This window comes from Rhinolophus hipposideros, assembly GCF_964194185.1.
Source record: "Rhinolophus hipposideros genome assembly, chromosome: 16".
Lineage (NCBI taxonomy): Eukaryota > Metazoa > Chordata > Mammalia > Chiroptera > Rhinolophidae > Rhinolophus > Rhinolophus hipposideros.
In genome coordinates this window covers 47,917,564-47,983,465 of record NC_138062.1, presented here as the reverse complement: position 1 = coordinate 47,983,465, position 65,902 = coordinate 47,917,564, and the positions used below count along the sequence as shown (strand labels likewise).

The following is a 65,902-nucleotide window of genomic DNA, read 5'->3' as shown; positions in this document are numbered from 1 at the left end:
AGCAATCTTGATTAATGTGCTAAGCACACTAAAGGAAATAGTGGACAATATGCAAGAACAGGTAGGTAGGTAATATAGGCAGAGATGGAAATACAAAGAACTAAGGGGAAAATGCAAAAAAATAAAAAATAAACCAATGTTAAAACAAGAGAACAGAAATGTGGAATTCCTTTGCTGGGGGGCTCATACACAGAAAATGTGTGAGGAAAGTGAGCTTTCCCCAGTGAGCTTGGGGAAATGTGAATACAACCTTCCAAAACTGAAACGCACAGAACTGAAAAGAACAAAAAAGACAAAACAGAACTCCAAGAACTTTGGGACATTTACAAAAGGTGCAACATACACATAATGGGAATACATGAAGGAGAATAAAGACTTTTTTTAATATATAATAAGTGAAGCAATGATGACTGGGTTTTTCCCAAAATTAATAATAGACACCAAACCACAGATCCAGGAAGTTCAGAGGTCGCCAAACAATATAAAAAACAACAAATGCACACCTAGAAATATATTCAAACTTGAGAAAAATCAAAGATGAAGAGAATATCTTGAAAGAAGCTGAGTTGGGGAGGACCTTAGTTATAGTGAAGCAAGGATAAGAAAGAAATCAGACTTCTTTTCAGAAACTATGCAAGCAGGAACAGAGCCTGTGAAATAGTAAAAAGTGTTGAAAGAAACACCACCCAACTAGAATTCTGTGTAGAGCAAAACTATCTCTCAAAAGTGGAGAAATGAAGACTTTCTGAGACAAACAAAAATGAAGGAATTTGTTACCAGTACATTTGCTTTATAAGGAAAGTTAAATGGTCTGGAAGAAGGAAATGATAAAGGTAGAGTGTTGAACTCAACTATAGGGGAGAGACGCAAAATGGCAGAGTAAATAAACAGGGTGCCTGAATTCTTCCATGAACACATTAAAATTACAACTAAATTATAGAACAATCAACCTGGAGAACCATCTGAAGTCTAGCAAAACAGAAGTCCTATAACTGAAAATATAAAGAAGCAGCCACACGAGATTGGTAGGAGGGGCGGAGACTCAGAATGGGCCCCACACCTGTGTGTGGCGGTTGAGAATCAAGAGGATTATCTTGGCTGCCTTGGAGCCAAGGGACTCCAGACCCCCACACCAGGCACCCCAGCTCAGAGTTCTGGTGCTGAGAAGAGGAGCCCCCACAACATCTGGCTGTGAAAAACAGAGGGAATTCCAACCGTTCGGGTGGACCAAAAGGCTACAGGAAAACCAGACATCCTCTTAAACAGCCCGCGCACAGACTCACTCGCTCACAGGCACTCACCTTGGTCTCCAGCGTAGGGACAGTAACTCGGAGACATACGGGGGTGGCGGGGAGGCAGACTGAGGTGTGTGGCTACGGGTAGAAAACTGGAGGACAGCTGGCATTTTCCCGGTGAGGAGTCCACCTTCAGTGCAGCCAACAAGTGGGCCCATCTTTCCTGTGTTAAGCCCGCCCCCTCCAGCCAAATCTGAATCTGATTGGCCTGGTGAGCTCCGCTGCTCTGCACTGCTGACTCACTGGGACCCTACCCCACCCAACCCAAACACCTCCAGAGGCACTTTCTCCAAGAACAGCCAGACCTACGTGCATTGCATTCTTTCTTGGAAAACTATCAGAGTCCGGCAAGCCCCAGCTGGGCAGCGACTGGCCTCGGTGTGCTCTGAGACTTTTGCTAAATCACTCCAGGCTCAGCACTGGCACAAAACCAGAATTTACATTAACCTGGTGACCACATTCTTCCCACTCTAGTGACTCCCTGAGACACTGTGTCCTGCGGGGCGTCCGGCGGGGTCTCAGCTCCCGCTCCCCACATAAGAACGCAGGACATGGTGAGGCCAAAAGGAACACCCACGGAGCCATAAGTAGGGTAGTCATATCACTATATTCTCGCCGGCGGCATCTGCCTCTCTGCAATCCGCTCTTGCTAGCCCCCATTCCCTTCTGCTAGCGTAGCCATGGCAGTTATATTAGTGACCAATGGCTTACAGGTTACAGCTGACAGCCAACTAGCCACAGCTGATGGCCATCTGATCACAGTTAATGGCCATTTACTACCCGAGCCAGCACCTTTCTATGTGAGGCCGAGAGCCTGAAAACTGCTTTTTGGGGCATTGTCCCCACACACTGCCTCACCCAACTCGCATACCAGCAGAGGGCAGCAGGCCTCAGGGATTCCTGGCTTTTTGCAGAGCTACCCCAGACCCTATACTAGTGGAAGCCATCCTCGGTTCGCAGCATGGCTTCTCCCATGCACCTCCAGGTCCAGCACAGGCAGTGAACAACCGTGGATCACTTTGTAGCTCCTACCAGGTAGCCCCCAGCCTGTCACAGGCAGAGGCTGACCAGGGCCTGCACCAGAACTCCTCCCAAGAGGCCCCAGAACCAACATACTTGGAGGTTGGCTTCAGACCATAGAAGAGCACCACCCAATTAGCCCCACAAGCAGCACACACAAAGGGCGGTCTCAACAAGCACCAGAGCCCACTGGGGGGAATCCCACTCAGTGGGGTAAGCCTCCTGCACAGCAGCCCATATTGTGGACAGAGGCAAACCCCACAGCCAGTCAGCCTAAGGGTTAATCCCCCCACTTATGTGCCAAGAGCAATCAAGGCTCAACTATAGCAGGAGAGCACACACAATCCACACAAGGGACACCCATGGACCGCCTCTCTCTTAGGTGACCGGGGGGCTGTGACCCTGGGCCCCACAGGACACCTACTACATAAAGCCACCTGGCGAAGACTGGGAGACATAGCAGATCTACCTAATATTATCCACAGAAACAAACACAGAGAGGCAGCCAAAATGAGGAAACAAATAAATGCATCCCAAATGAAAGAAAAGGAGAAAACTCCAGAAAAAGAACTAAACAAAATGGAGGCAAGCAACCTACCAGAGACGGAGTTCAAAACAATGGTTATAAGGATGCTCAAGGAACTTAGTGAGAACTTCAACAAAGTGATAGCAAACATAAAAAAACAAAACCACACACACATAGAAACCATAAAAATGAACCAGTCAAAAGTGAAGAATGTGAGGTATGATCACAAAATACAGTGAATGCTGCTGCCAACTGCCATCCAACGAGAGGGCAGAGATCTTCAATATGGGAAGTGGCACATAAAACATTAATAACAGTGTGTGCAAAGTTTCAACTTGTTCCATGCAGTAAGTCGGGTGTGAGCTACAGTTGAGAGAAGGTGTGTTTTAAAGTGTGCCATAAATCATGGATCACGAACAGTGCATTAATATGAAATGGGCAAATCCATCCTCCATCATGACAATGTTCCGTGTCACACATCATTTCTGGTATATGGCAATTTCTGTCAAATAAAAACATATGGTGTGTCCTCATCTACCTTATTCAACAGGCCTGGCACTGTTCAACTTCTGGCTCTTCCCCAAAGTCAAAATGACCATGAAAGATAAATTTTTTGAATCGATTCAGGACATCGAGGCAGCCATGACAGCGCAACTAAAGACACTCATGAAAGAGGACTGCCAGAACTGCTTCAGAAAATGGCAAGAACGATAGGATAAGTGTGTTCAAAGTGAGGGAGAGTATTTTGAGGGACATTAATGGCAATGTGTCTTTTACTGTAATAATTTTTTTAATTTAAACATTCACCATATGTTTTGATCACACCTCATACAATAACTGAAATGAAAAATGCACTAGAAGGTACTAAACTTATGGACCTTTGATTCAAAGAGAATTTTATTAATTTGACCTCAAAGGCAAGGGAAGTAAAAGCTAAAATAAATTAATGGGACTATATCAAATTAAAAAGTTTCTGCACAGTGAAAGAAACCATCAACAAAACAAGGAGACAACCAACTGAATGGGAGAGAAAAGATATTTGCAAACAACACCTCAGATAAGGAGCTAATCAAAATATATAAGGAACTCAAACAACTCAACAACAAAAAGACAAACAATCCAATTACAAAATGGACAGAAGACATGAACAGAAATTTCTCCCAAGAAGACATACAAACGGCCAACAGATATATGAAAAAATGCTCAACTTCACTACCTATTAGGGAAATGAAAATCAAAACCACAATGAGATATCACCTGTTAGAATGTCTATCATCAACAAGACAAATAATAACAAGTATTGGAGAGGCTGTGGAGAAAAAGGAACCCTCATACACTGTTGGTGGGAATGTAAATTGGTACAGCTGCTATGGAAAACAGTATGGAGTTTCCTCAAAAAATTAAGAATAGAATTACTATATGACCCAGCAATCCCTCTCCTGGGTATCTACCCAAAAAATCTGAAAACATTTATCTACAAAGATATATGTACTCCAATGTTCATTGCAGCATTATTTATGGTGGCCAAGACATGGAAACAACCAAAGTGTCCTACAATAGATGATTGGATAAAGAAGTTGTTGTATATATACACAATGGAATACTACTCTGCCATAAGAAAAGATGAAATACTGCCATTTGCAACAATATGGATGGGTCTTGAGATTATTATGCTAAGTGACATAAGTCAGACGGTAAAAGTTGAGACCATATGATTTCATTCATATGTGGGATATAAAGCTGAAAGCAACAAAGAAATAAGACAAAGAAACAAACACTCATAAACACAGACAACAATTTAGTGGTTACCAGAGGGTTGGGGGAGGGAGGATGGTAGAAGAGGGTAAAGGGGGTAAAATATATGATGATGGAAGGAGAACTCATTCTGGGTGATGAACACATAATGAAATATATAGATGATGTATTATAGAAGTGTACACTTGAAACCTATATAGTTTTGTTGACCATTGTCACCCCAATAAATTTTAATTTAAAAAAAATAATGCATTAGAAAAAAATCACCATCAGACTAGATGAAGCAGAGGATCGAATCAGTGATTTGGAAGACAAGGTAGCAGAAAATACCCAATAGGAATAGCAAAGAGAAAAAAGAATCAAAAAAAAAAAAAAAGAATGGTTTAAGAGACCTCTGAGACAACATCAAGAGTAATAACATTCACATCATAGGGGTACCAGAAGGAGAAGAGAGAAAGCAAGAGATTAAGAACCTATTTGAAGAAATAATGACTGAAAATTTCCCTAACCTGGTGAAGGGAATAGACATACAAGTCCAGGAAGTGCAAAGAGTCCCAAACAGAATGAATCCAACCAGGACCACACCAATACACATCATAATTAAAATAGCAAAGGTTAAAGACAAAGAGAGAATCCTAAAAGCAGCAAGAGAAAGTTAACTAGTAACTTATAAGGGAGTTCCCATAAGACTGTAAGCTGATTTCTCAAAAGAAACTGCAGGCCAGAAGGGATTGGCACAAAATATTCAACATGATGAAAAGCAAGGACCTACAACCAAGATTACCCAGCAAGGCTAGCATCAAAAATCGAAGGACAAATAAAGAGATTCCCAGACAAGGGAAAGCTAAAGGAATTCATCACCACCAAACCAGTATTACAAGGAATGTTAGAAGGACTTCTTTAAGATAAAAAAAAAAAATCAAAATTATAAATAATAAAATGGCTATAGCTACATATCTATCAACAATTACTTTCAATGTAAATGGATTTAATGCTCTGATCAAAAGACATAGGAGGGATAAATGGATAAGAAAAAAAAAACCTTTACATATGCTGCCAACAAGGGACTCACTTCAAATTAAAAAATACACAAAGACAGAAAGTAAAGGGATGGAAAAAGGTATTTCATAAAAATGGAAATTTTTAAAAAGCTGGGGTAGCAATACTTACACCAGACAAAACAAACTTTAAAACAAAGGCTATAACAAGAGACAATGAAGGACCCAGTAATCCCACTTCAGGATATTTATCCAAAGAAACCCAAAACGCTACTTCAAGGAGATGTGTGCATGCATATGTTCATTGCAGCATTGTTTACAATGGCCAAGATGTGAAGGCAGCCTGTGTGTCTGTCGATGGATGAATGGATAAAGAGTAGGATGAAGATAATATAGATATAGATATAGATACAGATACAAATATAGATGATATAGATGATATAGAAGAGATGATAGAGATAGAGATAGACAGAAATATGTGTACACCTTTTAAGAAAGGAAAAAAACTGTATTAAAATTACGCTGATGGTACCTAATCACTTTGAGCAACTCTTGTAATTGCAGAAGTCAAACGTGACTTGTATTCATCTTCTGTTATCGGTATATATTGAGTATTACAATTTTAATACGGTTTTTTCCTTTCTTAAAATGAGTATACATTTTTTGGCACCCTCTGTATTAGGATGTCAATACTACCCAAATTGATCTACAGATTCAATTCAAGCCCAACAATATTTTTTGGACAAATAGAAAAAAAAAATCCCTTCTAAAATTCACATGGAATCTTTAGGTACCCCAAATAGCCAAAGCAATCTTTAGAAAGAAAACTCAATTAAAGATCTTACACTTCCTGATTTCAAAACTTAGGCACCATGTGAGACCATGGCTAGGTTGGGGTCCCCCTCCTTGGGCCTCCCTGTCCAGCTAAGGCCAGTCCCAGCCTCCAAAGGGGGACTCTGAAAACTTTCAGAGGCACTCTCTGTGACAATGACCCATTGGTGGACTGAGGCCTGGCCCAGGTGCCCTCTGACAGCCTGCTAAGCTGACCAGGAATTGCAAACGTCTTTGTGAGCTAAATAAGATGACCAGGGCCAACATGGGACCTGGCAACAAGGGCCGAGAACTCCACTGATGGGGACCTAGAAGCTTTGGAGGGGCACCTCCAACAACCAAGTCCCTCAAAGGACCACAGCCATATCCCGAGTGCCATCAGAGTTTGTCCCTAACTGGCCCAGGACAGTGCCTCTGAGACAGGAAAGTTATAGGCAGCTAGGGACAGGACCGCGGTGGAGGACATCAAAGCCCAGACAAACAGTCTCAGTGTGAGATGGGAAAATCGTGGGCAGCCAGGGACGCGCGCCAGAGGACCTCAAGGCAAAACAGAACAGCTGGCAGGAAAAAAAATATGTAGAAAAGGGAATTAGATGGGAGGGGCTACCGCATCAGACTACAACATCAGCCAAGATACCAGCCCAGGTGCAGGAAGGGAAAGGGGAAGCCCAACCAGCTCCTGGTAAACGATTTAAAGATTATGGATCCAGGGGCACATAGTCTCTGGCTCAGCTTAGCCTGCAGGGTATTCCTCTCCGATCCCCCCTCTCCAAGATCTCCACTTGAGCGCTGTACCCTTGCACTTATTCACTTCTGCAATAAAACTATAAACTGCTTCAATTTACCTCTCCAGGTCCGCATTCTCTTTCTTCGAGTGTGTGAGGCCACGAATCCCAGGCACCAGACAACAGAAATCCTACATCTCCTCCCCCACAGAAAGGGTACTTGGAAACATTTTCAAAAGGTTCATGTGACAACTGTGACCAATTGCAACAACGTGGCCAGCACTGGGTGCCTTCCCATCATCACTGGCCAGACTAGCTGGTTCTCCACCACTGGCTTAGAAGGTATCCCCTATTCCCCATGCAGGATGGAGGACCCAGCGCTCCTTCCTCCACAGGGAGACTTAGCAAAATTTCCAGAAGGTGTAAACAGAGAGCTGGGACCCATGAAGGACCACATGTAGACCAGGTGCCTCTTGTGGGCCTCTATTTCTGGCTGGCTGGTCCCTATACCTCCTGAAAGATACTTCAAAACTTTTCGGTGAGGTGCCTTCATCAAACAGGGATCACATGTGACTATAGCCAGGCCCAGGCACCCTTCAGGTGTCCCTCACCAGCCCACACTAGTGACCCCTTTTGGAGAGAAACTTGGAAACAATTTCAAGTGACGAATATGACAACGGGGACCACGAGACCGCAACCTGTACCACTGCTCTGTACACCTGCACACTGCTCTTCAGGCTGAAGCTGAAGAACAATGAATGTCAACTATAATTTAATATATATATAGTCACAGCATGTGGAGTACAGAGTTACTCTCTCCAGCCCTCAGAGCCAGAGAGGGCTGGTCACATCCTGTGTAGGGGGACATATAAATGTGTTGGGGGTGCTTCTAACTGCTGGCCTGATCTGGGCTGTGGACAGGGCCTGGGCACCTCCCACAGCAAAGGGCTTCCCTGTCTGGCTGGCTTGTCTCTACAGAGAAAGACTTCGAAACATTTTCAAGAGGCACGTCCAACAAACAGGACCCATGCGTGACTTCAGCTCTCCTGGTGTAGGGAGCTAACCCCAGGGCCTTCCTCCCCTCAGGAAGTTTTCAAGAGGTGGCAGATGCCTGGGTCCCACTGAGCACAGCTGCCTGCCAGAAACAACCTCCTCAGGCCTACCTTGCAGCCCCCTAAGGAGTCAACCTTCTGAAGAACACTTAAAATAGGAAAGACAGTTTGGAGAATAGAATCAATAATGTTGTAAAGTTTCTGTAGGGTGTCAGATGGGCACTTGTCTTATTCGGGAGACCACCTCAGGGATGATGTAGATGCCTGACCACTGTGCTGTACATCTGAGGCTGAAGCTGAAGAACAATGAATGTCAACTATAAATTAATATATATAGGGTCACAGGAGGTGGAGTACAGCATAGAGAATAGAGTCAGTGGAAGTGTAACAGTTATATACTTTGTCAGAGGGGTAGTCGATGGGGGGAGCGGGGTATCACTTTGTGAGGGGTGTAAATGTCCAACTAGTACATTGTTTTGTACACCTGAAACTAATTTTTAAAAAATCTTTCTAAAAGGCCCACCTCCAGGGCATCTTACTGGAACCTCCCTGACCATCCAGGGCCTGTGCCCCACCCCTACCCCAAGCATAATTGCCAACTTTTTAGCAGGTTCTTTTGTGGACAGTGACTAAATCCAAGGCACCCACCCCTTCACCCCGTTTGGCCCAGGATGGTCCCTGCCACTGGAGGGATGCTTAGGAAGGTTTGGGGATAGTGTCCAAGAATAGGCCCCCGTGTAACCGCATGCCCTCCCTCAGCCTTCCTATCGCTGTTCAGAAGGGAAAATTTTCAGGACGCACATCCAGTCACAGTACCCTGTGGGATTGAGGCCAATTGACCGGTGCTCCCCGGCCTCCCTGGCCGCGATCCCAGATCCAAGAGGGAAACCTAGAAAATTTCTCGGGAAACCCTCACCAGCCAGACATCGCGCGGGAATGCATCCGAGCCCAGGGCGCCGTACCCGATGGTCTGTGACGGCCCAAGTCGGTCCCCGCCGGTGTATGGGACCTCTGTGGCCTGGCAGCCCTCCCATGCAGTTCCCAGATGCCGCGCTCCACTATACTATCGTGACAGTCTCAGGGAGCACGTTTGGAGGCGGAGTGTGTCGCAGCGGGGGCGATGTCGCTGCGGCCTCCTGGAACTCGGCCTTGAGCTGAGCAGCCAGATCCCAAGCCGCGCCCACGGCTGCGGAGCTCCAAGGGATGATATAAAAGCGGCCGCCAGGTGGCGCCGACCTGGACCCCAAATGCCACCTCTTTCGGGTCTCACTCGAATGGTGTATCTCGGCCAACAAAAGTCGGGGGACGGTCCACGCAACTGCTGGATAGCGGGGGCTGACCTCCACCTCCAGAGGAGTACTTCAAACACTTTTCAGGAGGTGCCCCCATCGACCCAGCCTCACCTGGGACTGGACTGGGATGGGGGGGAGGGGGCTATACTATTGGGAGTCTCTCCCTCCCGACAGGGCTTAACAATATTTTTGAGAAGTACATCTGGCCACCCAGCCCCAGAAGGGACTGCAGCTGGACTCAGGACACCGTCCGCGGTGGGCCCTAAGCCACTAGGCCACTACCTGCCTCCCTCTAGAAGGGCAGTTGGAAACATTGTCCAGACGCATGAAATGATGCGTAGGGCCCACATGTGACTGCGGCCGGGCAGAGAACACTCCCTGGGCCTCCCTAGATGGCTAGCGCCTGTTGCCGCCTCCAGAGGGAGACTGATAAAAATGGTGGGGAGAGGGGAGCACATCCAGCAATAGCAGTTCAGTCCTGACCGCCACAAAAGGTCATAGAAAGTGTTCAGGAACTTTTCAGAAGGCACTCCTAATAACAGGAACCCAAGAGTGACAACACCTGAGTCCGTGGCACCCTCCATGGTTCTACCTGTCCAGCCTAGGCCAGTACCTCTCCTTTAGATGGGGACATTGATACATTTTCCAGGAGGTATTAACAGGTGGGTCCCATACCAGGACCCATACAGAACCACAGCCTGGCCCTGACACCCACCCCTGAGTCTCTCTGGCTAGTCTGTGCCAGCCCCATCACGAAAGGACAGACAGGTTTATAGGGTTTACAGCCATCAGGCCCCATGCAGGACAGAGGGAGTGATATGGGAGAGCCACCTCACTATAAACTTTACGTCTCCTTTTCCCTAGTTTCTTAGCTCCTTAGCCACTGGCTTTGATTATTCTTCTAATCTGTTTCTGAATCCTAGACTAAAGATTGCTCCTAGCCTGAATCACAGCATGTCTCTCACCCCTGCTTCAGATAACTACTTAAAAGCCTGTGACTTCCCAACATCCTCCAAGCAGTTCTGGACCCCCCAGGCCAGTATACTTGTGGATTTTAATCACTGAAGCTTAATGTTCTTTCCAATCCATTCTGGGCTCAGATCCTGGACAATTGATGCTGCCTAAATGACTGGTTGAATGGCCACAGGCTTTATAGAGCTAATAGATTTATTAATTAAAATCTATTTTTCCTCATTTAGGGGTCTTGGGGATACAGAGGATACCCCAGCAAGATTGCCAGTCACAACCAAAGAAGCCAACACGGTCTTCCAGGCGGATCTCGAAACCCCTTCCTCTCATCTAAGATCAGATAGGGTGAGAGTTCCGTGAATCTCCCAATAGGTACGGACAGCTCTATGCCCCTGTCCAGCAGGAAACAGATACTGAAAAACAGACCTCCTGTCCCTCAACTCCCCATAGAGATTCTATGGGGATCGCGTCTCTCAAGGGGAAAACAACACAGGCAGTTAGAGATAGACATCGGGTCTCTGCATTAGTGCCCAAAAGACCTCCCCTATCTGTCCAAAACTTCCCTTTTTCATTGTAATTATCTACCCCTATGAGAAATAAATGGGTACAAAATACCCAACTAGATTAGACCAGTCACTCACACCTGGGCAGTAAGGACCACAACCACCTTTGTTGTCACACAACAGCCTAGCTGTCCTCCCCCCCATTTATAACAGCCTGAATTCTGGGAAGGAACACGTGCAGTCTAAATTAAAGATGAAATAAAAGCTTCTTGTCAATCACAGGTATGAATCAAGTGGTCCCACTCCCAGAAAGGAACAACCCATTCTAGAGAAAAAGGGATAAAAACTCCAAGTCCTCACCAGTCAGACCCTTTTTGAGCCCAGGCCCTTAGCCCTCTGGGCCTTTGAGCCTTTAGAGCCTTTTTTGAGCCTCCTGAGTCTTTCCTTTGCTCGGGGCCCACTCCAAACCCTTTGTAGTGTATTTTTTCTCCTAATAATGCCACCTTGAGCCCTTGAGCCATTCTCTACTGCTCGGGTCTGCTCCTATTTCCTTAAAGTGTACTATCTCTTCTAATAAACTGCTTTTTCACTTTACTTCAGTACCTTGTTCAATTCTTTGCTCCAGACGCCAAGAATCTGAACACCACGCCGAGGAAGGCTCACTCTCCGGTAACAGGAGGACCCAGGATGACTTCCACCAGTCTCCTTGGCCAGCCCAGGGCAGTGTCCACCTTTGGAAGAGAACTTGGATACCTTTTCAGGAGGTACATGTACCAATGGCCCAAGATACCATTGCTGGGGCCCAGCCCATCCTGATCCCTGCCACCAAAGGAGTATTTCTAAGCAATTTTGGTAGGTGCCTCTATGACAGGGACCCATGTGGGACAGCAGACATCCCTGGGGCACATGCCCAGGACTATTCTGGCTGGCTCTGCTGCCTTCCCCTTCTGAATGGGAACTTTATATTTTCAGGAGATACACCCAACAACTGGACCCCATGTGGGATGGTGACTAGACGGGGTGCCCTCCTTGGGCCTCTCTGGTCCATCTCTTTAGTGAAAGACTTAGAAAGTTTTTCAAGAGGCACATCTGGCACACAGATCCCATCTATGGCCTCATCCAGGCCCAGGACGCACTCTCCAGGGGGTCACAGCCGACTTAGGCTACCTGTCCCCTACCCCACATTTCCTAGAGGTGCAGACCACCCTGCGCATGCAGCAGAACACTGGTCTCCACTTGGCCCAGAACCTGGCACCGCACTGTGCCCTCCTCGGCTCAGCACACCCCCTCTTCTGGCTGAGCCCCGCCCCTCCTGATTAAACCCCGCCCCTTGACCACAGCTCAAATACACCCTTCTGCGGCCTCAAATTGCCTTCAAAGGACCTGTACACAGAAGTCACTTCCTTTTGACCCTAACCCTAGGGTTTCACCCCAAGGTCTCCTTCTGAAACTGACCCTAGAGCATACCAGAACGAGGGCGTGCCAGACTCTCTGCCTCTCTCCTCATAGGCCGGCAGCTCCAATCCACCTGTCTAAGGCCCCGCTTTCTGACCTACCACTGAATCTACTTCCTCCCCCAGGACCTCCCAGATTCCTCAATTCAGGGCCGGGTCTGGGAGGCCTCAGAGTGTGTCTGGTTCCCTGGCCTGCCCTTGATGGCTTCTCAAGAGAGCCGGGCCACCACCTGAATGGACAAAGGAGTGTAGCAGGAGTAGAAGTCGCAATGGTGGATGAGGTGTGGTGTGAACAGTGCAGTAGTCTGGTATGAGCATTCAGGCAGCTCAGTGACCTCTCTGCGAGGCCTCAGGTCAGGGGTCAGCTACAGCTGGTACACCTTTCTGGGTCATCAATTCTATCACCCTCAAAAAAAAACAAAAAAAAAACATTAAGTCACACCTTGACCAGAGGCTTGGTAGTGGATTTTAATGGCTTTTGTTAGCGGCAGCAGCAAGAGAAGGGGGAGTGTTTGCCTCACCCCTGCAGGAGGGGGTTCAGGCTGGAAACGGGGCAGCCTGCCCCCAGCAGGTCTAGTCATCCTCTTCCCATTGGACAGAGGCCAAGAAGGTACGGATTTCCATGGGCTGCAATGTGACGCTGGCGGGGTCCAGCCGGGACGGAGAAGGCTTGGGTGTGGGGCCTAGGACAGTGCAGAGGAGGAGTGAGGGGTGCAGACTTCCTCTGCCTCCCTGCCACCCCCATGCTCTCTCCCCTGGGGCTGAACAGAGCCCTGTCCCAGGGCCTCACTCCCAGACCCTTCAACTGCTGGCCAGGGCCTAGATATCACCCCCAGACTCCCAAATCCCTCCCCTGTGCCTGGCCACCACCCTCACACCCTCAAGCCCCACCTCAAGGACCATCAAGCCAATCCCAGGGATGATGGACAACCCCATCCCAGAACTAGGCATTGACAGAGACGCAAATTTTGTTCTTGGGACTGCACTCCAACCTCAAAAACCCAAGACCCACCACTAGTTTGCTGGATCCACTTAAAACCCTTAAACACCTAAAGTGGATCTGAACACCGCCCCAGGCCCTCGAGATGGACCTGGATCCTCCAACACAGCCCTCAGCTCAGCCTAGCCCCCCAGGCAGGCCCCAACCTGTGCTGGGTGTCCACTGCAGCCTGGAGGCACTAGCCCGGAGTTGGTTGGCAGCCAGTGTAGTCTCCTTAAGGTCAGTGATGGTGAAAGTGGAGAACAGGTCCTGCAAGCAATGGATGGGCCAGGCTGAGTGGGGACAAAGCGGAACTTCCACTCTCCCCTCTCTCTTGCCTCTCTCCTGTCTCCTTCCCACCTCTGCCCTCCTCACCCTCAAGTCCAAGGTCACCGGAGAGCTCAAGTTGCCGACCATATCCTCCCCTACAGCAAACTGGTGCTCCAAACGCAGCAGCAGCATTTTCCGACCCCAGCGGGCCAGTGTGAGCAGGTGCACATTGGGCGGCAGTTCCCTGCTCAGCCCGGAGAACTGTGACACAAGGGAGCGGACGGGGCGGGGCTAAGCCAGAGGGGCGAGGCCGAGCTGCGTGAGGGGCGGGGTTTATCTGTGGTCATGGGGGGCGGGGTTAACCTAGGAGCCGCGGGACTAAGCCAGGAAGGGGAGGACTGAGCCAATGATGGGGTATGGCGGTGGCAGGTTGGAGGCGGGTCCGAGCCGGGAAGGGGCCGAACTGATCTGGCCTGAGACCCGGCTGAGGACAGGGATGAAGCGCGGAGAGGCGGGGCTGGCCAAGGGGAGGCGTGGGACCGAGCCTGGGACAGTGGAGAGGGCGGGGCCGAGGTGAGGAAGCGAGGAGGGGAGGGAGCTGAGGCTGAGGACCCAGTCCGGACCCGATGGGACTGGGCCGCGACTCGGGGCTAGCTAGCTCATGGCCTCCCCAGGACGAGTTGGGGGCGGGCGAGGTGAGTCCGGCTAATCCTAGGGAGACCCTACCCCACCCCAGGCTTCATCCGGGTCCACTCTTACTGCGAAGCCTTCCCCCTCTCACCTGCGTACTTGGGGCGACCCCTCGGTGGTAGGGGGCGCCACCACCTGGGGCCAGCACCACCTGCGGGGACAAGAGCTCCTTCTCCGACTGCAACCGGTGCCCGACAGCCGCAGTACTGGCCTTGTCCAGCAGCACGAGGTGACGTCCTCGCACCCACGACCCCGACCCCTTCTCTAGCAGCGCCTCCCCAACTCCGCGTCCATCGTCTCTTAGCAGCCTTCGGTGTACCTGCGGGGAGAGAGGCCAGGAGAGGGTGAGGGCCACTCTGGGCAATTTCAGGGCCAGAAATTGAGTAAGGGCTTGTGGGAATTTCAAGAGAAGTTGGAGAGTGGGTGGAACAGATGAGGATGAAGGTCTGGTAGGGGGGACCCCAGCAGAAGTGCCGATCGGACTTCGCAGGAGACTAAGGCTGGGAGGTAAGGACCTAAGGGGGCATGGATAGGGCAAGTCAGGACCCGGAGGGGGCGTCTGCATGGGGATTGGAGTGTGGAGTAACTGTCTCACATAGAAATGGAGGTCTCAGCTTAGTGGGACCCCAAACGGAGGAGTACACCTAGCAGAGAACTGGCATGAAACCAGCTTCAAAGTCCAGCAGGAAGCCAGGGCGGGAAATGGTGGGAGAACCCTAGCTTAGATGGGGTATGGGCCACTCACCATGAGCTCTATGGAGCCATCTTTCAGGCTGCTTCCTCCCTGGGAGCGATCGGTCAGCACAGTCAGCTGCATGTTCCCATCCTGGGGGGCGATAGATGAGCGTGAGAGGGCTCACTGCCAGCCAGCCCCGACCCCCAGGCAGGCCCCATAGAGGAGGACACTGCCGAAGACAGTTGGGGAAAGCTAGGAATGAGAGGTAACCTCCACTCTGTAGAGGAGTGTCAGGAAGATGAGGGGAGCACAATAGGGGAGGGGGTACCGTGATGTAAATACGGCTGTTGACTGGATAGTAGTTTCCTGCCACTGGCTCAGTCTGGTTCAGCTCCCAGGTGGGTCGATAATCCCGCCTGGGGAGGTGGAGGTAGGGTCAGACCTGGGGTCCCCTTCCCCAGCTCACCCACTCTCACTCCTCCTTCATCCTCTCCCTCCCACTCATAGGGTCATCAGATGCCCCCACCACCCATGGACCCCCCGCAGCATTAGAGACCACCCTTCCGCGCCCCCAACCACCCCCACCTCCTCTCCAGGATCTCTCTGCCATTGCTGTCTGTGAAGAAGAGTCCTTTTGTTTCCAGCGCAGTGTCAAAGCGGCTGATGACTTCCTTCCCCCAGCCGTCACTATACCAATAGAATGGCAAGGCTGTGAGCCTCACCTACCTCCACTCTGCCCCTGCCCCCAACCCCCAGTCCCAGCCTGTACCACTCACCCCACAGGTATTGGTCCCACCGTCCACTCCAGCTCCAGGTGCCGCTGTCCTGGGTACAGGCGAACCACCTGGGAACACCAGGCTGAGAAGTTCTGGTGCACCTCCTGCACCAAGGCCGTCTGTAGGCATATGGGGGTAAAGCACAGGTGTGAGTCTACCCCCACCCGAGCAAAGGTGAACCCTACAAATGTCCACCCCTGCCATGAACCTCTCAAAGGCCTCCATCAGGGTCAACCCCACTAATAGCATGAGAACACCACCCACCTTCCCCACCTGCCTAGGTGTGAATGCCCATGCTTCCACCTCAGTCATTGCCACATAGTTCTTGAGTGTGGCAGACATGCTTGTTGCCCACCACTACCGCACCTCTCCTCTTTAGAATAGGATTCTAGCTGGGCACGCGGCAACCTGGAATAAAGATTATATTGTCTAGTCTTCTCTGAGGCTAGTGTGACTATGTCTGCCCAGTGGAAAGTGATCAGAGTGGTGTGAATAATGTTCCTTGCCCCTTTTCCTCTCCCATTAGTTCAAATGCAACTGTGATGACTGGAACTTGAGCACCTCTCTTGGGGCATGATGTAGAAGCTGAATGTTGAGGAAGGCAGAGCAATGAGGTAGAAGGGGCCGGGATGACGGTGAATCCACCCCACCTACCCTGGATGACCCAGCCAGACTTTCTGTTTGATAAAAAGAAACTTCTGTCTTGTTTTAAGCACAGTTCATTTGAGTAACTCTATTACACAGGGCAAAACTGTATCCTAACCCATGTATGCAGACGTTCACCACAAAGGGAGTCCTATCAAAAGTGAGCCTTGTCATTACCTTCCCGATTCCCACCCTAAAAGAAAATGTCAACAAGAGGCCCCGGGAAACCCCACAAACCTGAGCCCTTGTTCCCAGCCAGACACATGCTCGGATACCCAGCCTAAGTGAGAATTACCCAAGCCCTATCCAAGCATGAACTCTGGATATAATCCCATCCTAGCACACATCCTTGGTGAATTCAAGTAGCCCCACCTGGCTCTGCATTCATGGGACAAGTAGGAACACCCCACCCCAGTGTCAAAAGCTAAGGACAATCCTGACACCCATAGCAGATGTGAATGCCTTTGTATGCCACGGTATGACTGGTGAATATCAGCCCTGTGGAAGAATCCTCAAGCCCTCCCCTCAGGTCTTAGCCCTCTGATCTGACAGGGACGGAAACCTTCCCCCCACCCCACACACCACCCTCCCAGGCTCCACAGACATCCCCAATGCCCACTTATCAATCCTAGCGCCTGACCTTCACCACGCGGGTTTGAGCCCAGTGGTTCATGAGCAGTGGCTCCTGTCGGTTGGGTCTGAAGATGTAGGCACCTGAGACCTGGGAGCTTAGGTTGTTGCCTGTACTGGCATTGTACCTGGGGCCAGGACAGGTGACATCAGGTAAGGGACCTCAGCTCCGCTTACACCCCCTCCCTGGCCTGGTGGTCCTCCCTCACCAGTAGAAGGCTTGGCGGACTGGCAGCAGAAGGCCCTGGTCCAGGTTCTTCAATTCCACCAAAAGCCCTGTGTCAGGGTCAAACCTAGCCCGGAGGTGCTGGGCAGAAAAAGGTGGACAGACGTTAATGACCATCCCTTCAGCCAAGGACAGCTTTATCCTTCCAGGGGTTCAGGAGAGAACCCTGGAGTCACCCGTCCCTCTCTCTCACTCCTCACACCTGACCCTCGTTGCAAATCCTAACAGCTCCACCCTCTAATTTATCCTCAATCTGACCTCTTCTCACCACCTCCAAGGCCTTCCAGGACTAATGCAGTTGACCCCTTCCTGGTTTCTTGGCTGCCTAGTGTCAACCCTCAATCTGTTCCCCTCACAGCCGCCAGAGGGCGCCTGTGACACTTTAAATCTGATCTTAGCTGGTGGGGGTGGGAGGTTGCTTGTGCAACCGACAGAGGAACCCCAGTGCCAGGGTCCATGAGACTTTTAGAGACCCCTGAAAATTCATAAATTTTAATTTCCTTTAGAGCATTTGTGTCTGCTGCTCCCTGCCTGCCTGGATCCCTCTTCCCCCAAATGTCTTCCAAATGGCCACACAGCTCTCTCCCTCAGGTTTCTGATACACCTTCACTTAATCTGCAAACCCCTCCCACCATCAGCTTTGACATATCTGTCAAGTGTCACCCATGATCACACAGCCTCAGGAGAGGACACTGAGACTCAAAGGAAGGTGGTCACTTGAGAACACACAACAGAGGACAGGTGACGAGAGGCCATGAACCCACAACCTGCTGCTAACCTAGTCTATGCAGCTCACCATGACACCTCAAATTTGTCACTGGGGCAGGAAAGAGGATCTGAGTGTAGTCTCACTTCATTTTGGATGGTCAAGATGCGGGACGAGGGCTTCCGGGGTCCAGGCTGGGAGGTGCGAGCCTGTGGACTCCGGCCAGGCACCTGGGTTACTGAATAGATGCTGAAGCCAAGGGCAGGCACTGAGGCTGAGAAAAGCAGCTCCTGTATGTCTGAGCCCGGCATTGTCACCACCTCAGATAAGGGAGGAGGGAAACTGAGTCAAGAGGCTATGCGTACATATATAGAAGCACACACACAGGGAAGGGTCACACTCCAGGAGGGGAAGGGGCCCCAAGATGGGAAGAAGAAATTTAGGTGTTGGGTGGGGGGAATGGGGATGACATAAATTATGAGTTAAAAGATTGCAGAGAAGATTTATAAGGTTGGGGGGAAAAATCCCACTGGGAGGGTGGAGAGACTAGGAGGGGGGGAGAAGTGAGGGAAGAGATCCTTGAGACAGGAGAGTGAGAGAAAGACATTCTTGGGAGAGGAAGTGGTTCGTGGGAAGAGGCTTTCCAGGATGAGGGGTATACTTATAAATAGGGAAAAAAATTCCTGGGGAGATATTAAAGAGAGGTAGATACTCACAGGTGTGGAATGTTCCCAAGGGGGTGTGGGGTATTAAGGGGCAGAGGTGGGGAGATTCAGAGAAAGAAAAAGTACTGGGCAGAATGTATTCATGGAGGGCGGCAGGTATCCATGAAGGCTAGGTACCCAAAAGAGGGAGTGGAGGGGGGTGTTCATGGGAGTAATAGACATCGAATGGGCTCACATCGCTGGGCACAACTGTGCCACTGGGGTCCTTCACAAGGAAAACGTGTTGGCTGACCGGAAGCCGCACCATCCAATCCACTTTCCGCCCCAAGGGGTTATAAATGGTCACCTGGAACTGGGATGGGAGGGTCAGAGTGGGCATGGGTCACAGCAGGCCTTCTCAAAACCCACCCACCAAGCACAACAATGACCCTGGGTGTTCCAAGCCCCCATGTGGTGCACAGGTGTCCGTCCAGCCCCAGCTTACTGCTCCCCACATGATCTGGTTCAGAGCGATCCTCCAAAACTATTCGGCTACCGGTCCCGCCTCCTCTTCGCCCCGCCCCGCGGTTTCGCTTGCTCTCGACCCACCTACGGGACCTGCCTCCCGGCCCCACCCCTTCACCCCACCCCCAGCCCTGGACGCCGCTCACGCTCTCGGCGGTCTGGCTGAGCGGACAGACGCTGATGTTGAGGTTGCGGCAGAACGTGAACTCCTCCTTGGAGCGGCTGAGCCGCGAGAGCGCGTTGCTCAAGAGAACCTGGGGAAGAGCGTAAAGCCATGGGTCCGCTTTGGATGGCTCGTAGTGCATCCCAGGACCCGCCTCCATGAGCTCACAGACTCCGCCCTGCCGCCTCGTCTCCGCCCCTCCTGCCACAAGCCCTGCCCCACGAGCCCTTCTAGATTCCACCCCACTGCCTTCGACCACGCCCATTCCTATTTTCTCCCTTCTGCTCCAGGCCTCGCCCCACGCACCTCGCAGGGTCCCCAGCCTGCTGCCAGCTGGCGCGCATAATCATCAGCCACGTGCTGCTGGGAGGTACCACTGACTGCGTCGTGGTGCTGGAGCACAGCCATTGCCTCATCTGCAGGCAGGAGATGGTAAGTTGTGTGGTGTCTGCAGGACTCTGGGCCCCGACCCCAAGGAGATGCAAAATGTATGTGCAGGGCAGGGCAGGGTTTTCCTAGGGGCTTTCTGAAGGGACTCAAGGAGGTAGCATGATATAGTGTCCAGGTTGAGCCCCGGCCCTAGTTCCTCACCCCCGGCCACCTACTGAGGGGTGCACTGTCTCCGGAGCCATAGGGTCCCACGTTGGCTGCAGGACCCGCCAGCGCCTCCAGCTGATTGCACACCTGGGGGGCAGAGGTGTTGAGTCACAAGGTCTGTCGGGACCCGTACGCCACCCCCTTGAGCCCAGCGCCCACCCACCTGCAGGAAGTTATAACTGAGGCGCTCATAGCGTTTGAGGGCCGGCCGGCTGGAAAAGAAGCCAGTCCAGAACTTGTGGGGGCCATCGGCATAGGGGAAGAAGTCATCCTGTTTCACCAACCTGCAGCAGCAGAGGCATTGAGGGCAGGGTCACGAACCACAGGGCATGCCACCACCACCACCCCCAAGCTGCCCAGGCCCCACAAATACCAGGTGAGGTTGGCCTTGTTCAGCTCCCAGAGATAACAGGCTGGAGTGGAGTAGAGAACATTGACGCGGCTTCCGTTGGACTGCTGCTGGGGGAAGGTGTGTGTGTGTGAGCCCACAGGAGTCTGCTCCTTTCCTGGGGGGCCCACAGGTGTGCAGTACATACGCACACACACACATTCATGCATCCAATGTGTTCAGATTCTCTTAATACACATTTTGAGTGCAAACCAATAACCAAGTGTGAAAATGTATTTTGGCCAAAGCTAAATATTACCTGCCTGGAAAGAATTTCAGGGATGCAAGAATAAACCTGAAATTTTAGTAAACTTTTTAAATAATTTCAATTTTATTACTAAAAACTTTCATAAAAAGCTATGACATAGAGGGCAGAAATAATAATTTCTCAGTACTATCAGGTTGTTGCCAAATGACACAATTATTATAATGAATGCAGGTTCGCTTTCCACTGAGGGAGGCAGAGGAACAAGGTGACCTCTTCTGTAAGGAAAAGGATGTTCGTTCTGCTTGTGTTGTGTCCCCAGTGCCTGGTACACAGTAAGTGCTCATTAAACACTTTAGTGAATGAAGAGAAATGTGTGGGACCACATGCCTTTATGCGCATACACATGTCTACACTTCTGCACACGGTCATATACAGTTACATACACAGACCCACACACACACTGTTCACTCAGCAGTCACTCGATTCCTCAATGTGCTCCGGATCACAGACAATCTAGAACCAGAAGCCCACCCACTCTCATGGAATTCACAGCCCAGTGCAGAAGAGAGACTGAACAGATAGTCAGTTGGCCTGGATGTGGCATGACAGGTATTTGTGAAGACTCGTGTGAGCACAGAGGAAAGAGCAAGAGCTCTGCCTGGGGTTTAGTGAAGGCTTCCTGGAGGAGGAGACACTGCAGCTGGTATCTTAAAGGAGAAGTAGAATGTTTTCAGCTCCAAATAATAATAAACAAAACCACCATAATACTTATTATTTATCTGGCATTGTTCTAGCTGATCTGTGTAAATGAACATATTAAACTCTCATCAAGAGCCCTATCGAGCCCTATCAGCTGGGAACCATTATGCCCATTTTCTAAATAAGAAAACTAAGGCACTGAGTGCTTAACATTTCTCAAGGTCACAGAGCCAGTAAGTGGCAGAGCCAGGATTTGAATTGAGAGACTCCCATTTCCAGTAGAACGGAGTGGGCGAAGAAGCTGTCAGTGGCTGGAGAAACATCAAGAGAGTATGACATCCTGGCAGCCCAGGAACATGGTATTTGCAGGAGAAAGTAATCAAGGTGTTCAAGGTTCCTCAGGGGCATGAGGAGGACTGAAAAATGTCCTCTGGAAGGCCCTTGGTGAGAGCTGTTTTGGTGAAACAGCAGTGCAGGGAGCAAATGGAAGGTGAGGACGTGGAGATTGTGCTGGTAGACAATTCTGAGGATGGAAGTGATGGGAAGGGACATCTTAGATGGGAGAGGGGAGACAAGGTTCTGTGCTGATGGGAGAATGCCTGCCCACACAGCCACAGGCCACTTACAAGAGCCACACCAACACATCTGTAGTAGGCAGAAAAATGTCCATGTCCTAATACCCAGAACCTGTGACATGGCAAACAGGAACTGAAGTTGCAGATGGAATTAAACTTGTTAATCAGATGACCTTAAAATAGAGATTATTCTGGATTATCTGGGCAAGTCCAACATACTCACAAGGGTTTTTAAAAGTGGAAGAGGGAAGTGAAAGTGAGTGAGAGAAACAGATGGGACAACAAAAGCAGAGTCAGCTTTGAAGATGAAGGAAGAGGGCCACAAGCCAAGGAATGTGCGTCGCCTCTCAAAGACGGACAAGGCGTGGAAACTTTCCCCTAGAGTTTCCAGAAGGAATGCAGCTCTGCTGACATTTTCATTTTAGCCCAGTGAGATCCACGTTGGATTTCTGACCTACAGAACTGTAAGATAATATATTTTTGTTCTTTTAGCCACTAAGTCTGTGGTGATTTGTTATAGGAGCAAGAGAATACTAAGATAGCACCCATAGCTACTCGTCTGACGCAAGGCCCAGGGACACAAGCACGCACATGCACACAGGCTGGGCACACTCACCTGGGCATTGACCAGCCGGATGAGCTTGTCAAGGTTCTTGAACCATATGTTGGCATTCTCATATTGGAAGTCTGAGCCCATGGTCATCACAGTGTGGTTGGTGCGGTAGTACCGGCCCTGCAGGCAGAATGGGGTGTCCTCAGACCAGGTGTCCTTGCCACCCCCGTGTACAGCTGTGTCTTGGTATGTATGTGGTCAAGAATGTGGGTGCACAGTGGCGGGAGGGGAGGGGAGTGTGTGGGAGTGTGTCACATGAGAATACAGGGACACAAATAACAGCTACAAGTTATTAATTCTCTTGAGCCCGCCACACAGACAAGGGTACTGAGGCACTGTGCCATTCTGTCTCATGACTATGGTGAGTGTGTGCAGTGGTGAAGGGGTCCTTATGCTTCTCACTGGGAATGTGCCAATCCAGAAGGAGGGTATGGTGAGGGTGAATGGAATATTACCTTCCTCTGAGGATATGAAGTGTTAGGGAATGCAGGGGCTGTGGGAAGGGTCCTGTGCATTATGTATACCAGTCTTCCAGGTTCTGGACACTGGGGTTACCTGGGCTGTGGCTAATTGCAGGAAGTAATCAACCAGTTCCTTGGCGTTGTACTCGGGGCTGCGGGGGTCCTCCACCACGGGTTTGTCAGCACACAGCACGTCCCAACACAGATTCTCCGGCGGGTTGTACATGTTGGGGAGCACACCTGTGGGCCACACCAAGCTCAGGGGGTGGCCTAACGCCCTGGACCTGCCCTGGGGTCAAAGCCTGCCATACCCCACCCAAGTCGGACTGCACAATTTGTGGAGGCAAATACTGAGCCCTTGGTCTTAAATTATTAAGAATGTCAAAATGATGACAGCAGAGTGTAAAACCAAGCCCGGGGCCTTTCTGGGCATGGTTTTACACTCTGCACAGGTCACATGCCCTTGGAGCCGGCCCTGCCCACACCCACCCCCACCCCCACCCCCTTACTGGTGAAGAGGTCTGCAGCAGGGGGCTTCAGGCTGGCGCTGGCCCGCCATACCTGCTCCATCTCTAGCTTCTCCTTCCGCACCCACTTATCTTGATAATCCAGGCGCCCAAAGAACAAGCCGTCAAAGCCCATCTGGGAGCGGTGCGCAACGAGGAGGGGGATCGGAGGGGAGGATGAGTAAGTGCCAGGCCCTCTCATCACCACCCGCCAGCCCCCTCAGTGTGGGAGGGGTGGGCCAGAGCACATAGAAAAAGCAGGTCTGAAACCACGGAGGACTCCAGCGCATTTTGAAGCTTGAGGAAGGGTCAGGACTAACGGCGAGAGAGCCGGGAGGGGGTGAGTCCAACGCTTGAACCCACTTCCACCTTCCCGAGCTCAGAAAGAGGGACTGACTCAAAGAGATCTTCCCGCTTCGGCAGGCTGAGGATGGAAGGGGTCAAGGTACAGGAAAGGAAGCCGGTTGCAAAGCAGAGCAGGCCTCCACCTGCCACCCGGCTTGGGGAAGAGCCAGGATCCTAGCAAACGGGGCGGGGTCAAGGGAGGGGGAGGAGAAGGATCCAACTGGAGCGAGGTTAGTCTGGGCTGGGGCAGAGCAGGACCAAGGCTAGAAAGGAGTGGGATTCACAATTCACTCCAGGGTCAGGGTCTCCAACAGCCAGAGGGACAGGGGACACAGGGCTTAGTCCGCTTGCAGGGAAGGGCGGGTCTTGAGTGGCCGAGGGAGGAGTCAGAGCGAGTGAAGGGGCGGGTCCAAGACAGGTCTGTAAAGCACCTGAGCGAACAGCGAGGCCTGCTCCCGAGAATGGCCGAAGGGGTCGATGTGCCAGGCCACACGGGGGCGCCCGTCGTTGCCAAACGTGTCCTCCAGGAAACGCAGCCCGAGTGTCATCTGATCTATGATGGCTCCGTAGTGGGCGGCCGCCTCGTCGTTCATCACCCAGCCACCGTTGGCAAACTCCAAGCGCCCTGTGCCGGGATGGGCAAAGTCTCAGCAGGTTGTCATGGCCAGGAGTGGGGCCGGGCTTGGCAATTCAGGTGGTGAGCAAACCTGCCTGCATGCCCAGCCCTGAAAAGAAAAGAGGGGTCTCTCCCAGGCCAGTGTAGCCAGATATGGGACGCAGGGCCCCCCCTGCATAGCAGGCTTGCCAGAGGATCCACTGGAGTTGGGGCCTTGCAGGATGCATAGGAGTTCTCCAAATAAAGGGAAACTTCAGGCAGTCACATGCACGTACACGCTGCACATGGCGTGATAAAATCTCAGAAGCCACGGTGGAAAAAACAGAAGCTAGGCTGAACTTCCTCTTTTCACTTCCTTGGGGCAGCTCACCCTGGCGCACCAGATCCCGCACAACTTCCTGTGTTGCATTTGTCTGTTGGTGCCACCAACGGGAGAAGAAGGCCATCTCCACATAAATGAAGCGGCGGGTGGGCTCTGCTAGCAGGGAGGAGATGACGGAGTCTAGGATGTACTGCACGCCTGCATGCTGGATGCCATTGTTGACTGTAAGCACAGGGGTCAGGCAATCAGGGACCAGGGAGCCAAGGGCACATTCAACGACACAGGAACCCACGGTGGACATTGCTCCCACCCTAATATCCAGGACGCAGAAAGGATCTGAAGGACTTGGAGGGACCATGGGAATCCTAGGGGTCAGTCCCCACCCTCTACTCACTGCCATAATAGTACTGGTCCACCGTCTTCAGCCAACCCACGTCATCATGTGTGTGGGCCACCAGATGCACGTTGAGCATGTCCGGCTGTACCGTGGGGCATGTCTGCACAGGGACCCCAAATGCACACTCACACACCCTGTCACTTGCCCCAAGGTTAAGAGGCAGGCTGGGGTGGGACTGGTGGCGGGGCACAAGACAAGTTTTGATCTAGATGTAACTCAGAGAGGTGGGGCCAGGCCCTCCCAGAGAGGACACACACATACCCTGTTTCCCGGAAAATAAGACCTAACCGGTAAATAAACCCTAGCATGATTTTTCAGGATGACATTCCCTGAACATAAGCCCTAATGCGTCTTTTGGAGCACAAGTTAATATAACACGCGGTCTTATTTTCGGGGAAACATGGTAATTGTGCTCACACATACAACTCCCTAATGGCAGCTCTCATTCACACCCTGAAGAAATCATATTATTAGTAGTTGATGTTTATTAAGCATTTGTAAATACCAAGCAGCCAGCCACCTTGTGAGGCGAAGACAATATCATCTCCAGTTTTCATATGAGAGCACTGAGATCAGAGAGGTGTAGTGACTGCCCCAAGTTCAAGCAGCCAGAAGTTAAAGAGCCATGCTGGAATTCCAGGCAGGCTCACTCGAGAGTCCCGGCTCTCAACCAGCTTCCACACGACCCTCACCCCACCCCCCCCACACACACACACACACACGGCCAATCACACAATTAAGTACATGCAAAGTCCAAGCAAGGCGACCCACAGAAGCAGGGAGGCAGGTACAGGCAGCTCCGTTCTCAGACGCGAACAGCCAGACCTCTCACTGACACAAAGCTCACACTCAGACCACGCTGTCATATTAGCAACCATTCACTAGGCACCCACAGAACAGACCCTATTCGGGGTTTCCCTCCTGCTCGTGGACATTTCCGCTCGCGGGCCGCGCTCACCTTGTATCCTGCGGCCCGAGCGCCGGGAGCCACCAGCAACAAAAAAAGAAAGGAGAGAAACGGGAGCGGCGGTCGCAGCGCGCCGGAGCTCGTCCAGGACCCTACCGCGTCCTGGCCGCCGCCAGCACGGACCCTAGAAGGCCGCGCGTTGGTGCCCATCGTTCCGCAGCAGCCGCCACCACCACGGCCTCCAGCGGGTTCCCGGCCTCGGCGGGGTAAAAGTCCCGCCCCCAGAACCTGGCCTGGCCAATGGGCGCTGGTAGGGGCGGGGCTAGGACGCAGCTTGGCTTGTAAAGGGACTAAGGCCTTAGTTCTTGGTACCCCTTAGGGCACTGGCTGTGTCTCACCCTGTGGGTGCTCGTTTGGCCCTGGGGGACTTTAGCGTCTCGGCGCCTCCGTGTGGACCTAGAGTGCCCCTTTGTCCCCGTGGGCGTAGAAGTCTCAGATTTTCCTACCTGTGCCTGTTTGCCTAGAAAGTATTACAGTATGTGCTTGGGATCCTAGGTTGTCCAATTGCCTTCAGGGCTAGTTAGGGTCCTGTTGGGACCTAGCTTGGCTAGGAACAGGGGTTGGTGAGAGGTCCTGTTCTGTCCAATGGGGATGTTGGGTAAAGGAACTGCCCTTGGAGTGCTGGGGATGGGAAGCATCCATCCAGCCTGGTTGGGAAGATTATTGGTGTGTTAGTACATGCAGACCCAGGGCAAAGCTCTGAGACTGAAAATCTACCTCCATAAGCAGAGGGCAAGAAAAGACCCAAGAAACAGCTTGGCCACTCCAGTCTGGTAATTAAAGGAGCTTATTAAGGGCAATTTATATGTGAGGCGTGTCTTGGGCAGCTGCAAGATGAAATGGATCCCTGCACCACTTGGCAGGTGCCAAAGAATTATATAGGGTAAAGGGGGGTGGGACAGTACTAGTACATGAATGCTATCAGGTATGGAAATTATTTCACATGCTTGACCAGGTCAGGACAACAACCTGTTCCAGAAACCAGCACACAGCAGGACGCAGGGGAGGGGGGCTGATGTATATCAGAATGAACATCAAATACGATCAGTCTCTAAGGGAAATTTTCAGTAAGCAATCTCCCCCTTCCAGCTCAGGTCCAGCTCAGGTCCAGCAGCAGTCACGTCAGGGAATAGTCTCTCCTCCACAGTAGGATAGGACTCAGTCTTTCAGTCTTTCCCAGTCCCTGCCAATCCATCTATTCATTAACATTGGCCCGTTTCTTTGATAAGAAAATCAAAGCCCAGATTCCTCACGTCAGCAGGACCATCTGCTGAGTTGCCAGAGGTGCGGCGGTCACTGTCCTGTCTGACTCCAAACCCTTTGTTTTTGACTTAAGGCACGAGACTTGTGAATAAGCAAGTGAACAACCAGAAGGCTCCACCCCAGGCCTGAGTAAGTGGAGGAACTGGAGCCCTTCCCCCCACTGGGAGTGCACCCACAATGCACGGAAGGAGAGGTCTCAGAGAACAGCTACAACACAAAACTTTATTATTAACTGGTCTTAACAAGAAAACAAGTGGATACCCCTAGAAATATGGAGAGCATCTCCCCCAGCAGCAGGCAGGGTGGGGAAGGAAAGCAGAAGGGGCAGGCCTAAGGTATTCCCCTCTCTGCCTCAGCAGAAGTGGGATCCCAGAGAAAGGGCCAGGTTCCTTCCATTCAGCTGCAGACCCTACGACCACCTCACCCAGGGAAGCCCAGGACAGCAGCTGAGGACAGGAGGCTGAGCAGCCATAAACCAGGCCTGGGTGGGAGGTGGACAGCGGGGTCCAGGATGTGACCCCTCTACAATGACATCACCAGGGGGGCGTCATGGGCTGAGGGTTCTGCAGATATGACATCACCACAGCAGAGATGGACAACCTAAGACAGGAGAGAGAGGTGTCAGTCGGGATGGGTAGGCTTGAATCTCCTCTCCCCTTACTCAGGAGCCCCCCCCCTTCTCTAAGCCCAGCCTCACATGAAGCTACTCATCATTTGCTTAGTGTCCTCAGAGCTCCGGGAATTGGCGAAGCTGATGAAGGAGCAGTAGACAGCGACCCAAGCGCACCACTTCAGCTGGGAAAAGGTAGGTGGATGGGTGGGTTAGGTCAGCAGAAGACAAGGGGACTTCCCAGGCACCAGTTCCAACCCATTGGTTTCAATGGGAGCAGCTTGGACCTTGCCTCCCCAGGAGTCCCTCGGTCCCAACCTCTCATAGCGTACTCCAAGTAGTTTCTGATCCTACTCCCTGGCTGACGCCTCTGACCCCACCAAGTCCCCTCAGAGCTAAGCCTAGCCTTTGCCATATCCCATCATGCTACAGACCCCACCCCTTCTCCACCCGTCCCCTCCAAGTTGCTTTACAGTCTGGCCTCACACTCAGACAGACGTCCCACGTAGAAACTCTGACCCGGAAACCTGGCTTCCCCCACGGCTGTTTTTCTCAGTCCAACATCACCCCCACTCCGCCCCCTCAGCGCCCGCCCAGCTTCATGCCGAACGCGCTCCCTGCTCACAGTCAGGCGGAGCTACGCGGACGGAAACAGCCCCGCCCACCTTGAGCATAAGGCCGCACATGCTGAAGATCATGCCCAGCAGGTTCATGTAGTCCGGTGTCGGGTCGTCCAAGGCCGGGTTACACTCGCTCGGTGGGGGCTTGTACCTGCGGCAGGGTCAGGGGCACTGATGTCCATCCCCTGGGATGGACAAGCGCTTCCCTGGGCCCGGACCCACAACCCGAGCCCCGTTCCCATGACGCTGAGGTCCTCACCTCAGCACTTTGTTCGGCCTCCGTGGGTCCGACATATTGTTCGTGGACATGGCGACTCCGAGGTCACGCCTCTCCCGCTGCGGAAACAGCTTCCGGCGTGGAAACGGAGGGTGGTTTTCACAGTAACACCCGCAGCCCTCGTGGAGCAGGACTACCCCAGTCGAGAAAGAGAATTAGAAGAAGCCAAAAAATACTTATTGGAAGTAGGAAGTGGGGAAAGAAACCTGGAAGCAGCAGGCAGCTTTCAGTATTCCTTATCCGTATTCCCGAAATGCCTAAATTTTGAGCCCGGAAGTGGGGAACAGGAAGTAGACCACGGAGGACAATAATAAGGTTACACCCCAATGTGTACGGCTGGAAAACCTTGGTGCAGACCGATATAAGGCGGCGAGGAAGGGATCCCAGAGCAATGGCTTTCCCTGAGCCAAAGCCGCGAGGTCCGGAGCTGCCGCAAAAAAGGTTGAAGACGCTGGACTGCAGGCAGGGAGCGGTGCGAGCCGTGCGATTTAATGGTGAGCGCCCTCATCTTCATTCCGGGTTTTCCTCCCGCCTCCTGAGGTCGGCGGCCCTGTAACCCCCGCGTGGTCTTCCCCAGTGGATGGCAATTACTGCCTGACTTGCGGCAGCGACAAGACCCTGAAGCTGTGGAACCCGCTGCGAGGGACGCTGCTGCGGACGTACAGCGGCCACGGCTACGAGGTGCTGGACGCGGCCGGGTGAGTCGGGGGCCAGGCCGTGATCCGGGCCCTGAGGCGGGAATCGGAGGTCCACCCTGACCTTCCCTCCTCTGCCCTCCAGCTCCTTTGACAACAGCAATCTCTGCTCTGGCGGCGGGGATAAGGCCGTGGTGCTGTGGGACGTGGCATCGGGCCAGGTCGTGCGTAAATTCCGGGGCCACGCAGGGGTAAGTGCAAGCAAGAAGAGGCCTCATTAGAGCGCGGATGGCGGAGGGGACACGCATTAGCGCGTAGGTGGTGACAGGGACCACACACACCACCGTTATAGTGCATGGCCCGGCATTCACCAACCCCGGTCCTTGCAGTTCCCCCGAAACCTTCCACCTTCCCTACCACTAGCCTTTGTCCTTGCTTTAACCTGCACTGGGAACCCTGCCTTTATACCAGTCCTTCGAAGTCCAGCCTCCTCTGAGTGGCAGTTGCTATTTCTCAGAAGGTGAACACGGTGCAGTTTAATGAAGAGGCCACCATCATCCTGTCTGGTGAGTCGGGAGCCTAGGCAGGGGAACCCAGGGTGCTGCCCTTTCCTCCACACCTGACCTCACCCTCATGCTGGCCTCACAGGCTCTATCGATTCTACTATCCGCTGCTGGGACTGCCGATCTCGGAGACCTGAGCCAGTGCAGAAGCTCGACGAAGCCAGAGATGGCGTATCCAGTGTGAAGGTGTCAGACCATGAGGTCCTGGCAGGGTGAGTGGAGCCAGGACCTGACCCCTCCCCAGGTGCCTCTGGGGATCATAGCTGCCTCTGTGCCTCTCCTTACTGTGGCTCCTAAGGCCCTGCATAGTCTGATCCCTGCTGATCTCTCAGCTTTTATTCATTCCTAGTCTCCTTTCAGGTAAATATGCCAAGCATGCTCCCATCCCAGGACCTTTGCAATTGCTCTTCCTCTGCCTGGACTGCCCTCCTACTGCTTCTTCCAAGTGTGTTTGAGCACTTTCCGCGGGCTACTTTTTCAGTCAAAGAGCATATAGTAGTGAGCAAGACAGGGAAATAAATAAGAAAAATCCCTGCCCACATTGGGTTGATAATCTAGGTGCAGGAAACAAACAATTAAAAAAAAATTCCTATGCAGGGCTGCCCAAGTGTTGTCAACCCAAAGGAGTGCCATTCCCACTGTGGTGGGAGTTTGGACTGCCCAGCCTGTTGACTGGCTATGTTCCCACACATCTGCCCTTGGACTCCATCCATAAGAGGTTGGGTCCTTCTCATCCTTTGAGTCCCAGTTCAGATGTCACCTTAGGGAGGCCTTCCTAGATTACCCTGAGTCAGTGAGGCTACATGATGGCAGAAATTGCTACTGACTTGGTCCCAGCTTTCCAAGCCCACAGAGAAGATGCTCAGTCCATATCAGAAACAGATGGAGTGGATTCTGATTGGCCCCTAGGTCTGAGTCTCAAAGCCAGTGCCTCAGAATTCCACTCATGGATTCACTTCAATGCATGTTTTCTATGGCTGCATAATTTCCATTGCTGGCCCTGAGGGAATATGACAATGAGGGGTACGTAGGAAGGACAGGGCCAGCCTTGCCCAGGGCCCTGGCCAGGTGGGAGGGTACAGGAACACTGAGGGTACCTGGAGCTATGGTCTCACTGGCCTGTCAAGGCTTAAGCTAGATCCACTCTTTCTTGCAGCTCCGTGGACGGCCGGGTTAGGCGCTATGACCTGAGGATGGGACAACTGTTCTCAGACTACGTGGGCAGTGAGTGGTTGGACTGTGTGGGAGGCAGGGGAAGCGGGGACAGCAAAGGATCCCAGCCTCACTGGCCTGCCCACCTCTCCCTTCCCCTCAGGCCCCATCACCTGCACCTGTTTCAGCCGGGACGGGCAGTGCACCCTGGTGTCCAGCCTGGACTCCACCTTGCGGCTTCTAGACAAGGACACGGGGGAGCTGCTGGGGGAGTGAGTCCTTGGGGTCATGGGGTCCCTCTGCCCACCTCTGCCCCTGGTAAGGCCCAAGCCCCACTGATCCTACCCACCCCCAGGTACACGGGCCATAAGAACCAGAAGTACAAGCTGGACTGCTGCCTGAGCGAGCGTGACACACACGTGGTCAGCTGCTCTGAGGATGGGAAGGTGTTCTTCTGGGACCTGGTGGAGGTAAGCCTCCCCACCCCCACGCCATACCAGGGCCCCTACGCTGTCCCCACTTTGTCCTTAACTCATTCACTCCCAGACCTGCAAAAGAGAGTGCCACTAGAACCAGCAGCTAAAACGAGTGAGAAGACAGGAAGGGCATTCCTGGCAAAGGGAACAGTATGTGCTAAGGCTTGGAGGTATGGCATGCATTTCAGGAAATAGAAGCAGTTCAGGATAGCAGTGGCAGCAGCAGGATCCAGGTCAGGCAGGGCCACCAATGCCAGGCTGACACTGAGACCCTGGGGGAGAAGGAGCAGACAGCAGCAGCTGACCCCAGGGGAAGCGAGACTGTAGTTCAGAAAACCTAATACCTCTGAGCATCCCTGTGATTTCCGATCCCAAGCACCGAGTGCCCTGTCCTGGTGGGGGCATCCACAGGGAACAGACTGGCTGGGCTTAGAGGGGTCGGGTGGGGAACCTTAGGGAAGGAGACATGGGTACTGGGGCTTGGCCAGGGGAAATAAGCCCCCTAAGGGGCTGGCATGAACTGGGGCACCCTGGGGACTCAAAGGGCCAGCTCTCACTCGGGGATCTAAGAAAGTGCCAGTAGTCTACCTACTTCTCGAGGGTTCAGTGGAGCAGAAGTCACCTGAGAGGACATTTCAGGGTGGAAAGAGGAACCGTGGCCTGCTTGAGAAACCATTCATGTGGGGCTGCATCTGCAGGGTGATGAAGTTTGAGGTGCAGACACTGAGGCTGCCAAGTGGGAGCCTCAATGGCGGCCATGGGGGAGGGAATCTGAAAGCCAGACGTAAGGGGCTCAGAACAAGGTGGTGGTGATGAAGGTGGAGACAAATGGGTGGCCTCTGGACGTGGGCTAAAGGCAGAACCAAAAGGATTTACGGGTAAAGGGATGTGAGGTATGAGGGAGACAGACTCCCAAGTTTGGCCGGAGCACCTGAAAGGATGGAGCCACCTAGGGGCTGAGTTTTGGATTCGCAGTGTCTGGAAAGCCAGCGAGGCAGGTAGCTGAAGGTCAGGGGGTAGGGGCTCACTAACTGCTCCCCACCTCTTTGCTCCACAGGGTGCCCTGGCACTGGCCCTGCCTGTGGGTCCTGGTGTGGTACAGTCACTGGCCTACCACCCCACGGAGCCCTGCCTGCTGACCGCCATGGGGGGCAGCATCCAGTGCTGGCGGGAAGAGGCCTACGAGGCAGAGAGTGGCACAGGCTGAAGCCAGGGGACCCACCACCACCACGGACACAGACGTAGGCGCAGGACCGCAGAGAACATTTATTGTAGAACTGCTGCTGCCCAAGGAGTTGGAGAGGGGTTGGGTGTGCAAACTAATAGAGGCGGGAGACCTCCCTGGGGCTGCAGCTGTTCAGTCCTTATTCTTCTTGGGAATGAAGGCATCTACCTTCTGGGCAAAGGTTTCAGCCACGAGCAGGGGGAAGACCAGGGTGGCGTCCGCATAGACCTGAGGACAGGACCCAGGAGTTCAGAGGGAGCTGCTCCCAACTCTTAACTGCAGAAGACCTCGGAACCCAACCACCTCTCCACCCGCCTTGGTCTCCACCCTGGTCCGGACCCCATTTGTTCCTCCCATAGCAGCCACAGGGCACCCGTGAGCACCTGAGTCGCAGCCTGGGAGACGCCGTCCCCAAGCCTGCGGGCTGGCCCTCACCTTGACAGGCTGTGCATGCACCCGAATTTTGCCCCAAGACACAGCTTCGTCCGGCCGGGCACCAGAGTCTGAGCCGTCAAACTCCTGGGCTGTGTTGATGTAAACAGCATAGTCGGCTCCGTTCCGCTGTGGGGAGGGGAAGGGCAGGCGGTCAGCCAGGATGGACACACACACAGACACACACACACAAATAGGGCACTGCAGCTAGAGAGGCTGAGTCATTTGTCCTGGATGAAGGAGGAGCCCCAACATGAATGCCTAGGCAGAGTGAGGGGTTAGAAGGTTGCTGGGCAGATGGGCAGTGTTGCCCCAGACCCACCTCCTAGGTAGCAACAATCTTCCCACATCTGCTCAGAGGGAGCTACTCCCAGCTCTACCTTCAGAAGACCTCTGAACCCAACCACCTCTGCACCCCCTTGGTCTCCACCCTGGTCCTGGCCCCATTTGTTCCCCCCACAGTAGCCAGAAGGCGCCTGTGAGCACCTGAGTGGCTGCCCTCAAGGCCCTGCAAGTCCGGCCTGTCACCTCCCCACTTCACCTCCCACTCTCCCCTTCACAGTCTTTCTAACAGCTCCTTGATTTACTTTAGGCATCTCAAAGCCTTTGCACTGGCTGTTCCCTCTGCTGGGAACTCTTCCCTGAGGCAACCACGTGGCTCATGGGAGGCACCTACCAAAAACCTGCTCCCAGGTCACATTTCCCAGAAAGCTTCCCTTTTTTGAACAGTACCCCTTTTCTTGCCATCTTGTCATCCCTCATTTTTCTCTATGGCAATAACCACCACCTGATTTGATGTCAGTCCAAGGAGGGCAGGGATCCTGTCCTGTCTAGCCCATAGCTGTGTCCCCAGCACGCGGCATAAGCCTAGCACACAGCCACTGCTGCACAGCAGGCCCAAGTGCCACCCCCACACTAGGGTCCAGGTGCTCGTCCCTGCTTACCATGAGGTTGGCATTGGCGATGTGGTGCTTGACCACTCCCCCGCCCAGGATGATCATGCCAGAGTGCTTGGCAAAGACGGCCTGGGTGTTGATGAGCCTCAGGTCTAGGGAAGAGCACTGCAGTCAGGCCCTGGGCCCAGCCAGCCCTCCTCCCCTGCTCCTCTGGCCCCAGCGCCTCACCCTCCACAATGTCCAGGACCAGGCCTGGGTTCTTGTAGGAATGGAAGAAGATCATGTCGCCCAGCGAGCCATCTGTGAGCGCTGGGCTCAACACGGGGATGTGGTTCTGGGGGAGGGCAGGACGGTGGTGGGAGTCAGCGCCCAGTGCAGCAGTTCCTCTGCCTGGTTCTGGGCGAGGTGCTTAACTGCTCTGGGCCTCAGTTTCCTTGAATCTAAAATGACGGTAACAGTACCTCCGACGTAGAGGCGTGTGTGAGAAAACACGTAAAATATGTAGGACCAAGCCTGACACAAAGAATGGGAGTCTTGTTACTTTTCTAATTGCTGGGCCTCAGCCTCTGAGGAGCAGGCGACCCTACGCCAGGAGGATTGCTAAGCGCTGCCCCGACTATTCCCAGGATATCAGGACTACACTCAACAGCCGTTTGACCTCAAACTGCCTAACTTCTCTGGGTCTGAACTTCCTGGTCTAAGAGTGCAGATGATGAGAGCAGCACTGACTCCTCAGGTGGCTGTGAAAATGAAACGAGTTAACAGAGGCCAAGGCCTGGCATCTTTGCCCCCACCCCGCCCCTCACCTTCTGGGCCCAATAATACACCGAATCTGGGTTGTTGATCTCCTTGCCTAGCCGGGCGATCATCTTGGAAGGTGTCCACTTCACACCCTAGAAGGAGATACCAGCTTCAGCCAGCGGTGCTTCCCGACTCTCACCATGCTGGCCCCCCAAGTTGCTCCAACCCCACCTCTGTGTTCTGCTCCAGCACCATCTGGTCCAGAATGGGCATCAGCCAGTCCTCAAACTTGCAATAATTGTCATTGGGCACCAGCAGGTTCCCGATCCTGGGGACAGGAGGCAGATGGGCATCAGGCCCCAGGATCCTCTGCTCAGCTCCCCTGCCCAGCACCACTCAGGGTTTCCCACCTGTTGATCCCGTTCTCACGCAGCTCCTTCCCCCTGAGGCTAAACTCGCCCAGGTATGTAGGTGCCAGGCACTTGATGAGATCTTCCTCCACGCCACCAGCTGTAGTCACCAAAACATCCACCTGCAGCCACAAAGCAGTTACGTTGGCCCAGAAACGGTGGCCCTGCCCCCATTCCAGGCAGGACTCCTAACTCCCAACTTTCATCTACTAACCTTGCAGGAAGCTCTGCTGCAAAACAAAGCTCAATCCTGTCCCACTGCTTAAAATTGACTCATATCTCCCAATCTCACTAAAATGACCAAAAATCGTGTTGTCCATTTAGACCCAGAGGCCAAGACAACAGCCCCAGTGGCTCCCCACCATGTTGTGCTGAACGAGGTAACGGATGGTCTCACGGATCCCTGAACTGATGAGGTTAGACGTGTAGCCCAGGAAAATGGTACAGCCAGTGAGTGGGCGGCGGCTCTGGGTCAGGTCCGCGTGCTGGTCTTCATCCTGCGGCAGAGGCTCCAACTTCTTCTCTAGCTACACGTAAGGGTGGGGTCGAGTTAACCTCAGGACCCAAACTCCAGCCCAAGGACCCTAGTGGTTTTCAGAATCAGACTCTACCCCCAGTCCCTGCCCACTCAGGGAAACGGGACCTCTTCTACCTGGAACCAGGAAACAGGAAACCCCTCTGCAGCTTCCACCCCTTTCACAGCCCGGCTCTCAGAGCCCACGATCACGCTTTGCCCCCATCCGGAGTCGGAAAGCATCTTAGCAGGACCCAGCCCCCTTCCCCGCTGGGAAGATCAAATCCAAGGCCCCGCCCTGATTTAGGCACCTTTTCCAATTCGTTCCTCAATCTCACCGTCTTGCCTCAGGCTCCGCCCATTCCAGGGCAATCACACGTAGCCAGCCCCAAGCCAGAATCAGTGCCCATCACCTCAGGATACTAGGATGTCGCTGCTGGGTGGCAACGTCCCCTTCCCAGCACAGAAACTGCCGCCCCGGCTAGGCCCCGCCTCTCTCCAACTATTGGGCCACCCCAACGAAGGACACGCCTCCTTCCCAGGGGAGCCCCGCCCTTCCATCTACTGTACTGCATTGATGCTCGGAGAAGCCAAACCCTCCTCGACCCAGGAAGTCCCGCCCCCGGCCTCACCATGGCGTTGACTTGCTGCACCGCGCGCCCGAAGTTGGTGGCCTGGAAACCAGTGGTGCCGAAGGCCTCCAGCAGCGCGCGGTAGTCCACGCCACGGTTAAAGTCGTAGCCCCGGACCTGGGCGCTCTCGAACGGCAGCGCCGAGCTGGGCTTCAGCACAGCAGCCCGCGCCGCCGCGGGCGCCTCCTCCTCCGGGGAACTCTCCATGCACCTGCGGCCGCGCTCTCAGATCAGTGCAGCCCCAGGCCAGGCCTCCAATGGCTTCCAAACGCGCTAAGCACTGGCACACGCTTCTCTACGAGAGCGCTGGAAAAACTGGAGACACGTCCGGAAGTTGCTGCATTACATGACCCTCTCTCGACACCCGTAGTCCAGGACGCGGCCGGTTTTTGTAATACGGAAGCCGTACGGAGCCGTTATTTCCTGTTTCGTGTGTTCTCTGCTCACGTGAAGGAAGAGTCCCTACTTTTACTGCCGCCTGCTGGAGACTCCCCGCGTTGCGGGGCGCTTGTCCATTCATTTCTGTTCCCTGAGGGGAGAGAATGTCTTCTTAGAATTCGAGTCTTCAGGAACTGTCAAGACAGTTTCTGCCATTGAGCATCTCTCATCAAATAAGATGTTGATCCCTTTTCGTGCCCCGCAAATCTCCAGAGTCTCCACATGCTGCATAACCTGGTCTTCCCCCAGCAGCCACAGTTGTCACCTCCTCTGGGAAGCCTTCCCTGACCTTCCCCTTGGTAAGTGACTTCCTCTGGTATCCAGGGCTGACATCTCGTTCCCTCCAGCAAGATTGTGAGACCCTCAAGGGCGGGGACTATATCTCATGGGTCTTCCTAACCATGCACAGGGTCTGATCCAGAGGGGACACCTTAATCACTCTACATTTATGGAGTCTATACTGTACTATATGTTGGGCTCTGTGCTGGGTGCAGATTTAGCGGTGAACAAGATGCAAATCCTGCTTTCCTGGAGCCCACAGTTTCAGGAGATAGAAAGTTAACAGTGCTAAGTGCTAGTCAGGATTTCAACAGGATGATGCAAGAATCTTTGGGGTGGCGGTGGTTGGAGGGGTTGGTGGCCTTAGTTGGAGGGACAGGTGGTTGAGGAAGGACACCAAGGAGGTGACATTTGAGCCAAAGACAGAAGGCCAAGAAAGGCCCCATATGTAATCTTATGGGGGAGGCCATTCTCCCACCGTCCCCCATTAGGAGAAAGAACAGCCTGTGCAAAGGCCGTGAGGCTGGAAATTAGCCTACTTAATTGGAGAAACAACGTCCTCCTTGACAGCCTTGACTTCCTGGCTTTGATCTCAAACTCACGACCTCCGCTTTCTCTCCACCTAACCCTGATCTTGCTGCATGCCATCTTCCCCATCTCAGCAAACAACCCTCATCTACCAGGCAAAAACTGGGGAGTTGAGTTTGATGTCTCCTCTCATACCCCATGTCCATCCCCCAGCACATGTGCTAAATTCTACCTACAAAATACGTCCCAAATCCAAGTGCTTTTTTGATGCTTTTTTAAAAATTGATATATAACATATATTAATGTCAGGTACACAACATAAGTCGTTTACATGCAGATGCTTATCCCAGGGCCTCCATGCCGCACTCCCTCCAGTCCACGTCCAAGCTCTGGCCAGAGAGCGTGTTAAACAGAAATCAGGTGTGTTGTTCCTTTCTAAAACCTTCCAACAATGGTGGCTTCTCCCTGGGAATAGAATCCAGGCTGTTCACTATGGCCTGTGAAGGCGCACGCTTACTTCCCTGCCCTCATCTCCCACCACTTGCCCTCACACACTCCTCTCTAGCTACACCAACCCCCTCACTGTTCTAGAACCCACCAAGCTCTTTCCTGACCAAGGGACAATGCATCTGTTGCTCTCTGCCTGGGACATCCCTCCCCCAGCTCCTTCTCTTCTGGGCCTCAGTTCAGACTGTTACCTGCATGAGGCCTGCCCTGAACACCCACTCTTGCCCTTACCTTGCTTTTGTTGTCTTTCACAGCACTTAATACATTTTGTTTGACTAGAATGGCAGCTCCGTGAGGACAGGATTGTGCCTGGTTTCACTGCCAGTCATCTTACTCCACGCAGTGCTGGACACATTGGGACCTCAGCAAAGATGCTAAATGAATGAATGAACACACCCAAGGGCATCAGTGTCATCCATGAGGAATGAAGGAGGGAGAAGTTGATAGGTGAAGGAGGGCAGAAGGTGCCAGACCAGGCAGGATCGTGTGGGTTGTAGTAAGGAGACTGAGAAATCCCTGGAGAGTTTGAAAAAGGAACTGAGAGACTACACATCAGATTCACCATCTTAACCATTTTTAAGTGTATAGGTCAGTGGCATGAAGCACATTCACACTATTGTACAACCATCCCACCATCCTTCTCCAGAACTTGTTCATCATCCCAGACTGAAACTTTGTCTCCATTAAACACTAACTTCCCATCCTCCACCATCAGTCCCTGACACCCACCATTCTACTTCCTGTCTCTACTCTAGGGACCTCATATAAGGAATCATACAGCATTTGTCATTTTGTAGCTGGCTTATTTCACTCAGCATAATATCCTCAAAGTTCATCCATGTTACATTCTGATTTACTTTTTAACAGATCCCATTGGCTGCCTTGAGAATGGTGGCAGTGGTGGGGAGGGCAGGAGAGACGGGGCGGGGGGGCGGGGTCGACTACACTTGTCCAAGTGAGCAAAGATGGTGGTGGGACCCACGTGGTGGTGGAAAGAAGTGATGAGATTGAGAACCTAATTTGAAGGTTGATCGTCTGGCTCTTGAGAAGGAATTAGATGTGGGAATACCATAAAGAAAGGAAGGAACGAAGGATTTCAAGATTTGGGCCAGGGCAGCTGGGTGAATGGTGGTACATTTGGGGGCAGAAGATCTGGGGGGAAGATAATCCAGAGTCCAGCTTGGCCAAGTTAGGTGAGAGAGACAGGTGGGATGGACCGAGGAGAGCGGAGGGTCCTCATGTGGGTCTGAGGTCTGCGATGGGGCAGAGGAAGCCTTCATCATAAGTGGGTGGACTGAGTCATCTGTGGAATAGAGCCCTGGGCAGTGAGTGCAGACAGAGCAGAGGCAGGGCAGCACCGGAGCCGGGGGACACTCTGCATGTTGGTGTCCCATGTTGGTGGGGGGGTGGGGGACAGAGGCTGACAAAAGAGGGTGTTGGGGCCAGTTAGCAGATCAATCAGGTCAGTGAGAGGCCAGGGCCCTGCAATCCCCCTGCCAAGGTGACACATGACCATGGGGCAGCCACCAGGTCTCCTGGGGCAGGGAACCCTTTGGCTGAGGCAGATGCTGCTACTGTCACTGGTGACATTTTACTCCATGAGTGTCCCAACTTCAAAGTCTCTGCAGGGGTAGGGGAGGGCAAAGGGGCTGGAGAGGCAGGGGGGTTGGGAAGGAGGCAGAGCCAGGCTGCAGGAGGAGGACTAAAGCCAGGAGTCAGCCGGAGTCCTCAGCTGAGGTGTGTGGTCCTGATGGGTGGGGAGCAGCCACCACATCCCGCAGTCCCTAGGGGACATCAAGGAGGTGCAGGGACCCTCGGGTGGCCCTAGGACTCCAGGTCTGGTGTTCACCCTGATGTTTATGGTCCTGCTCACCTTCCCCCCAGATGTCTGGCAAGGTGGCCACTGGCAGTGACATCGGGCAGGCCCGCCGGGCCGTGGAGCAGCTGCGGATGGAGGCCGGCATCAACCGTGTAAAGGTGAGGGTGGGGCGAGGCGGGCACCTCTGGGCGAGGGGGCAGAGGAACCGCAGGGTCTGGCTGACCAGGCTGGCCTACAGGTGTCCCACGCGGCTGCCGACCTGCTGCAGTTCTGCATGGAGCAGGCCAAGAGCGACCCCTTCTTGGTAGGCATCCCGGCTGCCAGCAACCCCTTCAAGGAGAAGAAGCCCTGTGCCATCCTATGACACTGGCCCTGAGGACCCCTCAATAAACATGAAGTGAACGCTCCTCAGGGTTTGGTGGGCTGCAGTGGGGGGCGAAGTGGGGCTGTGGGCTGGCAGGGGCACCTGGCCCAGCCTCCCCCCACCCCCTCCAGGGTCATACCCACTCTGGACTGGCTAAAAGAGCACGTACGTCCACCCGTTTGCCCCACACCTATGAGCTAGCCTTAGCAGATCCCATCGCCCTCTGCGGAAACACATCCGGAGGCAGCATCCCTAGCTTCATGCCAACACATACACACATACTCGTCACTCATGTCCACTCGTCTCACACACACAAAGGTGCCATCATACAACAGCTGCTCTCGTCCTCCAGAATCTGTCTCCCTCTCATACACACACACTCACAGGCACACAGACAGGCGCAGATGGGATTTGGGGTTAGGGTAACAACACACACAGCCAGCCTGCCTCCCCAGGGACACACAGACACCTAGGATCCCGGAATGCACTTGAGCGGGTACAGGCACACCCGGACACAAACAGCAGAGGCTGTCACCGAGGCTTGCAGGCACCACTCGGCACGGCACCAGTATATCAGGTTTATTTCTCCTGCACTTTCAAGGGAGAGCAGGTACCCAAATCTTAACAAAAACGGGGCCCGAGGGTGGGGAGCAGCCCTCTGGGTGGGCCGAAACACCAGCCTCACCTCCCCTGGCTCGGGGCCCAGCCCAGGGACCCCACCCAAATGTGACGGGGGTTCCTTGTGCCCCAGGCCTGTGGGCCGGATCAGGGGCAGCACCGGCGAGGGGGAGGGTCCTCTAAGGACAGGCCGGTCAGCAGATCCACATCCACACATCCACGTCCACGTCTGCCTGCTCAGGCCTGCAGCCTCCAGACCTCCAGCGACAGGCCCCCTGAGGCAGCCACCACCAGGTTGCCCTCAGCACAGATCTGGGCAGGGACATGAGGACTCAGGGGCGCTCTGGGCAGCCAGCAGGGCATAGAGGGCAGAACCTTACCCCATTTAACACGTTGTGGTGGCTTCGGGTGCAGATGGTCCTTGGTGGGTCTGTGGGCACGTGCACCTGGTGAGGGGGCAACAGGCAAAGTCAAGAGGTGTGTTCCTGGCCAGGAGGGGACGGGGCCTGTCCAAGGGCCTCACCCGAATGGTCTTGTCAGTGGATGTGGTGTACAAGGCCCCCAGCGAGTGTTTGATCCCTGTAATCTGAGACCTGTGGCCCACATCAAAGGTCTGCAGGAGGAACAGGTGACACTCAGATGGGTCTCTTCAAGGCCAGCAGCCCACTGCCACCAAGGGTTAAGGGTAGGGAGGAAGCCCAGGGAGAGTGGGGCAGGGACAAGGGCCCTGGCCAACCCGGACAAGCTGGAAACAGCCTTCCCGGTTGGCGAAGACGTGCAGCAGGCCCTGGTTGTCGCCGGCCCAGAGCTGGGGCTCTTGGTAGGACATGCAGAGTAAGTAGGAGTCCAGCTGTGGGAGGGACGAAGGACAGAGCAGCTCAGGCTGGGCCACATGCAGCCCCGGTCCCTCCAGCCCCTGGGGAGGGCCCACCTGCAGCCGCTGCAGTACACTGTTGGCCCTGCGGTCAAACACCACGAGTGTGTGGTCCTCACTGCCCGAAATGATGTGCCGGTCATCCGCCAACAACGCCAGCACCGCGCTCGAGTGCAGCCGCCGGCTCTTCAGCAGGGCTGGGCCAGCTTCTTGGGCGATGGGCCCCAAGAGGAGGGGGACATCAGAGCTCCTCAGAGGCCTCTCAGACCCACCCGAGGATCCCTGTCCTCCGTGCAAAACCCTTGGTTGGTTCTCCTCCCCACCCCCCAACCCTCAGGTGACCCTGTCTCTCTTTTTCTGCCCCAACTGGATCTGGGCCTCCCAGCATCCTCAGGCCTCTGCCCCCCAAAACCGATCTTGTGTCCCATCTCCCTCCTCTTGTCCCATCTGCTCTCAGTATAGAGTGGACAGCCAAGTCCCAGCATAAAATGCCAACCAATGCCTGGAGACGCGTGCCTCTATCCCCACCCCCACTCAGCTCTGCCCAGAGAAAGCACGCTGGCCATTCAATTAAAATTAGAATGAATAAACAACAGAAAAAGCTTATGTGCCAAGCAGTGTTTGTTCTAGGCGTTTTATGTAAACTAACATTGAATCCATCAAAGTACTAATTGTCATCTCCTCCCATTAACCATATGGGGCCGGAGTTGTTACCCAGATTTTACAGATGGTGAAACCGAGGTTCAAGCTTGACTGGTGTCTTACAGCTAGGGAGTCGGGGAGTCAGGATTGTCAGGGGCTGTCTGCCTCCCAGGGGATTCCAGTTCAGAGGCCCCTCCTCTGGGCATCTCTCTGTCCCTCACCCCACCCCAGGTGGAGGAGGGCCTTCCTCTACCCCGTCCCCACCTCAGACATCGCCTGTGCTGCCCTCAGCACAGCATAAGCCACTCTTGAGTGGTTGGCTTCTGTTTCTGTGACTCTCACCCCAGCCAGGTTGTGGGTCTGGGTGTCTCCCTCCCCTGCATGACCCTGGAGCCCCCAGGCAGCCTTGCTCTCCCCAGTTCAGGTCCCCAGCCCACCTCTGGGATCGTAGACTGTCACCTTCTTGTCATAGGTGCCAGTCACCAGGATGTCAGGCCGGTAGGAGAGGCACAGCACAGCTGCCTTGCCCCTGGGGACACATGGAGCATGGGGCTGGGCTGTGACCAGGCAGGGCCCTGTCCCCCCAATGCCCCCTCCCCAGGACCCCTCACACTTTATCTCGCCGAACTGCTGCCCATCAGCTGCCATGTCCCAGAGCTTCACCGTGCTGTCCCAGGAACCAGAGCACACTCGGTGGTCCAGCGCTGCCAGTGACCACACCCAACCCTGCAGGACCAGACCCACGTGACAGTCCCCGTTTCACAGATAACAAAATTGAGGGTCAGAGGAGAGAGACAACCGACTCAAGAACCCCAGAGCAAGTCAGCACTGGTAGAGATTAGAGCTTAGATCTGTGGGTCTGATGCAGAGCCCAGGAGATGCCCACCCCTCACCCAATAATATTCCTAAATCAAGTCCCGCAGAGACTCAGCACCAGCAGTGGTTTGAGGCCACATGACAGCGTGATTAAGATTGGGGCCTCCACTCCATGACCCAGACAAATCAGGTGCCCTCCCTCAGTTTCCTCATTGGGAAAATGGTCATTAAAAACAGTCTCTGACTCAGGAGCTAATATGCACAAAGCGCTGGCTGGTGACTGACTTATTCCTCAGCAAACCCTCTGAGGAAGAGTGCTGTAAGGTGTCCTGTTCTTCAAATGAGGAAACTGAGGGCACAGAGAGGTTGACTTCCTTGTCCAGGGTCACACTGCCAGGAAGTAGCAAAATGGGGATTTGAACCCAGCAGCCTGGCTCTGAGACCAAGCTCTTGGCCACAAGCCTAGACCACTTCACTAACTGGTGGACTTACCCCTCCATGGTCACTTCACACAAGATGATAGTCATGCTCAGAGCTGTCCAATCCCCAAGGGGAGCCTCCTAACGGCCCTGCCCTGGGCCTCACAAAGCATATCTGACATCTATTGAGAATCTACTGTGTATCGGAGTCTGAATGAAGTTCTTAATGCCTGTTCCTTTCATTTCTCCTAACTGACCCCTGGATAAAAGTAGAAACTGAGGCCCAGAGAAGTCATACATCTCACCCCAAATCACACTAACAATAGGAGAGCAAGATTGCAATCTATGAGGTCTGGGACCAAAAGCCATACCCTTAGCCACGGCACCCTACCCAGGCCTCATGCCTCCTATTCCCTCACCTTGTGGGTGCTGTTCTTCTGGGTGCCCAGGGCCTTGACCAGAACCCGGCTGGGCTCCACCCCCAGCTGCCGCAGGTCCCACAGGTTGACGTTGCGATCTCGGGAGCCCGACAGACAGAGTGACCCATCCTGGGAGGGGAGTGAGGTGATGATGTCGAGGTCACCCTGGCCCTCCCCTGCCTGGCCCCTCACTGAACCCCATCTCACCTGGAGCAGCAGCACTGAGTCAATGGAAGCAAAGTGCCCATCAGCCAGGCAGAAGTACTCAGCCCAGCGCCCATCCTCTGCCCAGCGTGACAGATGCTGCTCCAGCTCAATGCAGGCTGCTGGCCAGTCAAAGTCTTCTTCTGTGGGGTACCACGGGCAGGGTCTTCAGGGGGCAGGAACCCTGCTATCCACACCAGGTGCCCAAACCCACCCCTGGCTTCCAGGGAGCCCAACCAGCCCCAGACTTGGAGAGACCCCAACCTGGATCCCACCCCCCACCCCAAGGAGGCCCAGGCTCTAGGTTTGGGACCACCAACCCACATACCTTCCAAACAGGTCTAGAACTACTCCTCACCCCAGTTTCCAGAAATGGGGGAACTGGAGCCTCAGGACTGCCTTCCCAGACCTCATCCCCCAAGCCAAGTCTGGGGGATGGCAGCCTCAGGACATCACGGACCTTCCTCAACCCCGGCTGAGTTCCGACCTCAGTCCCTCAACCTTCACACTGGGCACAGAAGCTAGGACTTCCTTCCTCAGCCATCTGAACCAGACCCAAGGAAGTGTTCCTCAAACTAGTATCTGTAAACCTGGGAGCCTTGTCAAGATGCAGAACCCAAGCTCTAGGTGCAGGGATTTAGTGGATGGGGCCCAAGCATCTATGTTTATCAAGCTATTGGGGAGAGTCCTATCACTTCAAGGTCACAAAGCTATCTTATCCCCAAGGGATTAATGACCTCAGGGGCACTGGGGGAATGACTATCAGCCCCTGCTTAACATCCCGGGCTAGACCCTGGGCTTAGGGATGTGTGATTGCTGGTACAACCTCTAAACTCTGGCTTGGGTTCAAGGGTTGCAGGCTCTGGACCTGCATCCCTGCTTCACCTCCACCTAGGTCAGGACTCTAGGGGTGAGCGGCTTTGGCATCACCAGTTGCTGCCTCAGCATCTAGACCCAGAACCTGAGTATTCTTGAGCTTACCCTGAAGCCCCAACCAGATCCTGACAGCCTGAGACTTCAAGTCCCTGTGTCAACCCCCAACCAGAGGACAGGGCCTTAGTACCACCAGACCCCAAGCCCGAGGATCATTGGATCCTGAGTTCAGGGACCCCAACCCCCATATAGATTTCTACAGCCTCAGGACCCCAAATGTCTGCCTCATGGTACACTCAGAAGTCAGGGGCTTTGGCACCACCAGTAACTATCTCTGGTTCCACCGGAGCCAGGACAGCCAGGAAGTCTGCTCTAGGAGCTGTGCTAACAGCACCTCAAGTACCCACTGCCCCGCCCTAAGCCTGACCGAAGCGGGCGACCCTGGCCCCGGGGCGCGCGCACCTTCCACCACTGGATAGGGCGCGCGTACGCGGCGCTGCGCTCGTAACCTCCAGGTGACATGGTCACGCACGAGGTCGCGCAGCGCGTGGCACACGCGCGGCAGGACGTGGAGCACGAGGCGCGCGTCCAAGTAGGCGCAGATCTCGAGCAGCAGTTCTGGGGGAAGGCTCAGCAGGCCCGGGACCTCCACAGACGGACCCTTGGACGCGGCTCGCGGCTCCGGGGCGCCAGAGAACGCGGCGGGCGCGGACAGCGGAGGGGCGCGCAGGGGCGCCAGCCCGAATTGCGGCGGACTGAGCACGCGGGACACGTAAGCCTCGGCCTGCGCGTCCGGGTCGGGCTCCGGCTCCGGGTCCGAGTCATCGTCCCAGGCGCGGGGATCCTCGCGCGGCCCTGGGGGCAGCTCCATGGCGACCGAGTGGGCGCGGCCAGGCCGGCCCTGTCAGCGGCTGGCCCCCCGCGTCTTGTCTCCTAGGCAGCGCGAGGGCACTTCCGGCGCTGCCTGATGACGTTAGGCGCCGGCCGGAAATGAGCGACTCACGTGAAAACTGGCTGGATACTGAGAGCGGGTGCGTTCCCGCGGTGTCGTTCTGGAGCTGCATGGGCCCAGAGCTGGGAGACGCGAATTCCTGGCTGCTTCGTTTTTAAAATCTTTGGTGGTGCCGAGGGAGAATGACAGCGGACTGTGGTTTGCAAAATGCAGGCCCGTCGAAGGTACCTTTCACAGGTGACACCGAGCTTAGAAATGCAAAGCCCCTTTTCGGGGTTCGCAGTCTGGAGCATATTAGTGATTCGAAGTGTCTCCTTCCAGAGCCAGAAACATACACTCTAAAATTGCAGAGCCATCGGTGGAACAGTTAACTCTGAATTACCTAAAATCATACTGATAAAAACACAGCATCTCTTACTGAAAGCGTCTTGGGCCAGTCAGTGTTAACACATAAATGATCTCTAAGCAGCACTTGTTCCTTCCACCTGACTCTTCTCATAGCCACATGGCTCTTTGCTCAAACACATTCCCTGGTACCATAGTGTAAACTGTGAACATCTTCCCGTGTACTCTCCCCTTCCCGTTTTCTCTATGGGACACAACAGTATTTATCTGCTATTCCCTCTCGCTGAAATGTACACACTTGTTTAATGAACGTTGGATGTGTCAGTTAGGGTTTTTTTTGTTGTTTTCCCAGATTGATGCAGGTGATCCTTGGGCCATACTGAGTGAGGCTTGTGCATCCCCAAGGCTGAGCAATTTGCCTCGTTTGACTCAATAACTTCTTACCTACATATCTCCCACAGGCCTGGTGCTGGGCTGACACTTCTACAAAAATGCCTAAGATGTCCAGCGATCCAGAGTTGTGAAGTCAGCCAAAGATAAGTGCTGCAAGATCTTGCCCCTTGCCACTCAATTTAGTCTAAGGCAGATGGAGATCTTGAACCTGGGTTGTAACACTAATGGCTCCTTTAGTGAGCTCAGGACGTTTAGTGATCTGTAATTATGTATGAGAGAATACACTCCACATGTGTGTTATCGCATTTAATCTTCATCTTTCAAATTCACCTGCTCAATTTGCAAGGAAGAAAACAGAGGCTTGGGGTTCCAAGAAATGTGCCTGCTTAGTGCTTTACTTCCTTCCCCACTCCCCAGTTATTTCCTGACCTAAGTCCTATATGTCCCCATTTCTAAAGTTTCCGAGCCCCCCCCCCCCCGCTCCCCTCACACACACACACCTCCACTGCCAAAGCCAAGGACACAGGCCAGCTGGAGACCAAGGGTTTCACAAGAACTGATCTTTACTCAACAAAGTTCTACACAAGTGGACTTTCACGCCACCTCGGCGCCAATCCCCAGCACAGCACGATAACAAATGGACAGACCCTGGAGCCCGCAGGAGGAAGAGGGTGAAGGGGAAGGAGGGACGTGGGCCTGAGCGGGACTGCGGATCAAGGCCAGTCAGGGTCCGCAGCCCTGAGCAGGGGAGAAGATTGAGAAGCTGCAACTTCGTTGTGCAAAAATCAACCAAAAATAAATTAAAAAATTAAATAGTTTTCTTTAAAAAAAAAAAAAAAAAGAGAAAAGACAACGAACCAGGATCCCCCTTCCCTGAAGGTGGTTGGAGCACCCCCATCCTGGGTTAAGGGGTTTCCAATCCCATCAGACAGCCAGTCCATCCACACACCCCAAGACCCAGCAGAGGATGCTCCAAAAAGCTGGAATTACCAGAAAATTAAATGGTATTAAAAATTTTTTTTCTTTTTTTCTTTTTTTTTTTTTTACAAATGGCTTCCAGAGACCTGCTGGAGTTTCAAAGGGCTGGGGTGGGGGAAACCAGCTGAGTTTATGGAATGTGCACCAAGTGCCCCTTGGAATAGAGGCCGGGCCTGACCCTGTCTGAGAGAAGACACAGAGCTGTGATGGGGGTGGGGTCCAGGCCCCTGGTGGGATGGATGGAGCAGGCCCCAGGATGCAGGAATCCCGTCAAACCCCCCAAAACCCCAAACGGTGCCCCCCAAAAAGTAGAAAGCGGGAGGAGAAAAAGGAAAACATTAAGGGGACTGCAGGGCCCAGTTTCAGTCTTGAGGCCAAACAGAAAGTAACCATACTCCCTTCCGTTCTAGAGGAGACTCTCCCACTGTGACCACATCCCAAAGAATCCCAGAAGGGTCCCTAGAATCACTGTCCCAGTCTGGTGGGATCTCGGGGCCCATTGGGAGCTCTGATGAACAGGCAGCCTCAGGGCCTTAGGGTGGGGAGGCACCTTTTCCCTCCTCCAAGCCCTCAGTTTCCTTCTTACTGGCAAAGCATAAGCTTTCATCCCATCACCATCAATTAAATGCCCCAGGCCTCGGGTTAAAACTTGGAGCCTGGAACATGAGAAGAGGGCTCTCAGCACAGAGAAACAGACTGCCCTTGAAATGGATTTGCTTATGGAGAGACAGGGGTAGGTGTCAGCAGCTCTGGCTACCCCCTGCTCCGTTCCAGAAAAAGGTCCCAACCCAGTGTCTTCAGAAGTCACTGAAGCACAGGATAGGAAGAAAGAGGGACCTCTGGCTGCTCCAGTGATCCCCACTCTTCTTGCTGGAATGGGGCAAAGGGGGACACACTGGCTGAGGCTGCCACAGAGCTGGCAGGAAGTGTGCGGAGCAGGTCCAAAGCGTATGCGTGCTGACGGGGCAGCCCCAAGGTGGCCATCCTCTTGCCCCTGCCCTGGGCTCCCAGTGGAGGCCCCCAACCCACCCAGCCCTCCCCAATCACTGCCAATTCTGGCAAAACAGTAGAAGCTTCTTAAACTCTAGATGCAGGTTACACGGAAGGCCTTACGGGTTAACTCAGGGGTTCACTAATTCTACTGTCTCCATGCAGTCGGGAAAATGGTGGGGCAGCTGGCTTGGCCTGGCTGGCTGCAGCGCCCGCACATGCGTGTGGCCACATGTGTACGTGTGAGTACGTGTCTCTACAGGGACCCCCCCCTCCCCACCTGCTTTCTCCCTGTCTCATCCTAAGCCATATTCGGTCGGCTGTGTTGATTCCTCCCTCCCAGATGGCTGGCCCAAGTGGGCTGCCTGAGGTGACCCTGCTTAGAGCAAGGGGCCCTTGCTGCCAAGAAGTCCCACCCCCCTCCCATTTGTAGGATGAGTGTGGAGGCCCCACCAACCTGCCCACCACTAACTGGCCACACAAGCCGGGCGTAGCAGGTAGATGGACAGGGAAGGCATCTGGATTGGGTCCCACTCACTCCTCCCTAACCCCCCTCGACCAGGGCACGGCAACTTCTGGACGCAGCGCGATCCACAGCAACCCCTCCAAGACGACGCAGACAGAAACCTGCAGGGAGAGAAGGGGGGTCAGACCCTATGCCACCTTAGCCCCTAGGACAGCACCAGCCCCCTGCCTGTGGCCTCCTCACCTGGCAGTCGCAACATTCTAGACCCCATAGAAAGCAGCCAGCCTCTCCTTGAGCAGTGGTGGGAACTGCTCTGAGAACTGCTGCCAGTTTTCCTCCCCAACTTGGTCTTTGAAGCCATGAAGAATCTGTGGTGGAGGGAAGGGGGCACCCAGAGCAGAGCAAGATGAACTCAGCCTCTCCCCCCAGAGGGTGTCCCCCTGTCACCTCCTGGGACTACATCAGGGCTAAGCAGGAGCCTCACCTTATAAAACATGTCTCTCAGGTCATCCTTCGGGCTCACCCAGGAGGCTACAGCGTCGCAGAAGAAAATAAAGTCCTGAAACACGACGGATCCCATGTGAGGGACCGCCCGAGCCCAGACCCAGCGCCTTCCCTCAGAGCCCAGCTGCCCCAACCTGCACGACGCCCCCAGGGTTGACGCCTATCATCATGCAGATGCCTCGGAAAGCCGAGTCCTTCTCCTCGTTGTCCCTGATGTTCCTGAGGGATGTGCACCTGTGGGGAAGGTGAGCACTGGGGAGTCAGCAGGCAGGACTGGGGCAGCAGGGCATCCATGGGGACAGCAAGGCCGGGGTGGGCTGTGTGTCTATGAGGTGTGGAGGAAGCAGGGCACCAGTGAGCAGAGGGACTGTGACGTGCACTATGGATGGGCAGGGCTGGGTGGGCACAGGTGAGGGATGGGTGGGGCCTGTCCCACCACCCCACTGCCCAGCCCACCGTACGGCAGGCCCCACACAGGTGAGCACACACCAAGGCCGGATGAACTGCTGCAGCATGGGTGCCACCTCCTGTGGGCACACGTAGCCCAGGCGGCCGATGGTGATGGCTGGAATGGCAGAGGGACTCGTCAGGCGACCTGCAACCCCGAGCGGCCCCGGGACGGTACGTGGCAGGGCCTCTGGCATGAGGCACCAGCCCCGCCCCATGGGCCCCAAGGGAATAGCTCCCGCTGGCCTTGGCCCAGAGCTTGACCCTGGAGCTTGGCTCAGCCTGGGTCTCCCCTGAGGCCAGCATCTTTCTTGTTGTTCCTCCCAGAACCCCTTCCAGACACCTTCCCTAGTTCTTTCCCAGGGCCTCTTCTCAACTACCCTCCCAGCCAGGAAGCCCACCTCCAGGAGCCAGGCAGAGAGCGGCAGAGGCCCAGACGTGATGCCCACCTGTGTTCTCCAGCAGCGTCTTGGGTGTGTTGGGCCGGTTAATGATCTCCACCAGGTTGTTGAGGACCATCTGCACGTAGGGCTGCATCTCTGCCCCTGAGGGACCAGCCAGTCAGAGCCCCGCACAGCCCACACCACCCGGGCTGACAACCCCAGCTGCATCTAGACACTGGCCGACCATAACTGGTGAGGGAGTGAAAAACCTTCTCCAGATGGTCCCCAGCCCAGGACCCATGGCCAACCCAAGACAGACCCACGTTCTCCAAACACCAGAAGCTTCCCTGGAGTCACTGCTGCACAGCAGGGTGAGGCCACACCAGCCAGCCTTGCTGTGGAGGTGATGGGGGAAATTGCTGAACAGCCCAATCAGAACAGACCTCTTATCCTGCCTCTTTACAGAAGCCAACCACAGATGGCCTTTCAGCCATTCAGCCCATTTCTGATAACAATGCTCAGAGGTGTCCTCTTGCCCCTGGCCCATGGGAGCCTTCCTCAGGGAGCACTAGCGCCCTCTTGAGAGGACCTGTCAGTCAGAGCCAGGCTCTGCACCCAGGCGGGGAACACACAAGAGGGGCATAGCCTGCCCACCTGCAGGACACTCACCCATCTGCATGCAGATCTCGCCGATGGCCCAGGTGGCATTGTTGCACACAGAGATGAACTCAGGGTTCAGGTTGGTGCCCAGTATGGGCATGAATTCAGCTGGTGGGGAGAAAGAGGAGTGCTGAGCGGGAGGGCCTGCCAGGGTGAGCGCCGAGATCTGGCCGGGCAGGCGCCATCAGACAGTACGAATACATCCCAGTTCGGTCACAGTACTCCCAGGTCATTACTCCATCACTTGAGGCCAGGGCTGGGGTCATAGGGTAAGGATGAAACAGGTGTCATACCGATACAGGGCTTGACGTGGATGAAGCAGGCTTTGGTGAGGTCTCCCAGGAGGGCAAAGGAACTCTGCCGGACCTCGGGCATGGAGTCCTGGGGGGTCAGAGTGGCATCAGCTTGGCAGGGCTCCCCTCCCACCAACCAGCCAGGGTCCCAATCAATCCCTCTGCGCAGGGCAGCTAGGGGAGCAGTCCCCAGAGCACAGCCTGACCCTTCTACTTCCCAGCACGGAGGATGTGGACCCCCTCTGTACATTCGGACTTGGGGAGCACACGAATGAGTGCCTCGCTCCGGGCACTGCCACATAGGGGAGCACATGTAACTGCTGCCCATCCTGATACACAGGTTGGGGGTGATGTTGGATGGACCTGTGCTTTCACATTTCCTATTTTCTACTTCTTCTACATTGTTGGCCTGAAAAATGAGCTTTTACTCATGTCTTATTTGAATCCCTTTTAAAAATAATTACAAGGTTCTCTCTATGGGCCCTCTTTCCCTGATGTCCTTGGGTTACCACCGGGGCCGAGCCTCCCACCCCAGCTCCCAGCGTGGCCCACATAGGCTGCTGGGTGTCGTCACTGTGAGACTGAGGCTGGGGGGGGGGGCGCTCACCCACCTGCATACACTGGAAGAGCAGTGTCATGATGTTGCTGCGGGCCACCAGCTGTTCCACGTGGCCGCCCAGGCCCTCGGCCAGGCCGCTGAGCAGGTCTAGCGCCACGATCATGAAGTCCTTGTCAGGGGCCTCGTACTGCTCAGGGTGCTGGGTGTACATCTGGGCACGGATGGGGGCGGACAGGCGGGTGAGGGGGGCGGGCGAAGGCTAAGGCAGCAGCAGGAGTGGTGGCAGGGTGGCAGCGGGTGGGAGCTCACCATAGCCTGGGCCAGTGTCTTCTGCACTAGGGTGACGCAGCGCTGGTAAACTGGCTCACAGTAGGGCAGGAAGCCACTCTGGAGGGCAGTAGCCACTGACGACAGACACTAGCAGGAGGAAGGCAGGAGAGGTAAGCTTAGAAGGGGTGGGGTGGGGCTGCAGGAGGGAGTCTGGAGGTCACCCACCTCCAAAAGAGGGAACAGGTCCTTATCTTCATCCTTGAGCTCGTTCCACTTCTGGATGAGTGGAGGCATCAGCTTCTGGATATATTCCTGGAGGAGGAGCAGGAAGTTGGGGCTCCCTGGGCAGGGGTGACAGCCTGGGAACCAGCAGGGCTCCCTGTGACTCAGAGGTACCCACTGCCTGAGCAGTGAGACCTGGGCTCCTCGCTGTGGCTCATCATTGGGTCCTGCAAGGCCTCACCATCCAGCCAGACCTCTAGGCCCTTCTCATCTGTCCCAAGCTGCGTTCTACCCACCCCTGCCCCCTCAGAACCTGGGTCAGCACCTACTGGTTCCCATAAGCCCCTGAACTCCCCCGGCACAGCACTTACCACACTGTCTCAGAACTGTCTGTCTCCCCCACTAAACTGGGGCCAGGTCTGTCTGCCTGTCGAGGTCATGGCCATGTCCCTGGCGTGCGACACAGGGTCACCGCCAGATCACCAGATGCCGAGAGGCACAGGATCAGAAGGAGAGAGCCGCTGTGGGGTCTCACCGGCTGGTTGAGGTGGTGGCCCACAGAGTCGGCCAGGGTGCCGATGGCATCATAGAGGATGAGCAGGTTCTTGTGCTGGTACTTGCCAAAGGCGAAGACGAGGGTGTCCAGGATATAGCTGAGGTAGGGCACCAGCTCCGTGCAGGCCTCCTCCTCCAGGGTGGCGAAGGCACTGGAAGCAGGGAAGGGCTCAGTGGGGGTCTACTGGCGGGGCGGGGCCACAGGCAGGTGGAGACAGGAGCGGGTAGTTGGGATCAGCCAGTACGAACACGTTAGAAATCAGTGGGATGTCAGGGGTAATGTGTATCATCACTTCCCAGAGGGCAGCCAGTGGCTCAAAGGTGGGGACTGTGGGACCAGGGGTCAGGGGTCACCTGCAGGCTGCCTCCTGCACCCTCTTGTTGCCATCCAGGATGCGCTTGAGCAGTTCCGTCATCAGAGGCTTGAGGTGCATGTCGGGTGGCTGGCTGACTACCCAGTGGGCATAGCGGCTCAGCGTCCAGCAGGCAATGGAGCGGACCAGGGCCTTTTTGTCCGACAGGCACTGGATAAGGTGTGGGATTAGCTCCGGCAGGTAGGGCACCATGCCCTGCATGCAGCCTGCAAAGAGGGCACAGGAGGAAGCCTGAGCCCAGCTGAGCCTGGCCACTCCCACCTCTAGGGGAGAGAATCAATGGCATCTGACAGATGGGGAAACTGAGACTCAAGTTAAATAACTGGCTCAGTCATAGAGCCAGTGGAAGGTAGGGTCAGGAGGGGAAGTAGCATCACTGCAAACCTTTCCCCACCACTGGCTCCAGCCTATCACGGTCACTCATTCATAGATGACCAGGCTGCACAGTGACTCAGACTTTGTGGGTAACAGTGACCCCAATGGATGGAAACTACTTTTCTTTTGAAACCTTTCTTGGATGTTTGTGACTTTTCTTTCTCTATTTTTCATTTTCTTTTTAAAAAAAAACAATTGCATATGTCTTTTACTTAGAGAACACAGATAATGGTACACCCCCTAATAATCCAAGACAAGTGATCTATTTTTCACTGGTTTAGGACCTAGTTCCTCTAGGTCTTTTCCCATGAATATGCAGAATACCTAAGGGTAATCTATTCATATATGCACATGTATTAACGTAAGCTGTATTTCACTTATTATATAAGGAAACGTTTCCTTGCTGAGGGCTCCTGCTGCTGTGTCTGAAAATTTTTAAACGTTTTTTTTTTTTTTTTTTTTAATTTAAGTGTGTTTTTCCAGGACTCATCAGCTCCAAGTCAGGTAGTTGTTTCAATCCAGTTTTTCAGGTCACCACTCACAGTGGCCCATGCGGGGATTGAACAGGCAACCCTGGTGTTACAAGCATCGCGCTGTAACCAACTGAGCTAACTGGCTACCCCATCACCATGTCTGAACTTTTTAGGACAGGCCTGGATGCCAAGGCGGTCACGAGTGATGCCTGTAACAGACCCGCAAAGCCCTCTGGTCATTCCAGCTGTACAACCCATCGGGACAAGAGCCCCTGAAACTCATGGCAATAGCAGCAGACCATGTGAAGTTTGAGGAAACACCACCACTGCACACTCATTCAGACAGGCCAGCCCCACAGCTGGGAGCAGCTTTGAGGCCCAGCTGCACCCTGGGTGACTAGGGAAGTGGTGTACATCCCTCTGTGTATGAAACCCACTTCATCAGGTAGTGGCGAACCCGTGGAAGCAGGTTGCCTGCCATGGACTAGCACTGCAGAGGTGACTGTTCCTATTATTGCAGTCGCTATAATTATGCTTATGACCTCATAGAATTGCCTGCCTGTGAGAATTAAGGAGAGGGCTTGCATTTCGGGATTTGGGGTTTCTATCAGGCCCACAGGCTGAGGGGAACATTGAAATCTCAAAGTTGTTTGGAGGGACTGAGCAGTCCTCTGGAGAGAACTCGGGAATGGCCCTGCTCCCCCAGGCAGCCCTGCCTGGGCCAGCCCGTCTCACATCAGCACAGGGGTCAGAGGTCAGGCACAGGCAGGCCGGTGGGGCACTCACCCTCAGCAATGGCACCCAGCACCAGGATGCCCGACTCCTTGACCACCCACTCAGGGTGGAAGAGGAGTCCCTTGAGCAGGGGAAGGAGATGGGGTAGTAGTTCCTCCCGGAAGACATTGGCCAGGACGTCCAGTGCAGCCGCCGAGCACTTCCCTGGGGCAGGAAGGAAAACCGATAGGCAGGCTCAGGGAAGCCCATCCGGCAGGGCCTCCTCACCCATACCCCAGCTCAGATATCAGATATGATTAGAATCCTTACGATCATGGGCTTCTCATCACCTCCCGAGGGGAACCCAGGGTCGGCTGCCCCCACCTACCACCCCCACCAGGGCCACGCACTCAGGTTCCAGTCCGACAAAGCATCATCATCGTCATCATCCTCTGCGTCCTCAGAGCCATCCGGCCGCTCGGCCTCATGGGGCAGCGTCACCGTGCGCGACTTGTGGAAGCGTGGCTTTATGTCCTGCTCACTGTCAGGGACTGCCTCGTCCTCCTCCACGTCCCCCTGTGGGCCAGGCAGACCGCTAAGGACCACCACCGTCCCAGCCCCAACACCCTGGCCCTCACCTGCCTGCCTGTGCCCAGCGATGGGCCCCGGCTGACCTTTAGCAGGATGATGTCAATTTCCGAGTACTTCATCCCATTTACCAGGATGGGGATCAACCTGTCAGGAGAGAGGCTAAGGCTGTTCATCGGGAGGCAGGGCCCCCTGGGGCCTTCAAAGCCTGGGCAAGAAGGGAGCAGAGGCACTAATGAGAGCATCAAGGGCAGACTAGATGGAACACGCTGATTCTGAGGGCCCCGCACCCATTCATTTCCCCTTGTGGGAACGTAGTCTCAACCACTGTCACATGGACAGAGCTGATACCACTCCAGGCTCCACAACAAGGCTTTTGACCCAAACCTGGCCATTCTGGGAACTCCAGCCTCCTGAATACACTGAGATACTTGGAACGGTGCCTGATTCCCTAAGACGCCATAAAACAGAGACATGTGGCCTAGTCACCAGGCCCCTCCCTGGCATTGGGGCCAGGTTAGGGGAGCAAACAGGCAAGACAGCCAGCCCCCTCAGCTGGAGCCCATGTACCTTGGGGTTGGAAACTTTGAGTAGAGCCTTCACTGACTTAGGGATAGGCGAATAATCCAAGCTGGTCCTAGAATTTTTGCTGGAAATACTGGTCAAGAGAGAAATTCTTTACTCAGAGGTTCCTAAGTTGTAAAGCTGTTGACCACAGCATGGCCATGAGGGAAGGTCATGCCTGAGAACGAAGCCAAAGCAGACGAAGTAGATCTGAGGCTAGACAGATACCTTTCACATCCTTTGAGCACCTGGATCCAACTATGCCTAAAGCCTTTGTTGACTTCTCATTTTTTCCACCTTATCTAATTTTTAAGGCATTCAAGTTACATTCATAGCACTTGCAAAATAAATGTCTGCAGGTATAGAAAGTAAACTGAGATAGAAGAGGTGGAGCGTGGGGTGTGAGGGGCAGCAGGCAGGAGGGGTACTCACTGGACCAGGTGGGAGGCCAGGACTTCCTTACAGATGGGCTGCTCGGCCAGCGTCAGCCAGAACTCACAGGCCTCAAGGGCCACATTCTCATCATGGTCCTGGGTCCTCTGCAGCATGTACTGGGGAGGGATGGGAGAAGGTAAGGCCCTATACGGCTAGAGGTAGCTCCTCCTGTGCCCCCACCCTGTAGCATCAGCTGGCCTAGTTGTGCACACCTGAATAATGCTATGCATGTGGGGGATGAGCCTATCAATTCGCACTTCCAGCAGCATCACCAGGGCGCGGCACACATTCTTCCGCACCTCAGGATCATCATCCACAGCCAGGGCAAACAGGTGCTGCGGGGAAGGGGGGGGTCAGCCACAGCAGGGATTCCCAGCCCTCGCCCTGTTCACCCCCAGCCTGGCGACTCACCTCGATGAAGGTGTCAATATTGTCCATCAGTGCCTGGGCCCGGTCCATGATGAACTGGTTCACGCAGGCAATGGCATGGGACCTGGCAGGGAGCGGGTACTTGGGTCACCCCCACCCCGCCCCCCCAGGCCCCCTGCAGATCCCCACTCCCGGGGAGCTGCACCCACCGGATCTTGGGGCTGCAGTGCTTGAAGAACTGCAAGAACTTTGGGATCATGATGTTGAGGGGCCTGTTGAGGGCATCACTGTCCAGGAGCTCGGATGAGTCTTCACAGATTTTCTGCAGGGCTCCAAAGGCTCCCTAAACGGGGAGGAGCACACATGGCCACGGGTCCCGGTCCAGCCCCAGCTCCTGCCCGGGCGGGCCATGGTTTGCTGCCTACCTCACAGGTGTTGTAATCCTCTGAGTTGAGCAGGTTGCACAGCTGGGGCAGCAGCTCAGGCCACATCTGCAGCTCACCCTTGGAAGCGATGGTGGTGATGAGAATGCCTGGGCGGCCAGGAAAGGACGCTGCCTCAGGCTGGGTGCAGACAGTCCTGCCCGCCACTTTCCGGACTCTCTCCCCCAAGAGCCCTACACACCCCTTTTGAGATTCTCTGAGCCTTACTTTAAGTCAGCTCTGTTCCACGCCCCGGGGTACAGTGCAAAACTAAACACAACGTCCCTACCCTTACAAGTTGTCTAATGAAGGAGGCTGCGAAGTCAAGATAAACCCACATAGGAACTGGAAGGCCAGACACCAAAAGCTAAGGGGAGAAATAAAGCAGAGAAGATGGCTAACAAGGACTGACAGTGAGGGTATCAATTTAAAATTGGGTGTCCAGAGCTTCCCCCAGGTGACATCTTGATATCAGAGCAAAGACCTGAAGGAGGTGAGGGAGAAGCCATCTAGGTCCCTAGGGAAAAAGGATCCCAGGCAGAGAGAATGACAAGTGCAAAAGCCTGGGGGCAGGAGCAAGCCTGGAGAGTTTACAGACGGGTGAGGAGTCCATGGGGCTCAGTGGGGTAAGGTAAGGGCTGGGAGGGTGCAAGGGACAGGTCCTTCAGGGTGCAGTGGCCTTAGGGAGGACTTGTACTACTTCCTAGAAACCCAAAACGCAAGCACCACCTACAGTAGGCATCTGAAGCGTGAGAGCAGTGAAGCTGAATGTGGGTGACGACCGTGCGCAGAGATGGTATTTAAAGCCAGGAGGTGGCAGTCTATCCCAGGGGGAGAAGCTGCCCTGCCAACACTCTAGATGACCGCGGTCACACATCTGCTAGGAAAAGTGCTCCCTGCGGTAGACTGAGGACAGTCCTGGTCCCATCCCTATCTTTGTGATGTTAGCCGCATCACCTAACCTCTCTGTGCTTCAATGGGGACAAAGACCAATGACTTCCTAGGGCCACCGGGAAACTTCGGTGACTTAACTCAAGTACTCAGGGCAGAACCTGACACCTGGAATGAGCTTGGTAAGTCCAGACCCTTCTGCTGGCCTCAGAAGGGGTACTGGCAGGGCTGAGGGTCACTTTAACAGAAGAAGCAGGCCCAAAGATCAGCCCTTCTGGCATGCCCCGGCTGCTGTCTCAAATTGAATGTTATTTTTCTGTCTTTACTGCATTTTAAGACTACCTTCCCTTTAGGGCAAGCATATCTGTCTTTTCATTTAAAACAGTTACATACAACAACAACCTTTTTAAAGCAAGTTTTAAAAGTTGACATAGATTTTAAGACATATAAGTCATTATATGTCAATTATACCTCAATAAAGCTGGGGGTGGGGAAGTAAGTCGGTAACAAACAGGTGGGTTGGTATTAAACAGTAGTGAAAAGACAAGATAACTCTGCAGGAAAATTCTTGGCCATCATTCTGTTAACTCCTTCAGGCAGCCTTCCAGGAGTCAGGAAAACACCAAGGCAAAGCTAACTCATGTTTCAGCTAAACCATTATTGGTTTGAGTTAGTTCAGCTAAATCATTAATGGCACCAAACTCCACAAGGATAGGGAGCTCTGATTTTAATCTGCTATACCCTCAGGACCTAACACAAAATTGTGGGCATTAAGTAACTGCCTCACAAGCAAGAAAGGCTGTTTCAGGAGGGAGAGTGGTTCAGAGCATGGACCTGCACTGGTCACTTCTGAGCTCTGCCACTTACCAGGCAAGTCCCTTAACCTCACTGTGCTTCAGTTTCCTCATCTGCAAAATAGCAGGAGCAATAGTCATAGCATCCGCAGTGACTCCATACCCTTAATGCTGAGACCATTCTTGCCCAAGTGAGAGCTCAGGGCATCACCCCAGGCCAACGACAGCCAGCCGCCTCACCTATGGTGGCTCGGATGAGCGAGGAGGCATCGCCAATGTTGTTGAGACACTCCTGTTTGATGAAGTCAGCCACAGGTGGAGGAAAGCTCTGGTAATGCGCCTTCACATTGTTCTTGAGGATGAGACCACTGAGAGAGCGAGTCGGCTCATCTGGGAGAAGAGGGCTGAGGCTCAGAGGACCACAGAGGAGGAAGTGGGGTCTGGCCTGTGTGGAGGGGCACCGAGGGCCACGTACCTTCTGACTTGAGTCTGGTCAGGACGAAGATCAAGTAGTTGTTGAAGTCAGGAAACTGGTTCAGTTGTTTGAGTTTCTATCAGGTTGTTAAGGGACTTGGGAGACAAGGGCTTCCCCAGGGAGGGCCCTTACTACCACGTAGCTGACAGCATCTCTGACCACTGGGACCAAGCAGCCAGTTCCTGGGAGCCCACCTGTCAACCCCCGTGCCCAGAAGGCAGCATTTCAGGCACATCAAATTCACCCAGAGGGTGGGGGAGCATACCCGAGCTCCCCACCACTCCCGAAGACCTGGCCAGAGCAGGAGAGGGCTGGCTGACTGGGCTCTGTCTGAAGGTGGCAGCTGCTTCTCAGCTCTGCTAACAGTCTAATGTTGCCAGTTTTTTTTTTTTTAAAAGAGGAATATGCATTTTCCTGTGAAACTTGCCAGTGGTTTAAATATTTGAAAAGTTTAACTTATAGTATTCTAAACAACCAATTGAAACAAAAATTTTAACCATGAACCTAAAACAAAAGCTGAGTGCCAACTAGAGGTGTCCCCCCAATAGGGCCGCGTTTCCCCTGGGACTGGGACCCTAAATTCTAATCCTTAATTCTCTGCCAAGGCCAGTTCCTAGGCACTGCAGAAAGAATCTGGGGATTAGGAGGTGGTCCCCGTTACCTTCGGCCTTCAGGCCCGGAAGGAAGGAAGGATACATCCTGCACGATACGCTGCGTGGCTGTGTTGGGCGACTGCGAGTCTTTGAGCAGCTGTAGGACCTGCTGCAGGCCCTGCTCGTCTGGCTGCCAGTCCATGGCGCAAGGCAAGCTGTGAGGGGAGGGGCCTGGGTCAGCGCTGGGTCCCGAGAGCTCCGTGTGAGACGCAGGCTGAGCCCCCGGGGAGGTGGCAGCGGCGGCAGCACCACAGGAGCGCCCTCCGCAGACAGGTGGAGAAGGCCGAGCCACGCCAGCCCAAGTGCGGGGTCCCTGCCAGCTGAGCCATCCACCGCCGCGCAGCCGTGGGCTTGGGAGTACGGGCGGGGGGGGGGGAGCGGGCCATGGGAGGCGGTGGCAGGGCCGAGTGGATCCTCATCAGGCCTGACACGCAGCCTTCGTCCCAGGGCTGCCCCTGCCGCCTCCCCCGGCTGCGAGTCCTAAGGCTTTTATTTCCCTCGCAGCCACTAGGCAAGGGCCCAGCCACTTCTCCATCCAAGGGCCCTGCCCCACCCCACGATAGCGCCTGGGCCGCCTGGGTCTCCCTGTTGCAGGCACGGTCCCGGAAGATCCCCCTTCTGCTCCCGAAATCCAGCCCGCAAACTCCGCCAGATCTCTGACGCCTCCTCTGCCCGGTCTGGTCCCTGATCCTCCCCAGGTGCACCGTCCCAAGGCGCTCCGACCGTTCTGATCCCTGCCGTCTCCCCTTATCCGGCCCTCCAAGCTCAGCCGGATGCCAGACGCCCCCCTTTCTGACCTAGCTAGACCCGTACAGGGATTCCCCTTAATCAGGTCCGAAGCAATCCCCAGATAGGTCCGCGATGTCTCTCCGAAAGAGCCTGCCAAGCCCGCCCACCCCGCGATAGAAGCCCCCTGGACGGGTCCTTGTCTCTTTCCTAAATCAGGTCTGGCCAAGCCTTCCCCCATTCCCGCCCCCTGCCGCGGTCGGCAATAACTCCTGCTGACGGATCTCCGCTGCTTTCCCCAATCAAGTTCCACCATGCCCCCCACCACCTCGAGCCGGAAACCCCCTTGGTCGCATCCCTGCGGCCTCCCCCAATTAGGCCTGGCCGAACACCCTGCGGAGCATTCCCCCCAACGGATCCCAGAGAGGCCTCGCAGTCAGACCAGCAAAACCCTCCAGGCGGAAGTCTGACTCCCTCCCTATCAGAGTCCAACAAGCCCCCCCCAACTTTTCTATGCGGCCTCTCCTAATCAGACCCAAGCAAGCCCCGCCGAAACAACATCCCCCAAACACATACCCGATCCTCACGACGTCCCCCAGTCAGATCCCCTCGAGCCCGACCCCAGGCGCCCCACTGACCCGATTCTCGCGGCACCGGGACCTAGCCCGACTTCGAGGCCCCACCCCCTAAACCCGGCTCGGTTTCCCCCTCCCCCCCCCGGCCCGTTCTTTCTGCCTCGAGAATCAGGCCCAACAGGGTTCTCGGCCTTTCCCGGTCAGGCGTGGCCCGGCTGCCCGGACCGCGTGCGGCATAGGTCCGGACCCCGGCGGGGGTCGAAACAAGCCGGTGCCGAGACGGTCTAGCTCCGGATGAGGCCCACTTACCCGGCCCGGGCCGGAGCAGCGGCGCCTTGCGCTGCGGCTTCTCCTGAGACTCGCGCGGAAGGAGGGAGCCAAAGAGAGGGAATTAAAAAAACGCGGCCGTGGATGAGCTAAGGCGGCTTCCGTATGCCGTTCAAACTAATACAGCCCAGCCAATCGGAAGAAGCAGTCTTCACACGTGGCCTGGCACCGGGGAGACCCAGGCCCCGCCGAGACCGGGTCACGTGACCGAGAAGTTGACGGCTGTCTTGGCCTCTCTGGCCGGCCGGTCCTCCCAGCGTCTCGTTTCTCTCAGCGTCTCTCAAGCCGGCCTGACAGCAGCTCCTAGCTGGGAACTGAGTTTGGTGGCGCGTGGGCACTTTCGGGGTGTCGTGGACCCGGGAACCTCTCGGCTAGAGTCAGCTGTATCTTTGTCACCCCCTCCTCTAAGAATTGAACTGTCTCTCTCTGTCCCCATCCAGAGGGTATTTGGGAGCACAGTCTGTGTGCGCAAAGAGTGGAAGGGGACAGCCTGGGTGGATTTATACCCCAGAGACAAAGGAAAACCAGACAAAGGGAGTGCCTAAGACGGCTTCCTACAGAAGCCTCTGCCACATTTTACGTTATTTTCCAGTACTGTTTGACGATTTTTACTAGGATATGAAAAAAAACACAAGGATATAAAATTTGAAATGAAATGAACTAATAAAATAAACGCTGGAACAAAAAGCCTAATCTCTTTCCCCACCTGAAGTTGAATGAAGTGGAACAGCCCAGGAAATTCAAACAAGAGCAGGGTCATGAAAAACACATTTTCGTGATCCTTGCGCCGTCGGAGGACAAAGTAGGGCCCTCTTTTCTTTCTCTTAAGAGCAGGAAGGAGATGGAGACCCGGAAGCACCCGGTTCCGTTCCTGACCCTACTGATAACAAGGTGGGTGACCTCCTGCCATTCGGAGCCTTAGTTTCCCATCTTGTCAAATGAGTATAAGAATACTTATAGTTTGCTTGGTTAGAGATAATCTAAGTTAAGCATCACCAAAATTTGTTCTTTTATAACACGGTGCCTACCTCGCAAGGCTCAAGGCCGAACTTTCACTGTGCAGGTATTCAGCCCTTCCCTCGATCAATATTTACTAAATTTACTTAATTAACTAGGTCTCTGATCCCAAAGGACAACCCAGCCCTGTCCGAGACTTTTTGGCCTCGGGGGAGGCACAAGGTCAATTTTTGCCTCAGCCTGGAGGAGGTGGACAGGTTTCTCAGCCCATTTCCCATTGGCAAAGTCAGTTCCGGCTCCATTCACTCATGAAAAATAGGACCTAAGACCTCTCCTGCCCAGTACTGGCTTCGGAAAGGTCGGCTGGTGCCTAACTCCGTCCGACAGTCGGGCTGAATTCTCACCTCAGCAGGCTGGGCTGGACAGAAACCAGACTTGGAGGACACGTGCGAAAAGCCGGCGCCTACGCATGCGCATTGGCCTTCCCTCGCTCAGGAACTCCCCAGAACTACAAATTCCGTCCTGCCAGGCGCCCGCTTACGGGCTCTGGCAGAGACTCAAAACTCGGGGATCTAGAGAGCCCTGGATGTGGGCGTTGAGCAGAAGGAAGAGTGAGGCTGAGCGGCTGGAACTAGGTTTGGAGGATTCGGGAAAGGGTACGAACGGTAGGAGTTTTCTATTCAGGGTTGGTGGTTGCCCCAGATAAGGGTCATGTGGGAAGCGAGTTAGAGACGCAGGAGAGAATGTTAGTGCTCATTCCCTCCCTTTTAAGACGTCAGGTTTCCAGCAGCCCTGCACAAACCTCAAGGGTGAGAGGAGTCCGGGCAGAATAAAGTGACCCCTGCTGCCTGTGTGATCCACAGTATTGGGCCTCCTGTGACCACGGAAGTCTTTCTTCCTCTTCCCAGTCGGTGGATTTGAATACTGAATCGGGACTCTCATCCCCCTGCCCCCCCCCACACACACACACACTCCTCAAGCACCTACTGTCTGTCAGAGGGTTTCCAAATGTAATTCTCACAACAGCCCTGTGCACGGCAAACTTATTTCAACTAGAAGCGCTTAGGGCAAGAAACTCAAGGAGCTGATTCCCCAACCTTGAATCTGAGATGGGAGACAAACGCCTCTCACTTTACAACAGCCTCCCTGCCTGAGCATCTCATCATACTGCACCTCCGTGTAAAGGTCAGGCTTTCTCAAACATGACCACCAAACACAAGGCAGTTGCTTCACCCAGAGAAGCAAAGACAAGCTGTTTGATATGTCAGGGCTGGGGTGGCCAGATGGCTCAGTTGGTTAGAGCGGGAGCTCTGAACAGGTTGCCAGTTCAATTCCCGCATGGGATGATGGACTGCGCCCCCTGCAACCAAAGACTGAAAATGACAACTAGACTTGAAGTTGAGCTGTGCCCTCCACTACTAGACTGAAGGACGACTTGGATCTGATGGGCCCTGGAGAAACAAACTGTTCTCCAACATTTATTCCCCAATCCTTTTTTTTTGTCAGGGTTAACGTAGACTGTATGAATGAACATTGATTCCCTAACGTACGGACAGTGCTTGTCTCTAGAGATGCTTCTGCATGTTACCCCTATTTTATAGATGAAGAACTTTATCCAAAGAAAAGCTGACTTACCCAAGATCACACAGCAAACAGGCACCAGAATAGTTTGAAGCCAGGGCTATGTGACTCACCAAAACCTGAAATTTGATTTTCCTCCCCCTTCAGACTTTCCCCAGGTCAGGGCTGGTGAGCACCATGGATGGAGATGCCAGGACTCCATCAGCTCCGTCTGCCTCTTGACGCTCCAGAATAGAGGCTGAGCTGCTGCAGGGGCGACCTACTTCTCCCACTTGCGTTTCTTTTTTAAGATCCAGCAGCTGCTGGTGGCTTTGAGAGAGGAGATAGAGGTGGTTCCATTGGCTTCCTATGTCCCCTCCCCCCAATGCTAACATCACATCTGGGCCAGCTCAGCAGCCCCAAACTAGGAAAGAGAGCTCTTTGAGCCAACGTGGAAAATAAACCAGACAAGCCTAACTGTGTATTAGCAGAAAGTGAGAGGGGACATATCTCCTGTTCCAAAGCCTACTTGCTCCCTCTTCTTCAAGTCAGGCATGGTTTCAGCTTGGGGTCTTTGCACCTGCTGTTCCTTCGTCCTGGAACACTTCCAAGGACCATCTTCACTGCCAATCTCACTTCCTTCAGAACTTGGGACAAATAGTGTTTCAGGGAGGCCATCTCTGACCAATTTAAAATTGCCATCTCTCCCACTCTCATCATGGTCCTCCTTTCATACTTTTCCTCCAAAATGTTTAACTATCTGATGTGTCCTATACTTTGTTTCTTGTCTGTTTCCCCCAACTAGAATGTTAGCTTCGCTAGGACAAGGAGTTTTGTCTGTTCTGGTACTCAGTATTTGAAACGCCCCACCCCAACTTCCACAGGCTGGATCTGACAGTCTAAGGCCAGGTGGTGCCACATCAGCCCTCTCCCAAAACCACAGGTGTCTGGCCTTCCTCCTGTTGCCTCCACATGTCCCAGCGACCACAATGATCCTCTAAGCTGTGGTCCTCCCGACTAAAAGGGGACAGGAACCTGGCCCTGGGATGGTTTCCCTGCTGCAGTGCTGAGCTACTCAGCATTCATGTCTGGAGGGCCCAGATATTGCTTCAAGTCTATTAGGTTTGAGGAGTTGGGAGGCATGGGCATCTTAAAACATTACAGCTCTACCAGGATGAACAAAGGGGCCAGGAGGGCATAGAAGTACAAAGAACATTAGAGGGTTACTAGGGGAGTCAGACTTTCTTTAGGACACCCAGTCCCGACTAGTCAACAGTCATGATTGTAAGTGGGACAAACAAGCCCTAGTGAGCTTCTCCTGAT

General features: G+C 54.0%; 7 protein-coding genes and 1 long non-coding RNA gene across 24 annotated transcripts; 3 read left to right on the top strand and 5 right to left on the bottom strand.

Moving 5' to 3' along the window:
• Positions 1–12,853: 12,853 nt before the first annotated feature.
• MAN2B1 (mannosidase alpha class 2B member 1) lies at positions 12,854–26,246 on the bottom strand. Of its 3 annotated transcripts, none has more exons than XM_081075558.1 (24): positions 26,036–26,246; positions 25,075–25,177; positions 24,729–24,902; positions 24,174–24,367; positions 23,401–23,533; positions 22,986–23,131; positions 22,434–22,550; positions 20,321–20,403; positions 20,111–20,231; positions 19,956–20,034; positions 19,657–19,766; positions 19,334–19,441; positions 18,919–19,035; positions 18,165–18,338; positions 17,296–17,393; positions 17,097–17,214; positions 15,812–15,930; positions 15,621–15,722; positions 15,364–15,451; positions 15,105–15,185; positions 14,451–14,678; positions 13,775–13,930; positions 13,567–13,669; positions 12,854–13,103 (listed from the first exon to the last, which is right to left on the bottom strand). In XM_081075558.1, exons 1-24 carry the CDS (start codon positions 26,192–26,194, stop codon positions 12,994–12,996), a joined length of 3,021 nt encoding a protein of 1,006 aa, XP_080931684.1. In that variant the 5' UTR covers positions 26,195–26,246; the 3' UTR covers positions 12,854–12,993. The 3 variants fall into 3 exon arrangements, with proteins under 3 accessions (XP_080931684.1, XP_080931683.1, XP_080931685.1); XM_081075557.1 differs by having other exon boundaries at positions 20,321–20,406; positions 26,036–26,233; XM_081075559.1 differs by lacking the exon at positions 25,075–25,177 and having other exon boundaries at positions 20,321–20,406; positions 26,036–26,166.
• Positions 26,247–27,515: 1,269 nt separating this feature from the next.
• WDR83OS (WD repeat domain 83 opposite strand) lies at positions 27,516–28,921 on the bottom strand. The gene is made up of 4 exons (XM_081077888.1): positions 28,797–28,921; positions 28,583–28,688; positions 28,005–28,102; positions 27,516–27,907 (listed from the first exon to the last, which is right to left on the bottom strand). Exons 1-4 carry the CDS (start codon positions 28,844–28,846, stop codon positions 27,841–27,843), a joined length of 321 nt encoding a protein of 106 aa, XP_080934014.1. The 5' UTR covers positions 28,847–28,921; the 3' UTR covers positions 27,516–27,840.
• A 198-nt stretch (positions 28,922–29,119) lies between these two features.
• WDR83 (WD repeat domain 83) lies at positions 29,120–33,042 on the top strand. Its single transcript, XM_081077887.1, has 9 exons — positions 29,120–29,308; positions 29,392–29,512; positions 29,595–29,700; positions 29,967–30,015; positions 30,098–30,224; positions 31,169–31,236; positions 31,328–31,436; positions 31,520–31,634; positions 32,698–33,042. Exons 1-9 carry the CDS (start codon positions 29,206–29,208, stop codon positions 32,845–32,847), a joined length of 948 nt encoding a protein of 315 aa, XP_080934013.1. The 5' UTR covers positions 29,120–29,205; the 3' UTR covers positions 32,848–33,042.
• DHPS (deoxyhypusine synthase) lies at positions 32,884–36,884 on the bottom strand. 3 transcript variants are annotated; one of them, XM_081077884.1, is made up of 9 exons: positions 36,491–36,884; positions 35,707–35,871; positions 35,345–35,466; positions 35,166–35,262; positions 35,000–35,086; positions 34,422–34,527; positions 34,242–34,345; positions 33,301–33,426; positions 32,884–33,093 (listed from the first exon to the last, which is right to left on the bottom strand). In XM_081077884.1, exons 1-9 carry the CDS (start codon positions 36,695–36,697, stop codon positions 32,998–33,000), a joined length of 1,110 nt encoding a protein of 369 aa, XP_080934010.1. In that variant the 5' UTR covers positions 36,698–36,884; the 3' UTR covers positions 32,884–32,997. The 3 variants fall into 3 exon arrangements, with proteins under 3 accessions (XP_080934010.1, XP_080934011.1, XP_080934012.1); XM_081077885.1 differs by lacking the exon at positions 36,491–36,884 and adding an exon at positions 36,197–36,358; XM_081077886.1 differs by lacking the exon at positions 36,491–36,884 and adding an exon at positions 36,170–36,345.
• Positions 36,885–36,902: 18 nt separating this feature from the next.
• On the top strand, positions 36,903–42,521 carry GNG14 (G protein subunit gamma 14). Of its 2 annotated transcripts, none has more exons than XM_081077889.1 (3): positions 36,903–37,227; positions 40,127–40,219; positions 40,300–42,521. In XM_081077889.1, exons 2-3 carry the CDS (start codon positions 40,127–40,129, stop codon positions 40,423–40,425), a joined length of 219 nt encoding a protein of 72 aa, XP_080934015.1. In that variant the 5' UTR covers positions 36,903–37,227; the 3' UTR covers positions 40,426–42,521. The 2 variants fall into 2 exon arrangements, with proteins under 2 accessions (XP_080934015.1, XP_080934016.1); XM_081077890.1 differs by lacking the exon at positions 36,903–37,227 and adding an exon at positions 39,940–39,979 and having other exon boundaries at positions 40,300–40,979.
• On the bottom strand, positions 40,964–47,050 carry FBXW9 (F-box and WD repeat domain containing 9). Of its 10 annotated transcripts, none has more exons than XM_081077876.1 (10): positions 45,753–47,050; positions 44,421–44,560; positions 44,214–44,342; positions 43,173–43,285; positions 42,997–43,088; positions 41,975–42,123; positions 41,780–41,893; positions 41,567–41,656; positions 41,424–41,489; positions 40,964–41,318 (listed from the first exon to the last, which is right to left on the bottom strand). In XM_081077876.1, exons 1-10 carry the CDS (start codon positions 46,159–46,161, stop codon positions 41,238–41,240), a joined length of 1,383 nt encoding a protein of 460 aa, XP_080934002.1. In that variant the 5' UTR covers positions 46,162–47,050; the 3' UTR covers positions 40,964–41,237. The 10 variants fall into 10 exon arrangements, with proteins under 10 accessions (XP_080934002.1, XP_080934004.1, XP_080933998.1 ...); XM_081077878.1 differs by having other exon boundaries at positions 40,969–41,355; XM_081077877.1 differs by having other exon boundaries at positions 40,986–41,355; positions 41,975–42,126.
• LOC308509633 lies at positions 46,270–47,828 on the top strand. Its single transcript, XR_013995219.1, has 2 exons — positions 46,270–46,466; positions 47,049–47,828. It is a non-coding gene; the product is annotated as an uncharacterized lncRNA (long non-coding RNA).
• A 196-nt stretch (positions 47,829–48,024) lies between these two features.
• Positions 48,025–62,142, bottom strand: TNPO2 (transportin 2). Of its 3 annotated transcripts, none has more exons than XM_081077870.1 (25): positions 62,045–62,142; positions 60,478–60,589; positions 59,782–59,857; positions 59,547–59,696; positions 57,625–57,731; positions 57,409–57,542; positions 57,242–57,323; positions 57,043–57,165; positions 56,828–56,946; positions 55,918–55,978; positions 55,654–55,819; positions 55,316–55,468; positions 53,662–53,887; positions 53,288–53,459; positions 52,756–52,842; positions 52,570–52,677; positions 52,313–52,471; positions 51,702–51,789; positions 51,418–51,516; positions 50,815–50,910; positions 50,408–50,483; positions 50,053–50,152; positions 49,899–49,973; positions 49,658–49,782; positions 48,025–49,575 (listed from the first exon to the last, which is right to left on the bottom strand). In XM_081077870.1, the coding sequence occupies exons 2-24, from the start codon at positions 60,574–60,576 to the stop codon at positions 49,675–49,677; spliced, it is 2,664 nt and encodes an 887-aa protein (XP_080933996.1). In that variant the 5' UTR covers positions 60,577–60,589; positions 62,045–62,142; the 3' UTR covers positions 48,025–49,575; positions 49,658–49,674. The 3 variants fall into 3 exon arrangements, with proteins under 3 accessions (XP_080933996.1, XP_080933994.1, XP_080933995.1); XM_081077868.1 differs by having other exon boundaries at positions 48,026–49,575; positions 50,408–50,513; XM_081077869.1 differs by lacking the exon at positions 62,045–62,142 and adding an exon at positions 61,737–61,781 and having other exon boundaries at positions 48,026–49,575; positions 50,408–50,513.
• Between the last annotated feature and the right edge of the window lie 3,760 nt (positions 62,143–65,902).

Excerpts from the sequence above, each read along its gene's own strand:
- WDR83 (XM_081077887.1), top strand. The coding sequence starts at position 29,206 with ATGGCTTTCCCTGAGCCAAAGCCGCGAGGTCCGGAGCTGCCGCAAAAA. Across the intron at positions 29,309-29,391 it reads GCGAGCCGTGCGATTTAATG|TGGATGGCAATTACTGCCTG; the intron begins GTGAGCGCCCTC and ends GGTCTTCCCCAG. Across the intron at positions 29,701-29,966 it reads AATTCCGGGGCCACGCAGGG|AAGGTGAACACGGTGCAGTT; the intron begins GTAAGTGCAAGC and ends GCTATTTCTCAG.
- GNG14 (XM_081077889.1), top strand. The coding sequence starts at position 40,127 with ATGTCTGGCAAGGTGGCCACTGGCAGTGACATCGGGCAGGCCCGCCGG. Across the intron at positions 40,220-40,299 it reads CCGGCATCAACCGTGTAAAG|GTGTCCCACGCGGCTGCCGA; the intron begins GTGAGGGTGGGG and ends GCTGGCCTACAG.
- TNPO2 (XM_081077868.1), bottom strand. The coding sequence starts at position 60,576 with ATGGACTGGCAGCCAGACGAGCAGGGCCTGCAGCAGGTCCTACAGCTG. Across the intron at positions 57,732-59,546 it reads GCTCATCCGAGCCACCATAG|GCATTCTCATCACCACCATC; the intron begins GTGAGGCGGCTG and ends CTGGCCGCCCAG. Across the intron at positions 52,678-52,755 it reads ACCTGTTCCCTCTTTTGGAG|TGTCTGTCGTCAGTGGCTAC; the intron begins GTGGGTGACCTC and ends TCCTCCTGCTAG.
- FBXW9 (XM_081077871.1), bottom strand. The coding sequence starts at position 46,161 with ATGGAGCTGCCCCCAGGGCCGCGCGAGGATCCCCGCGCCTGGGACGAT. Across the intron at positions 41,657-41,779 it reads GCTGTTTCCAGCTTGTCCGG|ACCTTTGATGTGGGCCACAG; the intron begins GTTGGCCAGGGC and ends TTCCTCCTGCAG. Across the intron at positions 41,490-41,566 it reads CCACTGACAAGACCATTCGG|GTGCACGTGCCCACAGACCC; the intron begins GTGAGGCCCTTG and ends CCCCCTCACCAG.
- WDR83OS (XM_081077888.1), bottom strand. The coding sequence starts at position 28,846 with ATGTCCACGAACAATATGTCGGACCCACGGAGGCCGAACAAAGTGCTG. Across the intron at positions 28,689-28,796 it reads AGGCCGAACAAAGTGCTGAG|GTACAAGCCCCCACCGAGCG; the intron begins GTGAGGACCTCA and ends ACCCTGCCGCAG. Across the intron at positions 28,103-28,582 it reads TGTGCGGCCTTATGCTCAAG|CTGAAGTGGTGCGCTTGGGT; the intron begins GTGGGCGGGGCT and ends ACCTTTTCCCAG.
- MAN2B1 (XM_081075557.1), bottom strand. The coding sequence starts at position 26,194 with ATGGGCACCAACGCGCGGCCTTCTAGGGTCCGTGCTGGCGGCGGCCAG. Across the intron at positions 15,723-15,811 it reads GTGGGACCAATACCTGTGGG|TGACGGCTGGGGGAAGGAAG; the intron begins GTGAGTGGTACA and ends CTATTGGTATAG. Across the intron at positions 13,931-14,450 it reads GGGTCGCCCCAAGTACGCAG|TTCTCCGGGCTGAGCAGGGA; the intron begins GTGAGAGGGGGA and ends CTTGTGTCACAG.
- DHPS (XM_081077884.1), bottom strand. The coding sequence starts at position 36,697 with ATGGAGAGTTCCCCGGAGGAGGAGGCGCCCGCGGCGGCGCGGGCTGCT. Across the intron at positions 35,263-35,344 it reads CGTGAGAACGGGATCAACAG|GATCGGGAACCTGCTGGTGC; the intron begins GTGGGAAACCCT and ends TCCTGTCCCCAG. Across the intron at positions 34,528-34,999 it reads TGTATTATTGGGCCCAGAAG|AACCACATCCCCGTGTTGAG; the intron begins GTGAGGGGCGGG and ends GCCCTCCCCCAG.